Source organism: Rattus norvegicus, chromosome 6 (genome assembly GCF_036323735.1).
Source record: "Rattus norvegicus strain BN/NHsdMcwi chromosome 6, GRCr8, whole genome shotgun sequence".
NCBI classification, from domain to species: domain Eukaryota; kingdom Metazoa; phylum Chordata; class Mammalia; order Rodentia; family Muridae; genus Rattus; species Rattus norvegicus.
In genome coordinates, this window is record NC_086024.1 from 142,152,429 (window position 1) to 142,224,517 (window position 72,089).

Here is a 72,089-nt window from a genome sequence, read left to right on the forward strand (position 1 = left end):
TCCGCTTGTGACATTTTTTTTTATTAACTTGAGTATTTCTTATATACATTTCGAGTGTTATTCCCTTTCCCTGTTTCTGGGCAAACATCCCCCTCCCCCCTCCCCTTCGTTATGGGTGTTCCCCTCCCCATCCTCCCCCGCTTGCCGCCCTCCCCGCAACAGTCTAGTTCACTGGGGGTTCAGTCTTAGCAGGACCCAGGGCTTCCCCTTCCATTGGTGCTCTTACTAGGATATTCATTGCTACCTATGAGGTCAGAGTCCAGGGTCAGTCCATGTATAGTCTTTAGGTAGTGGCTTAGTCCCTGGAAGCTCTGGTTGCTTGGCATTGTTGTACATATGGGGTCTCGAGCCCCTTCAAGCTCTTCCAGTTCTTTCTCTGATTCCTTCAACGGGGGTCCTATTCTCAATTCAGTGGTTTGCTGCTGGCATACGCCTCTGTGTTTGCTGTATTCTGGCTGTGTCTCTCGGGAGAGATATACATCCGGCTCCTGTTGGCCTGCACTTCTTTGCTTCATCCATCTTGTCTAATTGGATGGCTGTATATGCATGAGCCACATGTGGGGCAGGCTCTGAATGGGTGTTCCTTCTGTGTCTGTTTTAATCTTTGCTGCTCTATTCCCTTGTGATATTTTTAATATTTCCTTTTGACATCCCCCCATCTACTGGGGCTTGTGACTTCCTCTTTAAAAACCCCTTCTCCCAGCCACTCGGGGTCAAGACGTCTGTCTCCTGCGTGGGATACATGTCCACCCAGAGATCTCCATAATAGATCTCCATAATAAACCTCACCTTTGCATATCACATCCAAAATGATCTCTTTGTATCTGAGGTCCGTGATTTCCCCAGATTTGAGTAAGGGTCTCCCTTCGAGGATCTTTCATTAGCCACTTATCAATGAGTGTGCACCATGTGTATTTTTCTGTGACTGGGTTACCTCACTCAGGATATATTTTCGAGTTCCATCCATTTGCCTATGAATTTCATAAAGTCATTGTTTTTGATAGCTGAGAAATATTCCATTGTGTAGCTTGCCTCCTTATGTTGAACTTTGCCATTTATTAGCCTTTGTAGCACTGGATTTGTAGAAAGATATTGTATAAATTTGGTTTTGTTATAAAATATCTTGGTTTCTCCATCTATGTCAATTGAGAGTTTTGCCAGATACAGTAACTTGGGCTGGCATTTGTGTTCTCTTAGGGCCTGTATGACATCTGTCCAGGATCTTCTGGCTTTCATAGTCTCTAGTGAGAAGTCCAGTGTGATTCTGATAGGTCTGCTTTATATGTTACTTGACCTTTTTCCCTTACTGCTTTTAATATTCTTTCTTTGTTTTGTGCATTTGGTGTTTAGACTATTATGTGATGGGAGGAGTTTTTTTCTGGTCTAATCTATTTGGAGTTCTGTAGGCTTCTTGTATGTTTATGGGCATCTCTTTTTTTAGGTTAGGGAAGTTTTCTTCTATGATTTTGTTGAAGATATTTACTGGTCCTTGAGTTGGGAATCTTCATGATCTTCTATACCAATTATCCTTAGGTTTGATCTTCTCATTGAGTCTTGGATTTCCAGTATGTATTGGACCAGTAACTTTTTCCATTTTCCATTATCTTTGACATTTGTGTTGATAATTTCTATGGAATCTTCTGCTCCTGAGCTTCTCTCTTCTATCTCTTGTATTCTGTTGTTGATGCTTGTACATACGGCTCCTTGTCTCTTCCTTTGGTTTTCTATATCCAGGGTTGTCTCCATTGTGCTTTCTTTATTACTTGAATTTCCATTTTTAATTCCTTCACCTGCTTGATTGTGTTTTCCTGGAATTTTTTCAGGGATTCTTGTGATTCCTCTCTATAGGCTTCTACTTGTTTATTTACGTTTTCCTCTGTTTCTCTAAGGGAGTTCTGTATGTGTTTCTTGAACTGCCCCATCATCATGATCAAATGTGATTTTAAATCTAGATCTTGCTTTTCTGGTGTGTTTGTATATTCAGTGTTTGCTTTGGTGGGAGAATTGGGCTCCTATTATGCCGTGTAGTCTTGGTTTCTCTTGCTTGGGTTCCTGTGCTTGCCTCTCACCACCTGGTTGCCTCTGGTGTTACCTTGTTCTGCTATTTCTGACAGTGGCTAGACCCTCCTATAGGCCTGTGTGTCAGGAGTACTGTAGACCTGTTTTCCTGTTTTCTTTCATCCAGTTATGTGAACAGAGTGTTCTGCTCTCAGGTATGTAGTCTTTCCTGTCTACTGGTCTTCAGCTGTTCCTGTGGGTGTCCTGAGTCCACCAGGCAGGTCGCTTGGAGCAGAAAAGTTGGTCTTACCTATGGTCCCATGGCTGAAGTAGCTCCTAGGGGGCTGCTTTTGAACTCTCTATGAGGGCGGTAACCAGGAAGGCCTGTGCCTCCTTTTCCAGGGGCCCCCCATGCACCAGCGTCCCAGATGGCGTTAGGTCTTTTCCTCTGGATTGAGAAATGTGAGCAGATTGTAATCTCTTCTGGCTTCCCGTGCATGTCTGCCCCTCTGAAAGTTTAGCTCTCCCTTTCTTGGGATTTGGGTTCAATGAGCTTTTGATCGCATCCCTTCATGTCCAGGTGGTGTCTGAACTGCAGGGGACCTGCCGCTTGAGTGTCCCTATCTTCCAGTTCCCAGAGGCACTATACAGTTTTCTCTTGAGCCAGGGATGTGGGCAGGGGTGGGAAGTATTGGTGGTCTCTTCCACTCTGCAGTCTCAGGAGTGCCCACCTGTCCGGGCATTGAGCGCTCTCTCTCCCTATACTGCTTATTTTATTACAGGAATTTTAGTCACAAGTGGATGGCTCCTCAAGGAATCAAATGCTGCACTCCATTCAGAAAGCTGAGAGGGGAGTTTCTTAAGAAACTGGTGATCATTTTGGTATCTGTGCGGAGAGAACACATCCTAATTCCATAGAATGATTATCCCAGACTTCTCCATCATTAGATTATTACCCATCCATAGGGGGAGTGTCACATGTACTTTATGGCCTGCTGTCCAGTAATCTGTTGTTCAGAGACCACACTAGACTATAGTCTTTGGCCATAGAACTGCACTCATCCTCACAAGAACTTCATAAAAGAGTTTATATATGACCACACCTTTATTGTGAAACTGGATTTAGAATGATTATGGAAATTGGTGTGGCCTGGAGCCAATTTTCCTAATTCTATTATTATGCTAAAATAGTAAAAATACAATGAATTGTCTGCTCAGACACACCAAAGTCCAACCCAGGTTGACAAAATCAATCTGCACCAAATTCTCATTCTCATCTCTTCTCATGGTTGGTTTTCTTCTATGACACCTACAAGTAGGTCTTCAAGAAATAAAAGCATTCCTAGCTTGTTTGGTGTCTTGAATTGTAAAGTCAAAGCAAGTCTCAGATCCAGGTGTGGTGGTACACACCTTTAATCTGGGACATGCCTTCTGATGGAGACTTACATAAGGACATTGGAAGAAAGAAGACTCTGTCTCTTTTTGCCTGCCTCCTTGCCTCGTGGGACAGAGCCACTGCTAGATCCTTGGACTTCCATTCACAGCTGCTTCTGATCATTGTTGGGGAGTTGGACTATAGACAATAAGTCAACAACCAATTATCTTACTATATAGAGACTACTCATAAGTTCTGTGACTCTAGAGAACCCTGACTAAGACAGTAGTGATAACAGAATATATCTGTACCTAGGTGGATATATTTACTTCAGAGGATGAATTTTGTAATTCAATTCTTACAGATTTAACTGATACTGCTAAGCTTGCCAGTATACATCTTTATCTGCTCAGTCATTTCAAGCTCTCTTCTATGGTCATTTTCACCAGTTTGTTTTGTGTGTGTCTTGTGCTTGTAAGTATAGCTATGGAGAGTTCATGTGTGCACTAGGACAAGTTAAATCCCTAGAGATAGAATTTGATCTCCTTTGACCCCATTCTCTGTATCTTACAAACTTTCTCTCCCCTACTTTATGATGGTCCTTGATTTCTGGGTGAGAGATTGTTATCATTGATTCAACTGTGACTGAGTTCTCTGTCAATCATTCTTAGCACTCTAACCGCATATGAAAATCTGCATATATATTCTCTAAACAACACTTACTTGGCATGAAATCTTTTATATGAAAATTCACAAAAAATAATAAATAAAATTGTGTTGGGTCCCAGCAATAACCCTCTCAAACATGTACTCAATGACTCTAAGACTTATTATAGTAATGCTCTTAGATTCGTGACACTTTTTTCATGCTTTATTAGAAGCATGTACAAGAATGAATTATCCTATATTTCCAATAAAACATAAAAATGAAAATATGGGACAAATAAAAAGGAATATTATTCAGTGGGAAAATATGAATTATGAAATCTATAAGTGTCTCCATGAAACTGGAAAAATGTACTGAAAACATCACCCATGTCCAAAAGTCATATTCTTGCTTCATATTCTTGCTCATATGTGTTCCAATATTTAAATAGTTTGTTTGGTGTCTTGAATTGTAGAGACTGAGAGACTAGAATTAGGCCATTAGCATATAAAGAATGTGTAAATATATTATTGTAAAATATAGGTAAGTATACAGAATAAAATATTTTAAAATTAAGCAGATAATAAGAGGCAGAGGTGGTAGATAACTCCAAGAAATGAGTGTCATCCAGACACAAATGGATCGATGCATGTATGGGTTCACAGAGACTGTGGCCAAAGGCACAGAGCCTGAACGAAGTCAACCAGATAATATTCCCAAACTGGGAGAAAGAAACAGACACAGGGTCTCCATACTAACCAAGAAGTTCTGCAATTGACACTCACATGCAAAGCAAAATTAAACTGGACTTTTCTCCAGTGCAGTCTTATAGGGGATATTAAGCACAATTCATTAAGGAAGACATGCTGATCAATAGATAGCCAACAAGCAGCAGCAGCAACAACAACAACAACAAAAACAACAACAAAAGAACTCAATGGTATTTTTGTAGATATTTTTTCTAATATTGCCTTGCTCAATTCCCTTTATCTCATTAACCTGTTGCCTATATATCATGTTTACAACATTGTAGTTTTATTGGTCTCTCTCTCTCTCTCTCTCTCTCTCTCTCTCTCTCTCTCTCTCTGTGTGTGTGTGTGTGTGTGTGTGTGTGTGTGTATGTGTGTGTGTGTGTGTGTGCCTATGTGTCTGTATGTGTGTATGTATGTGTGTCTTGGATTTTTTAGTTCGTTTGTTTCTGTATATTTTTAAACCTGTTTACATTGCTTTTTTTGGCTTTTTTTCCCAAAACAATGATGTGCAGTTGGGTGAGTTGGAAGGTAGGAAGGATCTGCAATAATTTGGAGATGGATAAATCAGTTATTAGAATATTTTGTATGACTTTTATTCAAATGTTATAAAAAGCAAATAAAAACAAAGGAACATAAATCTGTGAACTGTTTACCTAAGAATTTTTACTGTGTTTGAGCATAAAACTATCATATATCAATCACAGCAGGGTACACCAGCTAATACACTGACGAAAGAAAACCACAGAAGACATAAGTTTTTCAAACATGAAATGGTGTGAGGAAATGGAGAAATGATAAAAGTTTGTAACATCAAAAAATTTTAAGTCATATTAAAATACTTTGGTAAGACCTAGGATATTGCCATGTTAGTAAATAAATAAATAAATAAATACTGCTATAAAGGATATGGACTGCATGTTGCATTGCAAAAAAAGCACGGATACTCAGAATAAAGGAAAGTGCATTATGGAGCATAAAAACAAAAATTACAATTTTATTTCTACATATGAGGAACAGTTCATAGTTATCTAGTATGTACATGTGGGGATGTTCTTGTCTTGGAATAAATTTGTGTTTAGATTATGATGTTGGTTTATGGACCTGATGATGCACTATATTAATCAAAAATAATAAATTTAAGGAGAGTGTATGAAAATTGATGATATTTAGATGAGATTTATAGTTCAGTTTTTGCATTATATTATTGGTTACGTGTCATGGTAAAGGTTCTGTGTGAAATATGTTTGCAGAAAACTGAGTAATGAACACATAGACAAGCTTTTTGTTTTATTTGAACTTATGAGTTAGTTGCCTAAGTAAATATTACTTTCACAGAATTCATGAGCATTTAATTGGACATAGCAGTATGAAGTGCAGGAGAATTCCTTTGAGTTGATGGTCAGAGACACTTTAAACTAGAATGAGGTGATTCCATATCTATTGTTCCCCCTAATACTCCATAAGTAAAATTTATTTCTATTTTTTAAGGTTATCAAATTTACTCATAAACAAAGCATTGTATTAGCCATAGCCTTTACATTAGTATGAACTTTTATATTTGATGTAAAATTGAAGTTATAATTTTTAACATTGGTACAGAATTTATAGTGATACAAATTTAAGGTTTTAATTGGTATAAATTTTATATTGATATAGTTTTACTTTTTTTTTTTACTTTGTCAGTTCTTATTTAATACTTAAAATTCTTTTTTTTTTATTAACTTGAGTATTTCTTATATACATTTCGAGTGTTATTCCCTTTCCCGGTTTCCAGGCAAACATCCCCCTCCCCCCTCCCCTTCCTTATGGGTGTTCCCCTCCCAACCCTCCCCCCATTGCCGCCCTCCCCCCATAGACTAGTTCACTGGGGGTTCAGTCTTAGAAGGACCAAGGGCTTCCCCTTCCACTGGTGCTCTTACTAGGATATTCATTGCTACCTATGGGGTCAGAGTCCAGGGTCAGTCCATGTATAGTCTTTAGGTAGTGGCTTAGTCCCTGGAAGCTCTGATTGCTTGGCATTGTTGTACATTTGGGGTCTCGAGCCCCTTCAAGCTCTTCCAGTTCTTTCTCTGATTCCTTCAATAGGGGACCTATTCTCAGTTCAGTGGTTTGCTGCTGGCATTCACCTCTGTATTTGCTGTATTCTGGCTGTGTCTCTCAGGAGAGATCTACATCCGGCGCCTGTCGGTCTGCACTTCTTTGCTTCATCCATCTTGTCTAATTGGGTGGCTGTATATGTATGGGCCACATGTGGGGCAGGCTCTGAATGGGTGTTCCTTCAGTCTCTGTTTTAATCTTTGCCTCTCCCTTCCCTGCCAAGGGTATTCTTTTTCCTCATTTAAAGAAGGAGTGAAGCATTCACATTTTGATCATCCGTTTTGAGTTTCGTTTGTTCTAGGGATCTAGGGTAATTCAAGCATTTGGGCTAATAGCCACTTATCAATGAGTGCATACCATGTATGTCTTTCTGTGATTGGGTTACCTCACTCAGGATGATATTTTCCAGTTCCAACCATTTGCCTACGAATTTCATAAACTCGTTGTTTTTGATAGATGAGTAATATTCCATTGTGTAGATGTACCACATTTTCTGTATCCATTCCTCTGTTGAAGGGCATCTGGGTTCTTTCCAGTTTCTGGCTATTATAAATAAGGCTGCGATGAACATAGTGGAGCACGTGTCTCTTTTATATGTTGAGGCATCTTTTGGGTATATGCCCAAGAGAGGTATAGCTGGATCCTCAGGCAGTTCAATGTCCAATTTTCTGAGGAGCCTCCAGACTGATTTCCAGAATGGTTTTACCAGTCTGCAATCCCACCAACAATGGAGGAGTGTTCCTCTTTCTCCACATCCTCGCCAGCATCTGCTGTCACCTGAGTTTTTGATCTTAGCCATTCTCACTGGTGTGAGGTGAAATCTCAGGGTTGTTTTGATTTGCATTTCCCTTATGACTAAAGATGTTGAACATTTCTTTAGGTGTTTCTCGTCCATTCGGCATTCCTCAGCTGTGAATTCTTTGTTTAGCTCTGAACCCCATTTTTTAATAGGGTTATTTGTCTCCCTGCGGTCTAACTTCTTGAGTTCTCTGTATATTTTGGATATAAGTCCTCTATCTGTTGTGGGATTGGTAAAGATCTTTTCCCATTCTGTTGGTTGCCGAATTGTCCTAACCACAGTGTCCTTTGCCTTACAGAAGCTTTGCAGTTTTATGAGATCCCATTTGTTGATTCTTGATCTTAGAGCATAAGCCATTGGTGTTTTGTTCAGGAAATTTTTTCCAGTGCCCATGTGTTCCAGATGCTTCCCTAGTTTTTCTTCTATTAGTTTGAGTGTGTCTGGTTTGATGTGGAGGTCCTTGATCCACTTGGACTTAAGCTTTGTACAGGGTGATAAGCATGGATCGATCTGCATTCTTCTACATGTTGCCCTCCAGTTGAACCAGCACCATTTGCTGAAAATGCTATCTTTTTTCCATTGGATGGTTTTGGCTCCTTTGTCAAAAATCAAGTGACCATAGGTGTGTGGGTTCATTTCTGGGTCTTCAATTCTATTCCATTGGTCTATCTGTCTGTCTCTGTACCAATACCATGCAGTTTTTATCACTATTGCTCTGTAATACTGCTTGAGTTCAGGGATAGTGATTCCCCCTGAAGTCCTTTTATTGTTGAGGATAGCTTTAGCTATCCTGGGTTTTTTGTTATTCCAGATGAATTTGCAAATTGTTCTGTCTAACTCTTTGAAGAATTGGATTGGTATTTTGATGGGGATTGCATTGAATCTGTAGATTGCTTTTGGAAAAATGGCCATTTTTACTATATTAATCCTGCCAATCCATGAGCATGGGAGATCTTTCCATCTTCTGAGGTCTTCTTCAATTTCTTTCCTCAGTGTCTTGAAGTTCTTATTGTACAGATCTTTTACTTGCTTGGTTAAAGTCACACCGAGGTACTTTATATTATTTGGGTCTATTATGAAGGGTGTCGTTTCCCTAATTTCTTTCTCGGCTTGTTTCTCTTTTGTATAGAGGAAGGCAACTGATTTATTTGAGTTAATTTTATACCCAGCCACTTTGCTGAAGTTGTTTATCAGCTTTAGTAGTTCTCTGGTGGAACTTTTGGGATCACTTAAATATACTATCATGTCATCTGCAAATAGTGATATTTTGACCTCTTCTTTTCCGATCTGTATCCCTTTGATCTCCTTTTGTTGTCTGATTGCTCTGGCTAGAACTTCAAGAACTATATTGAATAAGTAGGGAGAGAGTGGGCAGCCTTGTCTAGTCCCTGATTTTAGTGGGATTGCTTCAAGTTTCTCTCCATTTAGTTTAATGTTAGCAACTGGTTTGCTGTATATGGCTTTTACTATGTTTAGGTATGGGCCTTGAATTCCTATTCTTTCCAGGACTTTTATCATGAAGGGGTGTTGAATTTTGTCAAATGCTTTCTCAGCATCTAATGAAATGATCATGTGGTTCTGTTCTTTCAGTTTGTTTATATAATGGATCACGTTGATGGTTTTCCGTATATTAAACCATCCCTGCATGCCTGGGATGAAGCCTACTTGATCATGGTGGATGATTGTTTTGATGTGCTCTTGAATTCGGTTTGCCAGAATTTTATTGAGTATTTTTGCGTCGATATTCATAAGGGAAATTGGTCTGAAGTTCTCTTTCTTTGTTGTGTCTTTGTGTGGTTTAGGTATAAGAGTAATTGTGGCTTCGTAGAAGGAATTCGGTAGGGCTCCATCTGTTTCAATTTTGTGGAACAGTTTGGATAATATTGGTATGAGGTCTTCTATGAAGGTTTGATAGAATTCTGCACTAAACCCGTCTGGACCTGGGCTCTTTTTGGTTGGGAGACCTTTAATGACTGCTTCTATTTCCTTAGGAGTTATGGGGTTGTTTAACTGGTTTATCTGTTCCTGATTTAACTTCGATACCTGGCATCTGTCTAGGAAATTGTCCATTTCCTGAAGATTTTCAAATTTTGTTGAATATAGGTTTTTATAGTAAGATCTGATGATTTTTTGAATTTCCTCTGAATCTGTAGTTATGTCTCTCTTTTCATTTCTGATTTTGTTAATTTGGACGCACTCTCTGTGTCCTCTCGTTAGTCTGGCTAAGGGTTTATCTATCTTGTTGATTTTCTCAAAGAACCAACTTTTGGTTCTGTTGATTCTTTCTATGGTCCTTTTTGTTTCTACTTGGTTGATTTCAGCTCTGAGTTTGATTATTTCCTGCCTTCTACTCCTCCTGGGTGTATTTGCTTCTTTTTGTTCTAGAGCTTTTAGGTGTGCTGTCAAGCTGCTGACATATGCTCTTTCCTGTTTCTTTCTGCAGGCACTCAGCGCTATGAGTTTTCCTCTTAGCACAGCTTTCATTGTGTCCCATAAGTTTGAGTATGTTGTATCTTCATTTTCATTAAATTCTAAAAAGTTTTTAATTTCTTTCTGTATTTCTTCCTTGACCAGGTTATCATTGAGTAGAGCATTGTTCAATTTCCACGTATATGTGGGCATTCTTCCCTTATTGTTATTGAAGACCAGTTTTAGGCCGTGGTGGTCCGATAGCACGCATGGGATTATTTCTATCTTTCTGTACCTGTTGAGGCCCGTTTTTTGACCAATTATATGGTCAATTTTGGAGAAAGTACCATGAGGAGCTGAGAAGAAGGTATATCCTTTTGCTTTAGGATAGAATGTTCTATAAATATCCGTTAAGTCCATTTGGCTCATGACTTCTCTTAGTCTGTCGACATCACTGTTTAATTTCTGTTTCCATGATCTGTCCATTGATGAGAGTGGGGTGTTGAAATCTCCCACTATTATTGTGTGAGGTGCAATGTGTGTTTTGAGCTTTAGTAAGGTTTCTTTTACGTATGTAGGTGCCCTTGTATTTGGGGCATAGATATTTAGGATTGAGAGTTCATCTTGGTGGATTTTTCCTTTGATGAATATGAAGTGTCCTTCCTTATCTTTTTTGATGACTTTTAGTTGGAAATTGATTTTATTTGATATTAGAATGGCTACTCCAGCTTGCTTCTTCTGACCATTTGCTTGGAAAGTTGTTTTCCAGCCTTTCACTCTGAGGTAGTGTCTGTCTTTGTCTCTGAGGTGTGTTTCCTGTAGGCAGCAGAATGCAGGGTCCTCGTTGCGTATCCAGTTTGTTAATCTATGTCTTTTTATTGGGGAGTTGAGGCCATTGATATTGAGAGATATTAAGGAATAGTGATTATTGTTTCCCTTTATATTCATATTTGGATGTGAGGTTATGTTTGTGTGCTTTCATTCTCTTTGTTTTGTTGCCAAGACGATTAGTTTCTTGCTTCTTCTAGGGTATAGCTTGCCTCCTTATGTTGGGCTTTACCATTTATTATCCTTTGTAGTGCTGGATTTGTAGAAAGATATTGTGTAAATTTGGTTTTGTCATGGAATATCTTGGTTTCTCCATCAATGTTAATTGAGAGTTTTGCTGGATACAGTAACCTGGGCTGGCATTTGTGTTCTCTTAGGGTCTGTATAACATCAGTCCAGGATCTTCTGGCCTTCATAGTTTCTGGCGAGAAGTCTGGTGTGATTCTGATAGGTCTCCCTTTATATGTTACTTGACCTTTTTCCCTTACTGCTTTTAATATTCTTTCTTTATTTTGTGCGTTTGGTGTTTTGACAATTATGTGACGGGAGGTGTTTCTTTTCTGGTCCAATCTATTTGGAGTTCTGTAGGCTTCTTGTATGTCTATGGGTATCTCTTTTTTTAGGTTAGGGAAGTTTTCTTCTATGATTTTGTTGAAGATATTTACTGGTCCTTTGAGCTGGGAGTCTTCACTCTCTTCTATACCTATTATCCTTAGGTTTGATCTTCTCATTGAGTCCTGGATTTCCTGTATGTTTTGGACCAGTATCTTTTTCCGCTTTACATTATCTTTGACAGTAGAGTCAATGATTTCTATGGAATCTTCTGCTCCTGAGATTCTCTCTTCCATCTCTTGTATTCTGTTGGTGAAGCTTGTATCTACAGCTCCTTGTCTCTTCTTTTGGTTTTCTATATCCAGGGTTGTTTCCATGTGTTCTTTCTTGATTGCTTCTATTTCCATTTTTAATTCCTTCAACTGTTTGTTTGTGTTTTCCTGGAATTCTTTCAGGGATTTTTGCGATTCCTCTCTGTAGGCTTTTACTTGTTTATTAATGTTTTCCTGTGCTTCCCTAAGTGTGTTCATGTCTTTCTTGAAGTCCTCCAGCATCATGATCAAATATGATTTTGAAACTGGATCTTGCTTTTCTGGTGTGTTTGGATATTCCGTGTTTGCTTTGGTGGGAGAATTGGGCTCCGATGATGCCATGTAGTCTTGGTTTCTGTTGCTTGGGTTCCTGCGCTTGCCTCTCTCCATCAGATTATCTCTAGTGTTACTTTGTTCTGCTATTTCTGACAGTGGCTAGACTGTCCTATAAGCCTGTGTGTCAGGAGTGCTGTAGACCTGTTTTCCTCTCTTTCAGTCAGTTATGGGGACAGAGTGTTCTGCTTTCGGGCGTGTAGTTTTTCCTCTCTACAGGTCTTCAGCTGTTCCTGTGGGCCTGTGTCTTGAGTTCACCAGGCAGCTTTCTTGCAGCAGAAAATTTGGTCTTACCTGTGGTCCTGAGGCTCAAGTTCGCTCATGGGGTGCTGCCCACGGGCTCTCTGCAGCGGCAGCAATCAGGAAGACCTGTGCTGCCCCTTCCGGGAGCTTCAGTGCACCAGGGTTCCAGATGGTCTTTGGCTTTTTCCTCTGGCGTCCGAGATGTGTGTGCAGGGAGCAGTCTCTTCTGGTTTCCCAGGCTTGTCTGCCTCTCTGAAGGTTTAGCTCTCCCTCCCACGGGATTTGGGTGCAGAGAACTGTTTATCCGGTCTGTTTCTTTCAGGTTCCGGCGGTGTCTCAGGCGCAGGGGTCCTGCCGCTCCTGGGCCCTCCCCCACGGGAGCCCAGAGGCCTTATACAGTTTCCTCTTGGGCCAGGGATGTGGGCAGGGGTGAGCAGTGTTGGTGGTCTCTTCCGCTCTGCAGCCTCCGGAGTGCCCACCTGACCAGGTGATTGGGTCTCTCTCTCACCCGGTCTGGGAGCAGAGAGCTGCTGCGGGCCGGGATCCGCCGGTGTGGGACTTCCGCTAAACACAGAACGTGCCCGGTCCTAGAGAAATTCTGCTTCCGTGTGTCCCAAGCTCACCAGGCAGCTTTCGTGCAGCAGAAATTTTGGTTTTACCTGTGGTCCCGAGGCTCAGGTTCGCTCGTGGGGTGCTGCCCAGGGGCTCTCTGCAGCGGCAGCAACCAGGAAGACCTGTGCCGCCCCTTCCGGGAGCTTCAGTGCACCAGGGTTCCAGATGGTCTTTGGCTTTTTCCTCTGGCGTCCGAGATGTGTGTGCAGGGAGCAGTCTCTTCTGGTTTCCCAGGCTTGTCTGCCTCTCTGAAGGTTTAGCTCTCCCTCCCACGGGATTTGGGTGCAGAGAACTGTTTATCCGGTCTGTTTCTTTCAGGTTCCGGTGGTGTCTCAGGCGCAGGGGTCCTGCCGCTCCTGGGCCCTCCCCCACGGGAGCCCAGAGGCCTTATACAGTTTCCTCTTGGGCCAGGGATGTGGGCAGGGGTGAGCAGTGTTGGTGGTCTCTTCCGCTCTGCAGCCTCCGGAGTGCCCACCTGACCAGGTGATTCATAGTTTTACTTTTAGATAGAAATTGTGCCTATACAACTCATTTAAAAATAGAAAGCTAAGGCTCAGTTCTTCTAATTGCTGCTGTTACAAATTATTTAAGGTGATAAAGTAGTACAAATTCAGGGCCAGATATTAAACTTATGGTTATATTAGATTCTGATTTAATTATAATAAAATGTTTTCAACAATTTTCAAATAGAAATAGCTAAGAGTAGTCAAGGTTAACAGTTCAGATTTACCTTATATATATAGTGTTCAAAGGCATCAGAAATCCACAAAATATGACACGTAAAGTTATTTCATTATTAATAGAAAATTTGACTAGTAGACATGTCTGCTCCTCACAGTACCTCCTTTACAATTCAAAGAAGAAACTGAGCATCATTACTTCCAGGCAGAGTTATTTTTATCATTATTTTGATAAGTTTGTTTAACTGGGTTAAAATTGCCCTAATTTTTCTATGACAAAAATACTGTCCAGGAAAGGACACACAATGTGGGATAATTGACTGTTTAGCTCTGCCAAGACATAGTAAACCGGTCCTTCATAGTTCCTGCCTCATTTGAGATCTGTCAGATGATCCTCTGTTGTCTATAATATCACGATATCCCTCTTTTTCTCTTCAACCCCACTTTCTTTTACCTAAAAAAGTATAGAGAAGAAGAAAGTAAGGTAGAAATCCCTAAGTCTAATCTTTCTAGTTTTCTCCCTGTCTAAAGCTACAACATTTGCAAATTATCCCTTAAAATGACAACAGAGGGCTAAAGGCTGATGTTCCAATGTTTTGAGGAATACTGTTCAGGTAGTCAGCTCTGCAAACTTGTTTCATTTTGGAAGCTTTGTTTGTGTTTCCTACATTGGATATCAAATTTACTTGTAAACAAAGCATTATATTAGCCATAATCTTTACATTGGTAGAAACCTTTATATCTGATGCAAAATTGAAGTTATAATATCTAACATTCATACAGAATTTATATTGATACAAATTTAAGGTTTTCATTAGTATGAATTTTTATATTGATACAAAATTTGAAGTTAATATTACTACTCTTAAATAGGCTTTGTGCCTATATAACTCATTTAAGAACCCAAGGATAAGACCCAGTCCTTCTTATTGCTGCTATTACATACTGTTTAGGATGATTCAGTAGCACAAGTTCAGGGTCAGATAGTGAATTCATGGTTATATTAGATTCTGGTTTAATTATAATAAAATGTTTCCAACTATTTTCAAATAGAAACAGCTAAGTGCAGTAATATTTAGTTCAATTTTGGATTTCTTTTTTTTCTATCCATCTTTATTTAATTGTGTATTTCTTATTTACATTTCAATTGTAATTCCCTTTCCCAGTTTCCAGGTCAACATCCCCCTCCCCCTCCCCTTCTATTTTGGAATTCCCCTCCCCATCCTCCCCCATTACCACCCTCCCCCCAACAATCCCATTCACTGGGGATTCAGTCTTGGCAGCACTAAGGACTTCCCCTTCCACTGGTGCCCCTACTAGGCTATCCATTGCTACCTATGCATTTGGAGTAAAATTTATTTCTGAAAATGGTTTTAAAACTAAGCAGATTATGAGAGCCAGAGGTGGTAGATAACTCTATCTAAGGAAAGAGTATTTCCAGACACAATTGGACTAATGCACATATAAACTCACAGGCACTGTGATTAAAGGCTCAGAGCCTGAAACAAATCAACCCATATAAAATCACAAAGTTGGGAGAATGAAAGGGACACAGGCTCTCACTCATAACCAGAAAGTCAAGTAATTCACACTCCCAGGTGTCCCGCGCTACGTCTCGCCAGCAGGAACGAAGCGGCACACACAGGATCCTACTGCAGAAAAGCTTTAATGTGTCTTGAGAGGGAGAGCATAAGCTTACAATGCGGAGACGCTGAGTGAGGAATAACCGTCCCTTATATAGGAAACTATCCTCGCCTAGGACGTGTCACTCTCTGACTGGTCGCTGCCAATTATGCCAGATGACGTACCAAAGCGTACGTGTCCCTTTGAGTAGGGAAGTTACCAGGCGCCTGCGTATTGCCCTTTTTACTAGGTGCGTTCTGCCAGATGCCGGTGCCATCTTGTAATGGAGTATGTGAGGACAGCTCCTCACATATGTGAGGACAGCTCCTCGGACAGCTCCTCACATATCCCCCTTTTCTGTTTTTTTTTTTTTTTTTTTTTTTTTTTTTTTTTGACATGGAAATTGCCATGAAAGGCTTTAGCAGCCTCTAAAGGAGAGGCCAGGGCCACAGCTATCATTTTTGTGGCTTTGTCAGCCAAATCATTCTCTGAACTCATTGGGCCAGGGAGTCCAGAATGGGCCCGTATATGAGTAATGTATACAGGGAATCTTCTATTTAATAGGATAATTTGGATTTTTCGGAAAATATCTGCCACCTTACTAGTGGTTTTAATTATACCGGCAGTTTCAAGAATACTAACTGCACTAGCTCGGCCTCCTCCTCTGAGTCTAAGGTTTTATTTTCAGAGCTTTCAGAACTGTCGAGGTTCAGCGCTTCTAGCTCTTTCACAGGGTATAGGCTGGCTCCCCCTCCTGGTTTATGTGTAGAGGAGGAAGTGCTGGAATCTGAAAATTTCAACGCTCCCTTGTCTGCGGACTTACCGGGAGGGCCCTTTTTCTTTCTTAGGACGTCTTTTTTCTTGCGCGCGCCCAACCTCTCACTACGTTCGGTTTCTGACAGACTTTCCCGGACTACCTCGAGAGTGGCCTGTCCTTCTACTACTGCTGTCTTACACGTTTCATCCTTTAAACAATTCTTAACCAGCTTCCATATAGCTTTGGTCCCTAGGCGCAGATCCTCTTCCGCCAATTTTCTGTCAAGGTCTTTTCCAAGTTTGTTCCGTGAGGCAATCGTAAACGAGCCTGAACAGGCAAACCAAGGCGCCACCCTCTCCACCTCCTTCACAAAGTTTTTAAGTGTTCTTCCTCCAAGTTTGATGTCCCTCTGCTTTAACAATGTTTCCAAGGCCATGACCACAGACTGTGAGGATCCCATGATGGGCCAGGAACACCGGCGGCTTATCTACGTCTGTCTGACAAGGCGTGAGGTGAAAGGGTAGAGACAGACATGCTGCTCTCTTATGTACGGGAGTCTTACACGCGCCTCCCCGGACGGTGCCGCTTATCTACGTTGGCCTTATCGCGTCCTTGTTCCTCAACAGTCAAAATCGAAGGTAAAAGGGAGTTGCGCGAAGCTCACTTATATACGAGAGACTGAGACGCGCCTTCAGCTGCTGTGATCGTCCTTTTAACAGTGAAAACAGTGAAAACAGAACATAAAGAGTAGGGTGTCTCCCAGGACAAATACTATAGCCTCAACAAATCCTTCCCAAGGCGGTGACAACCCCAGACCAAAGTCCAAGAGAGGGCTGCCTCTCCGAATGTATCTACCTGCAGTTCTGAATCCTCCTTGTCGCCAAGGGATCTGCGAAGGTGCTGATGATGGCGAGGTCTTTCCCGGGTTTTTGGCACCAGATGTCCCGCACTACGTCTCGCCAGCACGAACGACGCGGCACACACAGGATCCTACGGCAGAAAAGCTTGAATGCGTCTTGAGAGGGAGAGCATAAGCTTACAATGCGGAGACGCCGAGTGAGGAATAACCGTCCCTTATATAGGAAACTATCCTCGCCTAGGACGTGTCACTCTCTGACTGGTCGCTGCCAATTATGCCAGATGACGTACCAAAGCGTACGTGTCCCTTTGAGTAGGGAAGTTACCAGGCGCCTGCGTATTGCCCTTTTTACTAGGTGCATTCTGCCAGATGCCGGTGCCATCTTGTAATGGAGTATGTGAGGACAGCTCCTCGGACAGCTCCTCACATCTCCCCCTTTTCTGTTTTTTTTTTTTTTTTTTTTTTTTTTTTTTTTTTTTTTTGACATGGAAATTGCCATGAAAGGCTTTAGCAGCCTCTAAAGGAGAGGCCAGGGCCACAGCTATCATTTTTGTGGCTTTGTCAGCCAAATCATTCTCTGAACTCATTGGGCCAGGGAGTCCAGAATGGGCCCGTATATGAGTAATGTATACAGGGAATCTTCTATTTAATAGGATAATTTGGATTTTTCGGAAAATATCTGCCACCTTACTAGTGGTTTTAATTATACCGGCAGTTTCAAGAATACTAACAGCACTAGCTCGGCCTCCTCCTCTGAGTCTAAGGTTTTATTTTCAGAGCTTTCAGAACTGTCGAGGTTCAGCGCTTCTAGCTCTTTCACAGGGTATAGGCTGGCTCCCCCTCCTGGTTTATGTGTAGAGGAGGAAGTGCTGGAATCTGAAAATTTCAACGCTCCCTTGTCTGCGGACTTACCGGGAGGGCCCTTTTTCTTTCTTAGGACGTCTTTTTTCTTGCGCGCGCCCAACCTCTCACTACGTTCGGTTTCTGACAGACTTTCCCGGACTACCTCGAGAGTGGCCTGTCCTTCTACTACTGCTGTCTTACACGTTTCATCCTTTAAACAATTCTTAACCAGCTTCCATATAGCTTTGGTCCCTAGGCGCAGATCCTCTTCCGCCAATTTTCTGTCAAGGTCTTTTCCAAGTTTGTTCCGTGAGGCAATCGTAAACGAGCCTGAACAGGCAAACCAAGGCGCCACCCTCTCCACCTCCTTCACAAAGTTTTTAAGTGTTCTTCCTCCAAGTTTGATGTCCCTCTGCTTTAACAATGTTTCCAAGGCCATGACCACAGACTGTGAGGATCCCATGATGGGCCAGGAACACCGGCGGCTTATCTACGTCTGTCTGACAAGGCGTGAGGTGAAAGGGTAGAGACAGACATGCTGCTCTCTTATGTACGGGAGTCTTACACGCGCCTCCCCGGACGGTGCCGCTTATCTACGTTGGCCTTATCGCGTCCTTGTTCCTCAACAGTCAAAATCGAAGGTAAAAGGGAGTTGCGCGAAGCTCACTTATATACGAGAGACTGAGACGCGCCTTCAGCTGCTGTGATCGTCCTTTTAACAGTGAAAACAGTGAAAACAGAACATAAAGAGTAGGGTGTCTCCCAGGACAAATACTATAGCCTCAACAAATCCTTCCCAAGGCGGTGACAACCCCAGACCAAAGTCCAAGAGAGGGCTGCCTCTCCGAATGTATCTACCTGCAGTTCTGAATCCTCCTTGTCGCCAAGGGATCTGCGAAGGTGCTGATGATGGCGAGGTCTTTCCCGGGTTTTTGGCACCAGATGTCCCGCACTACGTCTCGCCAGCACGAACGACGCGGCACACACAGGATCCTACGGCAGAAAAGCTTGAATGCGTCTTGAGAGGGAGAGCATAAGCTTACAATGCGGAGACGCCGAGTGAGGAATAACCGTCCCTTATATAGGAAACTATCCTCGCCTAGGACGTGTCACTCTCTGACTGGTCGCTGCCAATTATGCCAGATGACGTACCAAAGCGTACGTGTCCCTTTGAGTAGGGAAGTTACCAGGCGCCTGCGTATTGCCCTTTTTACTAGGTGCATTCTGCCGGATGCCGGTGCCATCTTGTAATGGAGTATGTGAGGACAGCTCCTCACATATGTGAGGACAGCTCCTCGGACAGCTCCTCACATCTGTGAGGACAGCTCCTCGGACAGCTCCTCACACCCAAGGAAAGAATAATTACTTTTCTCCAATGGACATAAGTGTCCTCTTCTCACACAGCTCATCTCTCTATGGGATTCTTGGCCTCTTTGTGTCCCATGCTAGTCCTGAGCTCACATGCATTTAGTTTTGTCATGACTTACACTGAAGTTACACTGTCTGGATTAAGCAATCCAGAACACACTTATCCATGTGTTCAGAGTTCCACTGATGAGAAAAATGCCTCTAGTTTACCTGCTAATAATGACTTATACATCCAAGATTTTAACTTGGGCCATTATATCTGTAAGTTCTCTCTGAAACCCAAATTCCTCCAGCTCTTGCAGTTACCATTTCTAAAAAGGTAATTACAGGTGATAACAGCTCCTTTCCAATCTTCAACAGGCTACACCTTGACAGAGAATAAATCACTCGCTTTACATTTTATAATAGACAAAGTAAAAAGACTTGTAAAAAGACAAAGTAAAAAGACACAGAACTGAGAATGTTGACATAAAAACTGAAATTCTGCAGCAGCTCAAGACCTCTGGTTGACACTTAGAAGTTGAAATATTTTTGAACTTATTGCTATAATAGGCCTGTATTACCAAGAATGGATAATTAGAAAAAAAACCCTGCCTAGAGATAATTAAAAGTAGCAACCAGATGAAAGATCTAAATCCTAGAGGTCTACAGTGTCACTCCATAATTGCAGGGCACTCAGACACTAAGCCATCATCCGAAAAGCATACATGGGCTGGACCTAGCATCCAGCACCTGCTCAGCTCAGTCTTCTTGGGTATCCTCCAACAACAGGAGTGGTGGCTCTAGCTAAAACTGATGCCTATCTGTGGAATCCATTCCCCTAACTGGACTACCTCGTCTGACCTCATGGAAGAGGATGGCCCTAACCCTATTTGATGCAGCAGAGTTGGGGATATTCAATGGGTTCCCACCCCAAAAGAGGAAAAGTGAGGTGGAAAAAATTAGGGATTACTTAGGGGGCTATGAGAGGAGGGCAGCAGATTGGGATGTAAAATGAATGGATGGATGGATGGATGGATGGATGGATGAATGGATGGAAAAGAACTTCTTTGTATAACCTAATATATCATGGTCAATTAAAATTAACACTGATCCTTACGTGGGTTATCCCTGGAGTCTCACAGGAGATATGAAGCACAGTTACTCATGGAAAATATGCTTAGAAGCTCTGAATAAGAGGTAATGTCAGGAATAAAGAATGAGAGAAATGAGGCAGGGAGCAAAGGAGAAGAAGGTTTTTTTTTCTGGAGTGGACAAAGGAAGGAATTCCTCTGGATAAGGAGGAGACTTATGTAGCACATAATAAAATGACTGGTTATAAAGGTAAAAAAGGATACTTAACAGTTGATAGGCTACAAAAAACGAACTCAATACTAATTCTGCTGATATTTACTCTAAGATTGGCTTCTTCAGCTCTCTTTGTGTCACTTACCTGTGTTTCTAGAAGGTAAAAATAAAACTGAGCAAAATAAAATACAATTAGCTAAAACGAAAGCTATTACACTGAAGTTGGACAAGATAAATAAACAAAATATACATATTCCCAAGAGAAAGCAGAAGAAGCAGAAGCCCAATTGTTCAAAAACTCAGGAGTCCCATAAAATTACTAAACTGAAAAGTATAATAAATACACAAAGAACTCTTGCTAAAGCAAACGCATGGGGAAAAAACTTTTCCTGGAACAGACACAAGTGAAGATATGCTTTGCTGGAACAGATACAGGTGAAAGGGTGTTTTGATATTGCAAACACTTGAACAGAACTTTGAAGAAGGAGTACAAATATGATCACATACATTGGAAGACAAGCTCTCTAGGTTTTCTCCACCACATTACTCTTAACTAACAACAGGCAAGTATTAGCTTGCCTTCCATAATATTGTTGAGCTCAAATTGTGGTAATGTTGACATTGAGAGAAAGTCACCCCCAAGTACTACTTGTGAGATTCCTGCACCTGCTTGCTTCTTCAGCAGCCTCAGGCCAGCTGGTGAGTCCTCTGGTTTCTTCATGTTTGAACTACAGGTGCCTGGTGTCTGCCTACCTACAGGACTGGTTTGCAGCTGCTGAGTTGTGCTTGGTGTTTGCTATGGGACCTAAATACTGCCAAAGATCAAGTTCACCCCCAAAGAACTATTTGTGAACAAGTCAAATTCCCTCTAATCCTAGTAAATTTTCCTTAACGTTTTCTCTGTTGCGGTGATAGGCTACAGGAAAGAATGAAATTCTATTAAAAGTAAGCTGCAAAAAAATGTATGCCTAAAAGTGACCAGTAGATCCCATGGTGCTTGCAAATTCTGTATTTGTGAGTTCATATGACCTTGGCTCACTTGAGTTTAAGACCTGCAAATCCTAGTGTCTTCTAACACTTTTCTCTCTCTCTCTCTCTCTGCTTCCTCTTTCACACGGTTCCTTGATGTCTGAAGGGTAGGATTTGATGAAGTAAACCAATTCACATCTATGTATTCTTGATTTTTTTTGCCTTAATGTCTGGTTGTTGGTCTCTGTTATCTATTACATTTTCTTCAAGAACGTTTTCTGCTGATGCCTTAATCAGTCACAAAATTATGACTCCAGTAAGATATCATTAATATCATTAGGATTCAATTTTGTTACATTGCTTACTTTACCAGTAGTATTTGATTTTATCCTAGGTCTATGTTCATGGAGCCATTGCAGAAGGCAATGTTCACACAACTATTTGAACATTCCAGTTGCTTTTCCTACATCCCAGGCTTGCAAAAGAGAAGTATAAACAGCAACCCTTCCACAAAACATTTACAGATCTAAAATCTGTCCTGCATGAAAAATAAAAGGATGGTGGCACAAGGCTGGTGGAAGTAACTCATAAATACCTGATTTGATTTAAAGCTTTCTTAGTCAGTGAGACAGAACCCAGACCCAACTCTCTTTAATACATAATTATAATACAATGCAAATGGTTTTCTTTCACTTTACTTTTGACCATGTAAATTCATCTGACATATGAAAGCATTTAAATAAAATTTTGACAAGTTCAGGTGGATTAATAATCTTTTATGTATGTTGAATACAGATATCCAATTGAAGATATTAGAAAAGAGGACACAAAACTTCCTGGATTAATGCATTATGATCCATGCGCAAAATGCAATACTATAAAAATTTGGTAAAATATGCAAATTATATGCATCAATTTTCTTCTGAAATAACTTCTGAAACTCTTGAACATGTGTTTTTACATTTTTTTATTGTCTGGTAAGAACTGTGCTTCATGTAGCATTCCTATACTGAAGCAGGTCAGTACTTTTAAGTATTTTCAATGTTATATTCAATTATTCAAATATTTCTTTGTATCTCAAATTAACATGTCTGTTAGGATGTTTAAACATTACAGCCTCCACTCTAGGATCCAGGACTTAAAGTCTGGTTGCATAAGCAAATGTAAATTTGTACAGCAAATATTGCCAAAATTATTTGTATCTTCTCATTCTCCCTCTCTTCTCTCTCTCTCTCTCTCTCTTTCTCTCTCTCTCTCTCTTTCTCTCTCTCTCTCTTTCTCTCTCTCTCCCTCTCTCTCTCTCTCTGTCTATCTCTCATCATGTAAAAATAATAATATAATAAAATTAGATGATGAAAATAATAACAGTAATGGGATGAAACAGAAAGAAGAAAAAGCACAAGAAACAGTGCAAGGGAACTCTCTGGTATGATGTGCCTACCCTAGGATAGAGAGGAGAGAAGTAGAGTCTGTGCTGATAGGGTGGCCAGCAGAGGAGATAAGGAGTCAGTGAAGGGAGGGACGGATCCAGGCATGATGGTCAGGGGAAATGCCTAGCTGACATGCAAGCAATCAGGCCACTTCTGTGGCTTTGATTAGCAAGTAGACTACTTCTGCAGCTTCGACTTACTGCAGCCATGCTTCTTTATTCATACAAGTTTCACAAAACAAAAACAAAAAAAGTGATCATTCTCATGGTACAGAATATGCATTTGCTTTGCCAGTACACATTCAGGAATAAACCTTCCATAACAATTACAAAATACAAACAGATTATTCTTATTTTTATTAATCCTGTAACTCAAAAATTCACCTCCAAATTTAACACATTCAATATATGATAGCCTGCAACTAGACTGTCAATCTACGTTGTTTGAAAGCACTCCAGACAAACAAAAATATCTGAACCAGTATTTTTTATGAATGGCAAATACTAATACCTAATTCCTTTTATGATATATTTCACTATCTACACTGTAAGGTAGGAAAAGTTTTTAGTTCACCTATCTTATTTACTGAAGTCCATTCTTCCAAGAGTGGACCCTGTATAAAATCCTATTTTTAAAGTACATTTTGAGAGAATTCTCATCTGATAATAAAATGAGATATTTATCTGGAATCTATTCTACTGGCCAGTCTGAGATTGTCAATTTTCTCTGTTTACTCTGCACCAGTTTTACTGTTTGAGTTAGCTCAGGGGCAGATACCCCAAGAAGTCTAGTGGGAGAATGACCTCATCTAACTATGCATTTATCTCTGCAGTTCCAGGAGCAATCTCGGAGAAGCTAAAAACTAGTAGGTGATCCTCCTGCTACGATTCCCCCAGGCACTGGTAAAGCATGACAGATTTGTTCCTATAGGCAAGGCCAAGGAGATAATATTTGAGGAAAGATTCCTGCTATTAAAATTCTTTTCCTGTTTTATTGGATATTTATACAGTCATTTGTCATTTGTCAACACTTTTCAGGGGAAAAGTGAAAGCATACTGTCTTGTAGTGATGCTACATAGATGATTTCCTAATTCTTAATGATGATCCTTCTATACTTCCTAAGATGATATTAATTAAAAAGATCTAAAATAGGACTGCTACTAAGTCCTTTCTGTTGTCAAAATTGCAATGAGAACTCTGCTACTCTTAGAATATCATTAGTTAATTGCTGCTGAGATAGAAAGCAGACATTTAAAACAGCATACATTCAACAGATTATAAAAATAACTAAAAAAGGGAACTAGCAAATTTTATAGGTGCAAGGACAGAAGATAAAATATTGACTGGGTTTATCTATGTAACACTTCAATGTTAACTTAGTTATGATCTTTAACTATGTACCAGGCTGTGGAGCTAGAGAGAGTTACTGAATGTGTAGCCAGATAAATACTCTTAAAGGATATGCATATAAACATCTTTGTTGTAAACCTCTTATGAAGTTTATTCATTTGTCTCAGTTAACTGAACACAAATAAAACAGAAAATAAGAATCACATTCTATATCTTTCTCTCTATTACTATCTATTCCATCTCTCTTACCCCTTGCGTGCGCGCACACGCACACACACACACACACACACACACACACACACACACACACACACACACACTCTTACACATAGGCAAACTCAGAAAACTTCAAAATTTGAAAACAATTATATATGCCTGTTCTTAGATAAGGACCTCCTTTTCCTTGAAAAAGAGGGAAAACTGGGTCAGGATTCAGCTGCAGAGTCCCAAATCCTAATCCTGTCTGAGGAAATTTATCCCTTACCCCATACATGAGCCTTGTTCTGATGCTCTGAATGTAACATTATGTCCTATGCTATAAAAAGATATGCAGCTTAAGTTGGCCCCACTTGTAACACACTTAAAATATTGATTTGCAGGTCATTACAAGGATAAAAATTGTGATGGAAATTTCAAAAACAGCTAAGTTATTAGAATTAACAGTTATCAGAATATACAGCGTCTTTTCAATACTTACAGTTAACATTAGCCATTCAAATATATTATATAATAAAATGATCACACATGACCAAAGTAATTATACGTCAGAAGTATTTGTACATTAAGGATTATTGCAGCAATATCATTATAAGTAAATATGTAAATAAAATATGTAAATGTAAGTAGAAGATTATATCAAGAAAACATGGACACACACACATTTATATCAGAAAGAAGAAAAATACTTTTGGCAATTTTACTAAAATGGAAGCAAATGCAGATGACTGTATTAATTTAGGCCATAATAGACACACAGACATTGAATGAGGCTCTCAATAGTTCTTAAGTACTGCAAAGTTATATAAACTTATGTATATAAATATATGATGATGTTTAAATGAATTTGAATTGTATCTGCTACTCTTAGAATGTCATTAGTTAATTGCTGCTGAGATAGAAAGCAGACATTTAAAACAGCATACATTCAACAGATTATAAAAAAATACTAAAAAAGGGAACTAGCAAATTTTAAAGGTGCAAGGACAGAAGATAAAATATTGACTGAGTTTATCTATATAAAACTTCAATGTTAGTATAATAAAATGAAAAATAATAGGGAAAGAAAAATAAAGATAGAGGTTTTCGGGGAAATAGTCACGGTATACACAATACACTTGTATGAAAATTGTAAACATATATATATATGTATATATATGTATATATATATATACATACATACATACTGTTATATCTATTTCACATAATGACTTTTGGTCCTTGTGATTTTCACTTATAAATGAAATATACTGCAATCATATGTATTTCTATTGTATAGCTCTTGTATCTGTTGATACCTGCCAATATGTCTCTCTCCCAATATGCTGACCACTTTCATTTTATTAATTAATAATTTAACATGTCCAATTACTACTATTTATATACACATAGGTAAGGTCATTCACTAGTACATAGGAAATCTACAAAAATATTAATACAATTTGATTGAATTTTCCTCATTGGTCATCAAAAGTCAACAAACCCTCAGCTAGATGTGGGTCCTGAGACATTCCTCTCCATCCATTTTGTAATATATTTAAAATTTATATACTATATTTAGTGGAGAGAGCAGATCACACATGTACCAAGCTACAAGTTACATAATGCACTTCTTGTGTTGTATGATATGTGTACAGGAATTAAACTGTTATGACTGAGCGTTCCAGGAGATATCTTTAATCTAATCAGCTATTGCACAGGCTCTCAGATTGTAATGTTGACTGATTTGATTCTACATGTCATGTGCTGGTTAATACAGCTGCTGAGAGTTCATGTGAACACATCAAGTCCTGAGAATATTTTTTGTCAATACACCCAACATTCTAGATCTCATGTCCTTTCTAATCCCTTCTCTGTGATGTTGTTTGGGTTTTGGGTGGGACACTTATATAGAGGACTCCTTTGTGATTAAGTACACAGAGGTTCATTCTCTGCACTTGGAACATTAATGCTTGTCTACATTAATCATTACACACGGCACATGGAAGCTTCTATGATCAAGGCTGAGAGCTGCGATAATCTGGTATAAACATAAATATTATAAGGCATTTTGACAATTTGGACATTAGTAATGCAACCTGGGTCTACTATGCCTATGGCATCTGTAGCTATGGGCTTTTGACCATGTTTACCTAGGATGAAATCTTTCCTATGGAGCAATTCACACATCCAATTACAAAGAAGTTGGTCACTACATAACAGTCAAGTGCTAGTGAGTGCCTCTTACCTGAAGTCTGATAATGCAAACTGCTAGGACAGGTACTGTTTAAATCAGTGAGGGCATTTAATGAAGATTCTGAGGAATTTCATGAAGATGACTTTGTAAAATAAGAATAAAATTAAAGGTGAGAAGTCATATAGTTGAAGCATGATGATTCAAACATGAAATGATGGTGGGAAATGGAGAACAAGAAATTGGTGGAGCAGAAAGCAAATTGAAGTGTGTAAAGAGGGTTAAAATGAAATCTAAAATATTCAGTGTAAGTAAAAATTAGAAAAAAACATAGAGGATACAGAACGCATATAGCAAGAAAAATCAAATTTAGGATATTGGGAGTGGAAAATTCCATTATGGAATAAAAATCAACAAAACTTAAAATTAATTTCTAAACAAATGCTTAAGAAAAAATCAATAGTTCATAGTTGCCTATATACGTTTGGGAATGTCTTTAAGGTGAAGGATTAATTTTCAGTTTAGAATATCATGTGGGCTTATCGATCATCTGATACATTAATTTATCAAAATAATACATTTAAGGAAAGTAAGAAAAAATAATGATAAGCAAACCTGAAATTTAGTTGCTAGTATTATCTCAGTAGTCTAGTTCTGGTCATGCTTTATAGTTATATGATTTGTTCTCTTGAAGAAAGCTGAGTAGAAGTCACTGGTATGAGCTTTGTGTTTTATGTTAATATAGAAGTCTTTGAACAGAGGTACCTACATGGTAGGGCAGTGTGTTTCTCAAAGAAACTGACTTCCAGAAACAACAGGACTCACACACATGTGAAACTACAGAGGCTGTGAAAGCATACACCGAGTATGCACAGACTCAGTCCAATGGGGACCAAGTGTTGAGTGAGGGACTTGGCCACAGTTTCTCAACCTTAAGCAAGAAGTTTCTGAAATTGACACTTATGTGCAAAGAAAAATACAGATTATGCCAATGGAGCTGTATTGTGTTTATAAACCAGACTTAAGGATAGATATCAATAGAGAAGGTCCACACAAAATGAACTCAACAATGTTGAATAATTTTTATCCTTAATCTTTTCTGCATTGGTTTATTGCATGTTTCTTATAGAGTTAAATGTTTATAGAGTTAAGTGTGTGTGTGTGTGTGTGTTTCTTCTTTTTTGATTATTTTAACCCATTTTATGTGTTTTTTTTTTCATTACATAGAATAACACAGTGTGTAGTTAAGTGAAGTTTCTGGCAGGATTTGAAAAGAATAACAGTGAGCAGAACACATTGTATAAATTTTAATATTTATTTTTATTTCTTTTATTTTTTTACAGTCCATGCATTTCCACACTTCTGGTCAACCCTGCACATTTCATCATACCATTTTCCTCCCCCTGTCTTCAAAAATATTTTCTCCATTACAGTAATTGAGAAATAACTCCCACTACATAATAGTCAAACCACCAAATGCACAAAACAACAAATATGTTAAAATGAGTAAGGGAAAAAATTCAAATATGAAATCAAGGCAGACCTATCAGAATTAAACCAGACTTCTCACCAGAGATTATGAAAGTCAAAGATCCTGGGAAGATGTCATAAAGACCCTAGGAGAACACAAATGCCAGGCAAAGCTACTATATCCAGCAAAACTCTCAATTACTGCAAAGGGAGAAATCAAGATATTTACCCAATATCTTTTATCTTTCCACAAATCCTGCCATAGAAAGGATAATAAATGTAAAACTCCAGCATAAGGAGGGAAAATACACCGTAGAAAAAGCAGGAAACGGAGTTGGGGATTTAGCTCAGTGGTAGAGCACTTGCCTAGCAAGCACAAGGCCCTGGGTTGGGTCCCCAGCTCCAAAAAAAAAAAAAGAAAAAAAAGAAAAGAAAAGAAAAAGCAGGAAACTAATCTCTTTGCAACAAACCCAAGAGAAGAGAGACACACAAACATAATTCCACCTCTGACAAAAAAAATAACAGGAAACAACAATCACTGTTCATAAATATCCCTTAATATCAATGGACTCAATTCCCCAATAGAAAGATATAGACTAACAGAAGAAATACAGAAAGAGGACCCAGAATTTTGCTGGATACAGGAAACATATCTCAGTGACAAAAAAAGACACAACCTCAGAATCAAAGGATGGAAAAAATTTCCAAGAAAATTGTCCCAAGAAACAAGCTGAAGCATCTATTCAAAGCCAACAAAAATTATCAAAAAGATAATGACACTTCATATCCAGAAAAAAAATCGATATGAACACTCAACCCTGAATATCTATGCTCCAAATGCAAGGGAATCTATGTTCAAAAGAAACCTTACTGTATCTCAAAGCACACATTGCACCTCACACAATAATAGTGGGAGATTTCAACACCCCACTCTCATCAATGAACAGATCATGGAAACAGAAACTAAAGAGAGAAACAGAGAAACTAACAGAAGTTATGAAACAAATGGATTTAACACATATTTATAGAACATTTCACCCTACAATAAAAGAATACTTTCTTCTCATCACTTCTTCAAATTTACCATATACTCAGTCACAAAACATATCTCAACAGATACAAGAAGATTGAAATCCTCCCATGTATACTCTCAGACCACAACAGATTAAGACCTGTTTTTAATAACTACAAAAACAAAAGGAAGCCCACATATACATGGAAGTTGAACAATGTTATACTCACTGATAACTTGGACAAGGAAGAAATAAAGAAAGAAATTAAAGACGTTTTAAATTTTATGAAAATGAAGGCAAAACATACCCACTCAAACTAATGGCACACCATGATAGCAGTGCTAAGAGGAAAACTCATAGCTCTGAATGCCTCCAAATAGAAACTATAGAGACCATACATTAGCAGCTTGATAGCACTCATAAATATCTATAAAAAAGTAGGTAATACACCATATGTTTCCATTTTGTTTTTTTATTGAATAGGAAACTGGTCATTGGAGCTGGTCACTGGTGAAGAGGATGACAACATATGGTGTACTATGTATTTATCCTAAATCAGTATCATAATTTTCATAGAACTGCTTTTACAAAAACGACAAAGGTAATGTAAGATTTTTAGGAAGAAGCAATAAATGGACATTCAAGATTACTATTTCTGTGCAAGTCTAAATGTTATTTTTCTGTCTTCACAGTCCCAGCAGAGCTTCTGCTCCTTCGGAGTTTTTGACATACTCTGCTCCTTCGGAGTTTTTGACATACTCAGCATGTGATTTAAATGCTGTGTCTCGCACAGAAGTAGTCCCCAGAGTCCTCAGGTCTCAGGCTGCTGAGTTGCAAATAGGCTGTGCTGGAGGATTTGTCTGCAGTCAATGTGGCCTTGCCCTTGAATTTCTATTGTAATTAGTACCACCACTTCCAGGATAAATATATCCAATTCACTCAAGGCCCTGTCCAGGCATCTGCTTTATCCAGCTTATATAGTAGCTGGTGAAGGTGTAGCCAGAAGCCTTGCAGGAGAGCTTCACTGAAGCCCCAGGTTTCACCAGCTCAGATCCAGACTGCTGCAGCTGGATCTGGGAGTGGACTCCTGTAGAGGAAAGAACAGAGTGAATGTCAGTGCCATCTCAGACTCTGTCTCCTTTTCAGATTTCTAAGTGATGAGCCCCTTACCTGCAGTTACTGACAAGAGGAAGAGAAAGTCCAGCTCCATTCCATAGTTAGAGTCAGTGTGATCATGTACTGTGGAAAGGACAATGATCATATGTTCTTTTCAGTGTGTGGAATCCCAGTATTTACTGCCATAGACATAGATAATTTGCATATTCATGAACAGGGGACTTATTACATAAGAACATATTCGAGCTGCAGAACAACTATGAAGAGGAAGGTCTGAAATGGTACATGGGTTAGGTAGCATGATGCTCAGGTCCAAATCCTGTTTCTCTTTGAGGAAGTGCATACCACTTACTTTCAATGAACTCTGGACAGATGCTGTGCATGTAACGACAGGGACAAACCTCTCAATCAAATTCTGGCCTCTATTTGTTGCTCCACTAACACTGTGTTAACACATTGATTTACAGATAATGCTCTGTGATGATGATGATCATGAGATGATGATGATGGTGGTAGTGGTGGTGGTGGTGGTGGTCGTGTGGTGCTGGAGTTGGTGGTGGTGGTTGTGGGGATGATGATGTTGGTGTTGATTGTGGTGATGATGAATATGATGATTATAATAATTGAAAATTCCAATAAGAGCCAATTTTATAGTTTTAGAGTCTATTTTCTCATACATGCAACTAATATTTGCTTCTCCAAAAAGTAATATGCTTCAAATTTTAATAAAATGCCTAAAACTAAATGTGCTTCAAAAGTAATTTCCTAAAAATGATTATAGCAGGAGGATCCTCATCAACTAAATTATAGCAAAAAGCTGTAAGCGTGTCATGAAATGATTTGATCAGTAAGGCTGGAATAATATATATATATATATACACATATATATATACATATATATATTATAAGTTGTATACACACACACACAAAACAGAATTTTTGTTGAGAAATTAATAAGAAATTAAGATTTCTTTTGGAAGAATGAATATAATTAGAGATAACTGTATGAATGAGGAAAATCTCAAAATCACAGACATTAAATGAGACTCTCATTAGAAGCTCGTATACATTTCATAGTTATATATAACTATTTATACAAATACATGATATTGTATCCATGAAATTCTCTAGTAGAACAAAGGCAAAATAGAGGGACAAGAGGTGACATGAGAAATATGTAGTGTACAAAATACAAATATAAAAAATTTGTACATAAGTAAAGTTGTTAATTCTGTATTTCATAAGGATTTTTATTCTTTGAAATTTTCAACCATATATGAAATATTCTATAATCTACCTCTATTCTCAAGACTCACACCTCAATCTACCACTACTAGGTCCCTATGTTCATCTTGGACTCTTCCAATAAGTCCCTTTCCCAACATCCTACTTCCTCTGTTTCATTACCTAGTAACACAGTGAGTTTAATTAGTGTTATCTATGTGCACATTGATAGGATTATCACTAGTAAGGAGTGAACCTCCAGAAATCTTCCCTCAATAAGGGAATGTGTTTTGCCCATCAATCATCAAATTTCAAAAAACCTTCAGCCTGTTATGGGCCCTCAAACATTCCTTGCCATCCATGCTGTACTTTTAATTGTTATATTTCTTTTAGTGGTGAGTTCAGGGTATTCATGCATCAAGGTGGATATACTAAACTCAGAGGGTGACTTATCTTATTCAATTCTAAGGCATTTCCCTAATGTTGCCTTAGAGTCCCTTATATGGTAATATCCACTGGTGTAATTAGTGTGTCTAGTGTTGGTATGTATAGCTACTGAGAGTTCGTGTGTGCACTAAGAACAGTGGAACCCCTGGAGATAGATTTTGGTCTACTTTGACCACATTCTCTGTATTTTACATCCTTTCTTTTCCCTGTTTTATGATGGGCATTAATTTCCAGATGAGGGATTGGTATAATTACTTATCTGTGACTGAGTTCTCTGTCAATCTCTGCCCTCTGAACACTCAATAATGTCTGCATCAGTCTTTACACACAGAACATATGAGCCACTTTGATCAAGGCTCACAAAATATAGTGGGTATAAACAAATATTCATAAGGCAGCTTGATAACATATCCATTAGCAATACATCAAAGATCTACTACCTATATCAACTTCAAACATAGACTTTTGACCACACCTACCTGAGATAAAGTCTTCCCTATGAAAATTCACCAGTAAATAAATAAAATTTTGTTGTGTCCCAGCAATAACTCTGCAAACACATACTCAAATGACTCTACATCTTATTGTACAGACATTTACACATAAATCTTTATTCATAGCATGTTATTCATTCTCTAAAAGCAGTATATAGAGGAAGGAATGATCCCAGATTTCCAACAAAGCATAAACAAAATACGAAAAATTGGTACATATAGATAAATCAATAAGACTCAGTGGTAAAACAAATTATTTAATCTATAATGTCTGCATGCAACTGGAAAAATTAAACATTATATATCACCCATGTCCATAAAGCAAGTGATTCATGTTCTCAGTCATATGTGTTTCAGTGATTGAATATTTTGTTTGGTATATTGAATTGTAGAAGCAGAGAAACTAGAACTGGGACAGTAAAGTTTGAGGTATTTTCAAACATGATACAGTAAAATAGAGGTAAAAATAGAAAAAAATTATGATTGAGAGAATTATAAGAGCCATAGAGGTTGGATGACTCCAAAGAAGGTGTGTCTTCCAGACACAATTGCACTGATGCACATATGACTTCACAGAAATTTTGGCTACAGGCACAGTGTCTGAATCAAGTCAACCCAGATAAAATCCCAAGTAGGGAGATGGAAATAGACATGGGCTCTCTCTGCTAAACCAGGAAGCTCTGCAATTGATACTCACATGCAAAGGAATAAGTAGTTTCCTCCAATGAAGTTCATAAGTGATATTAAGCATATTTAATTAAGGAAGACATGCTTAGCAGTTGGTAGCCAACAAGAAAATTATTTCAATGGAATTTATGCAGGCATTTACTTTGACATTCTGAAATTTATGTCGCTATTATAATTTATACAATTAGATACATTTATACATTGGCAATTTAAAGGCTATACTAATGTTTTAAGGAGGACATTTTCATTTTCCTAAAAATTTAGACTTTTTAACAATCAGACTGCCATGCTACAGAGGATAATGTCACATCTTTCTACGAGTCAGTCACTACCATTTGTTGCATTTACACAGAATCCATTCATCTGCACCAACAAAAGGGAATATAGCATCACTTATGGCTCATAAGACATGAATAGAGCATAAATATCCATTACCATATGTAATAGTGATGAAGAAGTACTTTAAAATAACTAGTGAAACTTCATTGTCATGACTGAAGATATGGCTCAGCAGTAAACAACACTGGCTGCTCTTCAGAGGACCCAGTTTCAATTCCCAGCATTCTTATGGCAGCTCAAAACTGTCTCCAACTCCAGATTCACATGATTTGTTACCCTCTTTTAATTTTCAAGTGCATCAGGCACTCAAGTGGTGCATATATGCACAAATATACATCCACATAAATAAAAGTTTAAAGTTTAAAATGATAGAATTTTCTTGAAACTATCAATCCCAGACTTCCCAGGAACTAAACCAGTACACAAAGACTACACATGGACAGACCCACGACTCCAGTAGCATATGTAGCAAAGGATGGCATGTTGGGTACAAACGAAATGAGAAGCTGTTGCCCCTGCTAAGGCTAGAGCCCCGTTGTAGGGGAATGTCAGGACAGGGAAGTGGAAGGGGAGGAGATAGAACATACTTATAGAAGAAGGAGAAAGGGATGGGATAGGGGGCTTATGGACAGGAAACCGGGAAAGGGAATAGCATTTGAAAAAAAATATATGTGTGTGTGTGTGTGTGTGTGTATTTGTGTGTGTGTGTGTGTGTGTGTGTGTGTGTGTATATATATATATATATTTATAATTTTAAATGGTAAAATTTTCTTGAAACTATCAATTTTGAAATATATCTGTAGCTACATTTTGAATAATAATGTGAAATTACAATGTTTGTAATACCATCAGAAATAAAATCCCAAATCACAAATAAAAGTATCTCACAAAAAGGCTCATTCTCTCAAGTGGAAGGCTGAAGTCAAGACTACATTTCTTTTGGGCCTGAAAACTGGCACCATGGTTTAAAAGCACTTTACAGTTATGTGTCAATTTTTCCTCTGCTTTTGGTAATAAATGCACAGAGAAAAACATACTACATAATTGACAACATTCCTGAGAATATAATCTTGGAAAAACTGTCAAGGTTTAAAGACAAATCGACTTCTGACCTTGGTGATTTTAAAATTGATTATCTTGACATTGATGTTGGCTTCTGAGTGCTTATCAGAACATTGCATATTCTAAGCCAGACATAAAAGATCAGCAATGAGGAGACCTTGAAGCACTGGTGCTGGTATCTTGATATAATTGTGACTACAGCATGATTGACAGCATGATGTGAGAGTTAAGCAATCATGAGCATCACTTAAGAGAGAGATAAGGCAGCATAAGCTGCAGAGATGGTTGGTGACATGGGAAATCATCTCCTCAAACCCTGAAGCTGTAGTATGCACCAGTCACCCACATCTCTATCAGAGTTGGTGGTGCACTTTGTGGAGAAATGGCACCATCTAAGAGACATGACCTCAGGAACATACTGCTATAGTAATAGGTATTGGGCCGGAAGGTCAGAAGGGACATTTTGGAAAGAATTCCATGTCTGGGTGGAGCACTGGGTGATTGTGAATATGATGGACAGGTCTCTGGGAGAGTCATGAAGAATAACTTATGTGGGAATCCAAGGATATGGTGAGTCATCTATATCACCGGCATGGCATGGCCATGTGACTCAGGCTCAGAATTGAGAAAAATCTTCTGGTGCAATGTGAATGTTGACAGCATGTGCAATTATCCATGTTTATGTACTGAGCCAGCATGTATGAAAACTAACAATTACAGCTTCCTTTTCCTGGACTGAGGCAAGCTAATTCCTCCCCCTCTGCAGTACATCATACAAGCTCTGAGGTTCTGGGTTATGTTGTGCAGTTGACATTGCTCCACCTAGTGAACAGTGACTGCCCCAGCCCACCATTTCTGTGCTTCATTTCCTTATCACCCATATAGGAAAGAGTGAATTTTCTTATTGAAGCATAATCTATAATTAGAATCAGCCCTAAAGGACAATGATAAACGAATTCATGTATGGGATATCTTGGGTGTATGGATGTGTGTGTATGTGTGTGTGTGTGCATGTGTGCATGTGTGTGTGTGTGTGTGCATGCATGTGTGTCTATGCATATGTGTATGTGAGTATGTGTATGTATTTATGTGTGTGTGTGTCTCTATGCATGTGTGAATGTGTATGTGTGTATATGATCATGTGTATGTATGTGTGAATGTGTGGATGTGTGTATATGTGTGTGCATATATGTATGTGTGTATACAGATGTGTTTATGTGTGTGTGTGTGTGTGTATGTGTGTGTGCATGTGGGTGTATGGATAATAATAAAATACACTAAGGTTTCAGGAGGGAAGGGCACTCTCAGTTGTTTGGAGGAAGAGAATAGTGGTATATGTTAAGCTTTCCAAAATCAATTAAATTAATACATGTCAGCCATGGAAAATGTCTATTGTCATAGCCCCTGATGATATGTCCTGGGAAAATGAGGAAAATGATTTGTGAATAAGAAAAAGCAAAAACCAGAGAAAGAGTTATGTATGTGTTGGTGTGAGACCTTTCACTGTGGGATTACCAGTTAGTACCATGGAGATCCTGACAGAATAAATCTTTGCATTTTATGAGGTACTAGTAAAAGCAAGAATATTTCCACAGCAACAAAACTCTTGACACCAGGCCATTTCCACACTGCTCACTTCCATAAATAACATTCAAAATATGTCATAAAACAGGTTAGTCCCCTAGGAGTTAGAACCATGAAAAAATGATAGCATAAGCATGTTTACACATCCATCAACATTTTACAGTATTGGGAATCCTACAAATGTTATAGTCATGTTATACACCATAAGTTTCAGAGCAGTCCATGACCTATGACTGTGGCTGTCATAGTCAGTGTGAAATGATGGATGGCGGATGTCTAATTCCTGTCCCTGAAACTGAAGGATACACCAGCAAACTTCTGTATATCCTGCAAGGGATAGCCAAACTCTGCAATAGTTAAAATGTGCTCTAATGATTCTGAATCTGTCTATGTTTCTCTGTCTCTGTCTCTGTCTCTGTCTCTGTCTCTGTCTCTGTCTCTGTCTCTCTCTCTCTCTCTCTCTCTCTCTCATGCATGTATATGTGTGCTGAGTGTGCTCCCCCATATGCACAAAAAGTAAAGTCCATACGTTATTTTATGAAGGGTGTGTCTCTGAGATGCTTCCACAAGGAGCCATTACTGGAACCTTCACCAGAAGTGTAGACATTTTTATAATATCACCTTCTTCAATTCTCTTTGTCTGACTAATGTTTTGCCTATGTATCATAGCTACAGAGTTGTGATTTCACTGGTGTGTGAGTGTGTGTGTGTGTGTGTGTGTGTGTGTGTGTGTGTGTTTGTGACTTGTTTCTTTTTTTTTTCTGATTTTTCAAAAAAATTGTGTAGTTGAGTGAGTGAGTAGGTAGGAAGGCTCTGGAATAAGATGATGCAGAAAAGATGTTTTAAAACATATTGTATGATTTTTTTCAAAAATTATAAAAAGCAAATAAAAACAAGTAATCATATATCTATGGCCTGTTTAATAAACAATCTTTATGGGGTTTGAGCACGGAGACATCAAATGCCAATCATAGCAGGGCAGAGCAGTTAATACAATTAAGAAAGGAAACCATAGAGTGCATGGAGTCCCATCAACATACAACTCATCTTTCTATGGGGCTTCTTGGTCTCACAGTGTCCCCTGCTGGTCCTGAGTTCCCTTGCAGTTAGGTTTGTCAGGGATCACACTAATTGCACAGTTTGGTTTAGAACAATAACTTATCCCTTTAACTTCAGTGTTCACAGAGCCCAGCTTAAGGAAAAAATGGCTCTAGTTTACCTAAGGATAATGATTTATGCATCAGCAATTTTGAGTGTGCCAATATTACTATAATATTTCCTCAAAGTCAGATGCCTCCTTAGTGGCACTTCGTAACAGCTCTACTGCTCCCCATTTCTATAAAGGTAAGAACAGGAGATAAGATCCTTTTCCTGTTTTCATCAGGATACACCTGGGGCAGAGCACCTGTGTTCAGAGCGTAAATCACACACCCTACATTGTGTCATAGACAGAGCAAAAAGACTTATACAATAATTGTACTTAGGAATGAGACTTGACACCAATAACAAAAATGTTGAAGCAACTCAATACCTGTCTGACCCTTAGATATTAGTGCTGAAATAAGCCTGCATTAAACAAAAGGATAGTTAGAAATATTTGTGCTTGGGAAAAATATAAAGGACCTATCAGATCAAAGGTCTAAGTCTTAGAGATCTACAATGAGAACCACTCCATAAGTGAAGGGTCTTTCTGGGACTGAGACACCAACTGAAGAGGATACATGGGTTAAACCAAGGTGCCCAGCACTTGGGTAGCTCAATCTCCATTTGGGTCCCCCAATGACAGGAGTGGGGTCTGTCCCTAAAGGTGCTACCTCTCCTGGACTCCATTCCCTTAACTGGACTCTCTTGTATGACCTAACTGGGAGATAATGCCCTTAACCCAGAAGAGATTTGATGGACCAGGGTTGGGGCATATCTAATGGTGCACCTACCCTCTCAGAGAAGAAAAAAGGGACAGGAAGGGGGCACATGTTTATGGGGTCCAGAAGATAGGGCAGCAAGTGGAATGCAAAATCAATCAACACCCTCTTTGGGTACCTTATTTCTCTTATTCCCTGTCCTTTGTCCCTCAGAGGAAAACAAGACCTCTTTGTTGAGCTATTTGGCTTGGGTGTCCTGGGACCCTACAGGCATGGCTTTACCGTCACAGTGTTGTCCTGCAGCTGTCAGAGAAATTTTCTGAGATTACTGAATATCTGTGTGGTAAACATATTAATCAATTTATAATTGGAATTTGTGTTTGAACTTCTAGTTCTTGGTAAACTTGACCTATTTTGTATTAGATTCTTAGCCAACAAATCAGGATCTGTGACAATTTTCATCCAATACTGTGAGCCTAAAACCCAGTCAGTTATGGGTTGCTTCAAACCTCAAATTGACAACACTGAATCAACTCATTGCATATGTAGAATTGGTTTCCATTTAGATCATTTTCATCTATGGACTAATGTTTATGATACCAGATGATACTCAACATACTTTCAATGGAAAAATGTAAATAGGAAACAAGCTTTAAAAAAGAGAAAAGTTTGATCTAAATAATGTCCTGCCTCTTTCCTTCAAGTTACACTATGTAAAAAACAGTAGAAATCTGTGGGACCAATCAATGAAGATCTGACTTCTTTCAGGGATCATTCTACTAAGTGAAACTGATTTCTAAAAATGTTTTTGTTGACCAAGAGCCAGTGATCATATAGTCCAGAGACGTAGGAGCAAACAAATTACATTGTTCTGGTAAATGATTGTAGTAATAAAAGTACTCCTACATGAAAAAGTTCTCCCAGTAGGAATTACTCTATGCACTCAATGATTAATCATGAAAAATTTGTTATTGAAATAAACACAAGCAGACACACACACACACACACACACACACACACACACACACACACACCAGTTAAAACCCAAATATTTCATTACATATTTCACTACACCTTGGCATTATGTATTTTATATATGCCTTATTCATAAGTTGCTTAAGTACATGCTGTGAAAACCCTTTAAACTTTTTAATCAGAAACAGGAATCTTAAAGTAAGGACACACAACCTACATTGTGTGATATTTACTAAACAAAGGTATCATAATTTTCATTTATTATTCTTAGAGTACTTCTATTTCATTGTAAATAAATTTTTCACACAATATATCCTGATTACTTATCTGTCTTCTTCAACTACTTATAGATTGTCTGCTACCTCAACTCCATTTCTTCATCTAATTAGGAAAAACAAACAGAACCTAAATAAACAAAAGAAAAATCAAATAAGATAAAAGAAAAGTAAACAAACTGAAATAATACAAAACAAAAAATATGAATAAAGGGTATCTACAGAACTCCAAATAGATTGGACCGGAAAAGAAACACCTCCCCTCACATAATAGTCAAAACACCAAACGCACAAAATAAAGAAAGAATATTAAAAGCAGTAAGGGAAAAAGGTCAAGTAACATATAAAGGCAGACCTATCAGAATCACACCAGACTTCTCGCCAGAAACTATGAAGGCCAGAAGATCCTGGACTGATGTCATACAGACCCTAAGAGAACACAAATGCCAGCCCAGGTTACTGTATCCTGCAAAACTCTCAATTAACATAGATGGAGAAACCAAGATATTCCATGACAAAACCAAATTTACACAATATCTTTCTACAAATCCAGCACTACAAAGGATAATAAATGGTAAAGCCCAACATAAGGAGGCAAGCTATACCCTAGAAGAAGCAAGAAACTAATTGTGTTGGCAACAAAACAAAGAGAAGAAAAGCACAAAAACATAACCTCATATCCAAATATGAATATAACAGGAAGCAATAATCACTATCCCTTAATATCTCTCAACATCAATGGCCTCAACTCCCCAATAAAAAGACAGAGATTAACAAACTGGATATGCAACGAGGACCCTGCATTCTGCTGCCTACAGGAAACACACCTCAGAGACAAAGACAAACACTACCTCAGAGTGAAAGGCTGGAAAACAACTTTCCAAGCAAATGGTCGTAAGAAGCAAGCTGGAGTAGCCATTCTAATATCAAATAAAATCAATTTTCAACTAAAAGTTATCAAAGAAGATAAGGAAGGACACTTCATATTCATCAAAGGGAAAATCCACCAAGATGAACTCTCAATCCTAAATATCTAGCCCCAAATACAAGGGTACCTACATACGTAAAAGAAACCTTACTAAAGCTCAAAACACGCAATGCACCTCACACAATAATAGCAGGAGATTTCAACACCCCACTCTCATCAATGGACAGATCATGGAAACAGAAATTAAACAGAGACGTAGACAGACTAAGAGAAGTCATGAGCCAAATGGACTTAACGGATAATTATAGAACATTCTATCCTAAAGCAAAAGGATATACCTTCTTCTCAGCTCCTCATGGTACTTTCTCCAAGATTGACCATATAATTGGTCAAAAAAAGGGCCTCAACAGGTACAGAAAGATAGAAATAATCCCATGCGTGCTATAGGACCACGACGGCCTAAAACTGGTCTTCAATAAGAATAAGGGAAGAATGCCCACATATACGTGGAAATTGAACAATGCTCTACTCAATGAAAACCTGGTCAAGGAAGAAATAAAGAAAAAAATTAAAGACTTTTTAGAATTTAATGAAAATGAAGGTACAACATACACAAACTTATGGGACACAATGAAAGCTGTGCTAACAGGAAAACACATAGCGCTGAGTGCCTGCAGAAAGAAACTGGAAAGAGCATATGTCAGCAGCTTGACAGCACACCTAAAAGATCTAGAACAAAAAGAAGCAAATACACCCAGGAGGAGTAGAAGGCAGGAAGTGATCAAACTCAGAGCTGAAATCAACCAAGTAGAAACAAAAAGGACCATATAAAGAATCAACAGAACCAAAAGTTGGTTCTTTGAGAAAATCAACAAGATAGATAAACCCTTAGCCAGACTAACGAGAGGACACAGAGAGTGTGTCCAAATTAACAAAATCAGAAATGAAAAGGGAGACATAACTACAGATTCAGAGGAAATTCAAAAAATCATCAGAACTTACTATAAAAGCCTATATTCAACAGAACTTGAAAATCTTCAGGAAATGGACAATTTCCTAGACAGATACCAGGTACTGAAGTTAAATCAGGAACAGATAAGTCAGTTAAAGAACCCCATAACTCCTAAGGAAATAGAAGCAGTCATTAAAGATCTCCCAACCAAAAAGAGCCCAGGTCCAGACGGGTTTAGTGCAGAATTCTATCAGACCTTCATAGAAGACCTCATACCAATATTATCCAAACTATTCCACAAAATTGAAACAGATGGAGCACTACCGAATTTGTTCTATGAAGCCACAATTACTCTTATACCTAAACCACACAAAGACACAACAAAGAAAGAGATCTTCAGACCAATTTCCCTTATGAATATCGACGCAAAAATACTCAATATAATTCTGGCAAACCGAATCCAAGAGCACATCAAAACAATCATCCACCATGATCAAGTAGGCTTCATCCCAGCCATGCAGGGATGGTTTAATATACGGAAAAACATCAACGTGATCCATTATATAAACAAACTGAAAGAACAAAACCACATGATCATTTCATTAGATATTGGGAAAGCATTTGACAAAATTCAACACCCCTTCATGATAAAAGTCCTGGAACGAATAGGAATTCAAGGCCCATACCTAAACATAGTAACAGCCATATACAGCAAACCAGTTGCTAACATTAAACTAAATGGAGAGAAACTTGAAGCAATCCCACTAAAATCAGGGACTAGTAAGGCTGCCCACTCTCTCCCTACTTATTCAATATAGTTCTTGAAGTTCTAGCCAGAGCAATCAGACAATAAAAAGAGGTCAAGGGGATACAGATCGGAAAAGAAGACGTCAAAATAACACTATTTGCAGATGATATGATAGTATATTTAAGTGATCCCAAAAGTTCCACCAGAGAACTACTAAAGCTGATAAACAACTTCAGCAAAGTGGGTGTGTATAAAATTAACTCAAATAAATCAGTAGCCTTCCTCTACACAAAAGAGAAACAAGCCAAGAAAGAAATTAGGGAAATGACACCCTTCATAATAGACCCAAATAATATAAAGTACCTCGATGTGACTTTAACCAAGCAAGTAAAAGACTTGTACAATAAGAACTTCAAGACTCTGAAGAAGGAAATTGAAGAAGACCTCAGAAGATGGAAAGATCTCCCATGCTCATTGATTGGCAGGATTAATATAGTAAAAATTGCCATTTTACCAAAAGCAATCTACAGATTCAATGCAATCCCCATCAAAATACCAATGCAATTCTTCAAAGAGTTAGACAGAACTATTTGGAAATTCATCTGGAATAACAAAAAACCCAGGATAGCTAAAACTATCCTCAACAATAAAAGGACTTCAGGGGGAATCACTATCCCTGAACTCAAACAGTATTACAAAGCAATAGTTATAAAAAGTGCCTGGTATTGGTACAGAGACAGACAGATAGACAAATGGAACAGAATTGAAGACCCAGAAATGAACCCACATACCTATGGTCACTTGATTTGAGAAAGGAGCCAAAACCATCAAATGGAAAAAAGATAGCATTTTCAGCAAATGATGCTGGTCCAACTGGAGGTCAACATGTAGAAGAATGCAGATTGATCCATGCTTATCGCCCAGTACAAAGCTTAAGTCCAAGTGGATCAAGGACCTCCACATCAAACCAGATACACTCAAACTAATAGAAGAAAAACTGGGGAAGCATCTGGAACACATGGGCACTGGAAAAAATCTGAACAAAACACCAATGGCTTATGCTCTAAGATCCAGAATCGACAAATGCAATCTCATAAAACTGCAAAGCTTCTGTAAGGCAAAGGACACTGTGGTTAGGACAAAACGGCAATCAACAGATTGGGAAAAGATCTTTACCAATCCTACAACAGATAGAGGCCTTATATCCAAAATATACAAATAAATCAAGAAGTTATACCACAGGGAGACAAATAACCCTTTTAAAAAATGGGGTTCTGAGCTAAACAAAGAATTCACAGCTGTGGAATGCCAATGGCTGAGAAACACCTAAAGAAATGTTCAACATCTTTAGTCATAAGGGAAATGCAAATCAAGACAACCCTGAGATTTCACCTCACACCAGTGAGAATGGATAAGATCAAAAACTCAGGTGACAGAAGATGCTGGCAAGGATGTGGAGAAAGAGGAACACTCCTCCATTGTTGGTGGGATTGCAGACTGGTAAAACCTTTCTGGAAATCAGTCTGGAGGTTCCTCAGAAAATTGGACATTGAACTGCCTGAGGATCCAGCTATACCTCTCTTGGGCATATACCCACAAGATGCCCCAACATATAAAAAAGACACGTGCTCCACTATGTTCATTGCAGCCTTATTTATAATAGCCAGAAGCTGGAAATAACCCAGATGTCCTTCAACAGAGGAATGCATGCAGAAAATGTGGTACATCTACATAATGGAATATTACTCAGCTATCAAAAACAATGACTTTATGAAATTCGTAGGCAAATGGTTGGAACTGGGCAATATCATCCTGAGTGAGGTAACCAATCACAGAAAAACACACATGGTATGCACTCATTGATAAGTGTCTATTAGCCCAAATGCTTGAATTACCCTAGATGCCTAGAACAAATGGAACTCAAGACGGATGATCAAAAAGTGAATGCTTCACTCCTTCTTTAAAAGGGGAACAAGAATACCCTTGGCAGGGAAGAGAGAGGCAAAGATTAAAACAGACACAGAAGGAACACCCATTCAGAGCCTGCCCCACATGTGGCCCATACATATACTACCATCCAATTAGACAAGATGGATGAAGCAAAGAAGTGCAGGCTGACAGGAGCCGGATGTAGATCGCTCCTGAGGGACACAGCCAGAGTACAGCAAATACAGAGGCGAATGCCAGCAGCAAACCACTGAACTGAGAATAGGACCCCCGTTGAAGGAATCAGAGAAAGAATTGGAAGAGCTTGAAGGGACTCGAGACCACATATGTACAACAATGCCAAGCAACCAGAGCTTCCAGGGACTAAGCCACTACCTAAAGACTATACATGGACTGACCCTGGACTCTGACCTCATAGGTAGCAATGAATATCGTAGTAAGAGCACCAGTGGAAGGGGAAGCCCTGGGTCCTGCTAAGACTGATCCCCCAGTGAACTAGATTGTTGGGGGGAGGGCAGCAATGGGGGGAGGATGGGGAGGGGAACAGCCATAAACAAGGGGAGGGGGAGGGATTAGGGGGATGTTTGCCCGGAAACCGGGAAAGGGAATAACACTCGAACTGTATATAAGAAATGCTCAAGTTAATAATAATAATAAAAAAAGGTATCAAAAACCAAGCACAAAGAATGCACATAGATGCAGAGTAAAAAACATTCATAAATATTCTACAGGAGAAAGTTTGATACCAATTATCCAACAAACAGTCATAGTATATGTTCTTTCAGAATAGGTTCATATTCTCTAAAGGCTAATGATTACAGAACTGATTATTGTGAGTGGAACCACTTTTATAGGACCAGTTACTAACATAGTTACCTCAGAATTAACCTCATTTGGGATGTTCATACATTGAGTTGATAAATGAGTTCTGTGAAAAGTGATTTAATAATATTTCCGATCATCATTTAGAAATTATTCTTATGTGACTTTGTGTCAGGAGCCACTTTGCCTTCTTTCATGCAGAGTCATGGCAGAAGGGCTGAGAGTTCTGGTCCTCTTGCAGGAAGGAACTTGGAGGCTTCCCAATGGGTATAGGTATGCAATGTACCTCAGACACTGTATCTGCTGGCTTGTAACTTTGTTTCCCTGGATTCTGTAAAGCATATAAAGATTATGAGAATTAAACTTGGTGTTGGCAAAGTATTCACTATTCACCTTCTGTTATATAATCCTTGTCTCAGAGACTTCTTTTCCACCATTCCTATAATCATACCCACTCCCTCCTTCTCTCCTGAGAATTTTCAACTTTTCATCTGCAGGAACAATCCATATATATATATATATATATATATATATATATATATATATAAATTCCTCATTCATTCTAAGACTCTAGAACTTATGCTGGAGCACACAAGCAGAATTAGCAAAATATGTAGAAGTCATTTGAGACTTAAGACTGAAAAAAGGCTTTTAGATTGCCCAAAGTACTTTGGTGTTTTACTGGTCAAATTAATACATAGTTTCATCCACACCAACAAATCTCTGTGCTGGAAATTCATACTGTACTTTATTCCTATCTATTTCAATGAAAATTCTAGGCTTTATCAAAATGCACAAGTATTTTTTCATGCATAATCACTGATTCACTTTTTTGTTGTTTCATTAAAGAAGAAACATGTCAATAGAGGTGGTCACTGAGGGCAACAGTGACAAGATATCTGGTAATCTAGGAGCATCATAAATCAACATAACATAATTTATAGATGTCCTTTTGCAGAAATTTAAAAAAAGCTGAATTGGTCTCTAAGGAACAGGTACAAAAATGGACATGAGTGTTTTCAGTCCCAGGGCAGCTTGCTGCTCTTCCTCCAGGGTTTCTGACATTCTCAGGATGTGGTTGCAACACTGTGTCTTGCACAGTAATAGATTGCAGAGTCCTCAGGTGTCAATCTACTAAGCCCCATACAGGCTGTGCTGGAGGATTTGTCTACAGTCAATGTGGCCTTTCCCTTGAACTTTTCATTGTAGTTAGTCACACCATGATAAGGGTTAATATTTCTAATCCACTCCAGGCTCTTTTCATGACTGTGCTTCACCCAGCTCACCCATCAGCTAGTGAATGTGTAACCAGAAGCCTTGCAGGACATTTTTATGGTGGCCTCAGGCCTCACCAGCTCAGCCCAAGACTGGTACAGCTGGACCTGTGAGTGGACAACTATAGAGGTAAAGACAGAATGGATGCCACTGTCACTTGCGTGAATGACCAAACCTCAAATTTGCTACTGTGAGATACTTATTTTTCTTGATGTTGCTACAAAAAAAGGATAATACAGTTACATCCCATAGTGAGTTCCTGTGTATTCAGTGACTGTAAACAGGAGGGTGATTTCATGGTTTTGTGCGGTGTAGACATCCCTAGATTTACCACTAAAGGCTCATATGATTTGCATATTCATGAACAGGATGCATCTGAGATAAGGACCTACTCCTACTGGAGAAGGGTTATCCGGGTCAGAAATCAGGTTGTTGAAGCCCAGGTCCTAATCCTGTCTGAGGAAATTCATCCCTTACCCCATCAATGAGCCTTGTTCTGAGGCTGAGGATGTAACAAAAGGACTGTGCTTTAACAATATTTGCTTCCAGAGACAGTGTCCCCTCTTCTGACAAAAAAGCAACTTTCAAAAACAGCTAAGATATTAGAATTTACAGCTTCCTTTTTTTTTCAGAAAACCTGCTAGACAAATTCTAAAAGAGCTGTAACACTTTACAGCTTCCTTTCAAAACATACAATTTACAATTTTTCCCAACATGTTATATACTAAAAAAAAAGTCACCCTAATGACCAAAGGTAAATATACTTCAGAATCATTTGTATATGAATGATTATTGTAGCACTATCACAATAACTAAATTGTGGAAATAAACTTTGTATTTTCAATAGAAATTTGCACCAAGAAAACATGACTGACAGACAGACAGATGGATACATGAGAGATATTGATTGATATAGATATATCAAAAATGTACATCTTGGAAGAGTTTAACAAAGATTCTTCACAGTGCTTGAACATGGAACTGTTACATGTCAATCACAAGAGGTACATGTGGGTAAAGAAAGGAACTCCCAGAGTATAAAATATCCCCTCCACACCCACATCTCTCCGCAGTAAATACTAGGTTCCACTCTGCCCCCTGCTGGTCATGAACTTATCTGCAGGTATATTTCCTATTGTTTACTCTGAAGTTGCCCAGTCTAACTTGAGTAGTAACATATCCCTGAACCTAGTGTGCTTGCAGGGTTCAGCTGCAGGGAGAAATGGCTCTGGTTTGTTTGTAGACAATAACTGATGTCTCAGTGTGTGAATTTGAGTTGGTTCTACATTAATGACACTCTTAAAGTCATTGTCTTTTCTACTGGCAGCAGGATCCAGAACTAGGAGTTACCAGTTGTAAAAAGTTGTTATCAGGAGAGATCATGGCCTTTGTTGGTTTCATCAGGCTTTATTGCATAAGAGCATCTGAGGACAGAAGAACAACAGTGAAGCTCAAGCCCAGATGCACTGCCCCATGTTTCCATATATAAATTAATGGAACAGTCAAATAAAACAAAAAGAAGAACAACTGAGGTATTCACAGAAAAACTAACAGTCCAAAAAAATTCACATTGATAAGGAAGTAGAAATAAAGCTCATGTATTCTGCACCTCAATCTGTTTCCAAACCTGCATGGGTCTCCATTAAATTTGATAAAGGCAGATAGGATATCCAATGTCATGAATCCTAATGGTTGAGGCATATGCACACTTAGAAAGCTTTATCTCTACCTGATTAGCTTTCCAGTCCATGGTCCTCTTATTATTGGTAGAGCAAGTATTATGAAAGCTTTTGAGGAGATAATGTTGCAAAAATGAAAGATAGATTTGGAATATTTCCCCAGGGATTAGAGAAAACAATAGCACTATGTAAGAATATATGTACATATGTATTTAACTATCTGAGGTAAAGCTACTCATATTAAAATGAAAATACTATATGAATGCAGAATATTATTATCTTGTGCTCTAACTTCAGGTTCACAAATTGGATGCACCTAATATTGCACGATAGAACAAGCAGGAGCTCGTGAATGCCTGCTCTACCTTTCATAGCTGGTAGAGTACATGCAATATCCTATGAATTGTCAGTGTACATGGCATCAATGGCCTCAGGGCATCAATGACTTTTTATAATAGAAGAAGAGTTATACATGCAATCCATAATGATAGATGGTTGTATCTTAGCATTTCAGAACCCCTATTGCACTGAAGAACATCTATAATGCTATGTGCTATGCTTCACACTCCAGTATATTGGATGTTGATGGCTCTCATAGGTTACAATGTGCAGCCCTACTTAAATAGTATGGATTTGCATAGATGTCCTCCTCTTATAATGTAATCCATTCACAAATTTATAGCATTCCTACTGGCCTCCATCTGCCTTCCCCCACCCCTGGAGGTAAGGGTGTGCAACAGCATTCCTTACTGAAACAATGCCCCAAGAGAGTTAATCTTCCCATAATATTGTCTATCCTAAATTCATGGTGAATCTACCACTTTTGCTCCAATAACCGGTCAAAAACAGACCCAACAGGAGCCAACAGGGCACAGGAAATACAAAGCAGCCAGAGACAGGATTCATTTTGTTTCCATCAGCACCCCTGAAGTAAGCATGTGACACAGCTCTCAACAACCAAATACTGCCTGGAGAGAGCTGTTTTCTGAGGAGTGCTAACACACATAGGCTCACAGGCTCACAGGCTCATAGGAGGCAAGAGCTCTAGTTACAGACAGTAAGACCAAATAACACCAGGAAAAAAAAAAACAGATGGAGACAGGCAAGCATAAGGAACTTAGCAACATAAACCAAGGCTACTTGGCATACTCAGAAACAAGTTCTCCCACCATAGCAAGTCCTGCATACCAAAACACATGAAAAAGCAAGAGTCTGATATATAGTTATATCTCATGTTGATGATAGAGGACTTTAAGAAGGACATAAATAACTCGCTGAAAAAAAATACAGACGAACACAGGTAAAACGGTAGAAGCCCTTAAAGAGGAAACACAAAAATCACTTTAAAAATTCAGGAAAGTACAAAGAGGTGAAGGAATTGAAAAAAGGACAGTCAGGATCAAAAATAAAAATAAAAACAGTAGAGAAATCACAAAGGGAAAATAACTTGGAGATCGAAAACCTATGAAAAAACCAGGAGTCATGAGGATCGATGCAAGCATAACCCACAGAATAAAAGGTATAGAATAAAGAATATTAGGAACAGAAGATACCATAGAAAACATTAACAAAACAGTCAAAGAAAATGGAAAGTGAAAAACTCCTAACCCAAAATATTCAGGAAATCCAGGACACAATAAGACCAAATTTAAGGATAATAGAGATATAAGCCAACAAGGATACCCAACTTAAAGAGCCAGTAAATATCTTCAACAAAATTATAGAAGAAATCATCCCTAACTTAAAGAAATAGATGCCCATAAACATAAAAGAAGCCTACAGAACTCCAAATCAATTGGACCAAAAATAAGAAAGTACTCCCATCACACAATAATCAAAACACCAAATGCACAAAACTAAGAAAGAGTATTAAAAGAAGCAAGGGGAAATGGTCAAGTAACATAAAAGCAGACCTTTCAGAATTACACTAGATTTCTCAACAGACACTAAAAGCCTGAAGATCCTGGACAGATGTCATACAGAATTAAAACAAATAAAAAAATACCAGCCCAGTATACTATACCCAGAAAAACTCTGAATTAACAAAGATGGAGAAACCAAGATATTCCATGACAAAACCAAATTAAACAAAATATCTTTCCAAAAATCCAGCCCTATAAAGGATAATAGATGAATAACTACAATATAAGTAGGGAAAATGCACCTTAGAAAAAGTAAGAAAGTAATCATCTTTCAACAAGTTCAAAATAAGGTAGCCAGACAAACATAATTCCATCTCCATAATAACAGGAAACAGCGATCACTTTTCCTTAATATCTCTTAACATCAATTAACTGAATTCCCCAATAAAAAGAATTAGACTAACAGACTGAACACACAAATAGGTCCTAACATTTTACTGCACACAGGAAAAACACTTCAGTGACAAAGGCAGATATTACATTAGAGAAAATAACTGGAGAAAATTTTTCCAAGCAAATTGTCCTGAGAAATAAACTGTAGTAACCATTGTAATATCTAACAAAATCAACATTCCACCAAAATTAATTAAAAAAAAGGTAAGTAAGGACATCTCATACTCATCAAAGATAAAAAAAATCTACCAAGATGAACTCTCAATTCTTATCATCCATGCTCCAAATGCAAGGGCATCCACATTAATAAGGAAACTTAGAAAGAGCAGGAAATAAACAAACTCAGCCAAGTGAAATAAAACGAACTAAAAACTAGGAACAGGTTCTTTGAGAAAATAAATAACATAAATAAAACCTTATCCAGACCAACCAGAGAACACAGAGCCAGTACCCAAATTAACAAAATCACAAATGAAAACACAGACATAACTTTAGAAAATAAGGATATTCAAAAAATCATCAGATTCCCAATACAAAAACCTATACTCAACATAAGTAGAAAATCTGAAACTAATGCAAAATTTTCTAGACAGATACCTGGTACCCATGTTAAATCATGATCAGATAAAACATATCAACTGTCTGATATCCCCTAAAAAATAGAAGAAATCACTAAAAGTCTCCCAACAAAAAAAATTGCAAGACCAGATAAGATTAGTTCATTATTCTATCAGAGCTTGGAAGAAGACCAAATATCAATAGTGGTCAAACTATTATACAAATAGGAACAGAAGGAACACTATTTAATTCATTCTAGGAAGCCACAGGTGTGCTTATACCTAAACCTCACAAACCCCCAACAAAGAAACAGAACATCAGACTAATTTCCCTTATGAAAACCAGGAGCCAACATCAAACTAAATGAAGAGTAACTTGAAGCAATCTCACTTAGAGACTAGACAAGGCTGTACAATCTCCCCCTGCCTATTCCATAAAATACTCAAAGTACTAGCAAGAGCAATTAGACAACAAAAGATCAAAGTGATACCGATTGGAAAGGAAGAAGTCAAAATATCACTATTTGCAGATGAGATCATAGTGTGCATAAATGACCACAAAACACAAACAAGAGAAAATTAAACCTGGAAAAACATCTTCAGCAACATGACTGAACATTAAATTAACTCAAATCAGTATCTTTCCTATACTAAAGTGATAAACAGGCTGAGAAAGAAATTAGGAAAATGACATCCTTCAAAATAGTCACAAATAATGTAAAACACCTTGGTGTGATTCTATGCAAGCAAATTAACAATCAATATGGCAAGGAATTCAAGTCTATGAAGAAAGATATTGAAGAAGATCTCAGAAAATGGAAAGGTCTCCCATGCTCATGGATTGGCATGCTTAATATAGTAAAAATGTCCATCTTGCCCAAGCAATCTACAGATTCAATGCAATCCCCAACAAAGTTCCAACTCAATTCTTCATAGAGTTAAAAATGGTAATTTGCAAACTCATTTGGAATAACAGAAAAACCCAGAGTAGCAAAAACTATTCTCAACAATAAAAGAACTTCTGGGGGAATCAACATCCTGACCACAAATAGTAATAATGTGTGTAAGGAATCATTGCCTTAAAATGATTCTGTATAGGTTCTGAGAAAATGTCTGAGCACTGAAACATGTAATGCTCTCTACAGATTCTTACATGACCTTCAGTAAAATAAGACAATGAAAGATCAGTAGAGCAATAGGCAACTGAGCAGAAGTTACTGGAAACTCAAAACTAGGTTTATATAAGCATGCCAGAAAAAACAAACATGTTTTATCTTTCTTTGGTGTTTGAACTTATTGAAAAGTAACGAATTTATAAAATTTAGGACCCCTTTTCCGAGTTTACTTCATTTAATTTCCTATAAAATTGAAAAAGGTGTTTTAAACAGTATGCTCAGATAATACATTTCTTCTTCCCAGCACTTCGAAGATGTTCATTCTCTTGCTACCGACACTACTTCACAGCCTTTCTTCCTCTTGGTATTTAAAAAGCACAAACAAAATATAAAAAACAAGAATCGTTTTCTATCTATTTCTCCTACATTTATCTTCCTCTCCATCTCCATTTCTCTCTCTCTCCCTCCCTCTCTCTCCCTCCCTCTCTCTCTCTCTCTCTCTCTCTCTCTCTCTCTCTCTCTCTCTCTCCCTCCCTCTCTCTCTCTCTCTCTCCCTCTCTCTCTCTCTCTCTCTCTCTCTCTCTCTCTCTCTCTCTCTCTCTCTCTCTCTGTGTGTGTGTGTGTGTGTGTGTGTGTGTACTGAAGGTTAACATTTAATTATTTTGAATTATCTGTATTGGGATTTGTGGCCTAAGACTTAGTGGAACCATAACTCTGAGCCACACAATGTAGGCACCAAACATCCTTCACCTTTATAAAACAAAGCACAGACAAACTCATTTCTGGACATCTTTAAAAGTACCTAGGTTGAATGTCAGGAATAGAATGCACTTAAGAGCAAACAGGAAATAACAGAGGCCAGTAGGAAACCCAAAACCTGTTATAAAAGGAAGGAACAAAGCTGAGAACCAACCTAAAATACTGCAGAGCTGAAAACTGAGGCTGTGTCAATGTGCATTGCAAGCACAGTACTATGTGACAGTATCAGCAGTGTCCCAACTATTGATCTGGAGGAATGCTTTATCCTAGGAAACTGTGAGCCGACTCTTCCAAGATAGGTTCTAGCACTTATCATTATCCCACCAAATTCTTGCCAGCCACTTCAGAATCTTCCCTAAGGTCTGACAGATCCAGTACCTTTTCCAGAAGTGCTCAGTGAAAACTCAAAGAAAGAGTATATCAGACTGAGGGTATGGAAAGGCTGCAGTATATCAGGGCCAGACTCTTTCAGAGTAAACTGGGACAGGACATCTGTGGAAAAATGAATGGGGAGAAGTTAAGGTTGTCATAGGGTGAAAATAGCGAAGTTCATCCCTTAAGAAGCCTTGGCACTCACATAGGGGACAATCAGCAGTAGAAATGAGGAAGTAAGCCTGTCCATGTTTGCACACCAGTGAGAACTAAGGCTCAACTTTGGGTTTTCAACCCAAAGTTGGATGGAGCTAGGAGAAATTTGCACTCCCTTATTGGGTACTCTCTCTGATGGTGTACTTAAGATTTAGGACTCAAGAGGAATGAATTTGTAATAGAAAGCACAGGTGCCCTCAAAGGAACTTACAAATTATCCCCCAAAAGAGTAGCTAACTGAAGATCAGAGTCATCACAATAAAAGACTTCTTATGAGTGCTGTATAGAAGCATCAAGTCTGAGAGAGATCCTTAGTGTGTCATAAAGGGTCATGACTCTGTTCACTTGTCCAGGGATCATTGCTTTGTGTTTTTAAATGTAGGCCAAAGGAAGAATTCGAAGCTTTGACATTCCACTTGCCTTAGTCTTGCTTTGTGGCTGCTGCCATAGAATGCCTCCTGACTCTTGTCATAACATATTTTCTTACATAGGCACACGAACACTCACACACAAACACACACACACACACACACACACAATGTACAGATAGTATACTCTTTTTGTAGAGTGTAAGACTAAGAGTTACTTATAGGCTAACAGCGTTGAGTGCTATCATTTCACAGAAGACAGTGAGGTTTCATTGACTTTACTTATTTGTCATTTCCCTGGCTCACATTTTCCTGATTCATGTTACTCAACAGCGAGTGCCTTCATCCTTATACTACACTTATTTGTGACAAATTTAAAAGAAAAAATATTGTTTGCTTGTTCAGTCCTATAAGATGTTCAGGATCCTGGAGGACAGTACAGTGGACGGAAGGTGATTGAATTCACACACTGGGATTGGGGGATGTTTTACAGTGCTTCAGGTAAGTTAAAAAACAATGTATTTCACCTTATTGTTGTCCCTACTAATCTTTAGAGCAAAAAAATGAATATAAAATTTGATTTGAAATACCTAAATTTGGATAATTTCATAGTGAATTTTTGGTATCAACATAATTAAATTCATGGAAGTAGATATGAGTGAACTACTGATTTCCACAAAGAAAGCTGCATGGAAAACACACACATTTTTATGAATAAAATATTTTTTTAGTTAAAAGCTTTTGAAAGATGAAGATATCAATATTTGTATAAACCATGAAATTTATCTTACCACAAAGTTGTAACAACATAGTAAAAATAAACCAAAACCAGAATGTTGAGTGCCAGCTTAGACACCAAAACCCTAGGTTAGTATGAGCAATAAGATGTGAACTAACGTTTGTGTCCTTTTTCTCCCAGGTTATTAGCATTGCTGAGACTTTTCTTCTATATTTGAATCATGTGTTTTGATAATAAGAAAGGAAATAAGAGAATATCTGTTATTGTCCCTTTGCAATTCCATTATACCACAGTTGCACAAAAGTCCTTATCAAAGACAGTCAGTAGGAAGGGTTCACAAGAAGCAATACATCAGGGAATGATATTGGAGCCTGGGTAAGTTGTCAGGTTTTAGAGAAGAGAGAAAAGAACTGCTCTTCTGGAATAAGGGAAATATAGACAAAAACTCTTCTGAGAGAGATCATCATATCTTACCAGTACTACAGATGTTATATTTTAGACACTTTGTCCATGGAGGAAATAAAAGTGTGATGTTGACTTAAGTCTATGATATGAGTTGCACTATATGTGGATATTTGCCCTGAATTTATAGATTGGCTCAGAATACTTTCAAGTCTGGGATTAAACATCTAATAATAAGTATGATCAGTGTTGTACAAAAATTAAAGTTTTGGATGTATACTATAAGCTTATTCTAACAATGTTATATAGATAAAAAGGACCCTCCCGATTCTTAAAAAGTATAAATTACTGTAGAAACTTTAGAGCATGTCACTTGCACAAAATTTCCCTGAATGACTTTATATTGTTCAAAATTCCAGATATTAGATATACTCAAGCCAAGATTTTATTTAATGTATTTCAAATCTGTGCTGTAGGCATGACTAGTTCTCCCTGTTTATCAGAGTGACATGTGAATGGCAAAACTCTGCAATGGAAACAATAGTTAGATAAAATAAAATGATCAATTCACCCTTCAGAAATTCTTGAGCATTTGGATTGAGAATGGTGGTACTATTATGTGAGGAAAATATGTTATAAGTTGATGGGTTGAGGAATGGGATTGAAGATATGTACAGAGTATAGCAATAACCAGACATTTGTTTACATGAAGTAGGAAGTCTGCTACTAGAGGCAAGATCTAGTCCTCTGAGATGAAATGTAATCCAGTCATTAGTATGTGAATTTGGAAAGGAATAAAAGAAAATGAATCCTTAATGAGCAATCATCATTAAACTCAGGAACCCTGATAGTAATTCTAAATACAGCATTAGATCTGATTCTTAATCAGATTAAAAAAAAATGTTCTGCAAGTAAAGCTAAAACCCAGGATGAATGTGTTCATTAACTTGGACAGCACACCAAATTAAAAAATCTCAGACCTGCTGGTCTGTATACCTAAGAAAATCCTCTGAGATGTGCACTGTGCAGGGAAGTGGGGGATCTAGAACTGCAGGAACATTCAAGCAAAGGGGAAAGGGGAGTTGGATCAAGGCTCACTTCCATGGCTGCTGCTATGGGGATACAGTGCTACATGGCAGACAGACTGAGACAACCAGGTTGAGTGCAATTGCCACTATTGCTCTGGCTAGAGTCAACAGGGAGGGGCTTCTCCTCAAGAAAAGGAGGTGCAGCAGCTATAAACTTATGTCAGAGCGACTAGGCCTGAAGTGATCATCCTGAACCCTCGATTTTCCACCTGTGAAAGATTCTAGACAGTGCTCTTTTCCCCAGAAAGTGTTACAGCTCTTAAATGACAGAATCTCTCAGACAATCTGTGATACAGTAATTATCACACACTTCTATTCCTTCTGAATAAAACCATGTATATATTTTGTAGTGGGTTGGGGGTCTGACAGCAGTTGCTTACTATTTGTTTGGTCTGAGATACTAAAGATTCCTCATCTGCATGTGGTGGTGCTCGGAGCACTCTGCGTATGTGACTGATTGTCATGATTCTCTCAATGGGGGTGCTGTGGTCATGTGACAGGAGCCTGGTTGAATGGATTTGAAGTACCTACCATCCTCTGGCATTTATGAGGTTCAGGGGCTTCCAACACACTCAACCTTATCAAGTTTCCAAGCACAGTCCACTGTTCTTCAGCTCCTCCTTCTGTTTTAGATTAAGAAGTGCCACCATAATAGCCATCTCGATGTTGAGAATAATTTGGTATTTAATCAAGAGCTGAATAGCAGTGATCATTGCAATGATACTCTTCTGGTGATTTAAAAAAATGCATGAGGCAGTGTGCCAAAAGAAGAAAGGCTCCAATGACTACTGCAGGTCAATGGACTAGAAGAAGCCAAGCTAACAAGGGGTTAGAGTACCAAAGTCTTGGAAGCGCAGACTACCCCAAGAGGTTCCCCTGGATGTCTTTGTGCATTTGTACATCTTGTACTACCAACCCAGATTCACTGAAATACAAGCAGCATTCCTTTCCCAAAAAAGGAAATTGCTTCCCTGTACAGTGTACAGGAAGTCTAAGGATTCCTTTTTGAATAACAACTTCTGCAAAGGAGGTTATATGGCTTTGAACTTATTTAAGACTGTCTGCAGTAGAGGTCATTGTCTGAACAAGCTGGTCCCCAAAGTCACTGGCCAGATGTTGTTTTTGGACAGGGGCTGCTCTAAAAGTTCCTTCCACACCCTGTTGGAAAGTGAGGCCCAGTGAAATGAGCAGATGGATGAAGATATCTCTCGTCTTTTGGCTACTTCCCATCTCCAAGGTGATTGCTTCAGGTTCCTAGAGATAAACTGTGGAAAAATTTTCACGTGAATGAGGACTCTTTCAAGGGAACATTAATATAGGACCCTATAGTGCCTTTGCACAAGGTAGAGCAGGGGGCTTAACATATACCAATTTGGCCAAATTCATGTCATGGGCATATGTAAGATGGAGTTTCAAGGAGGGTTGTACAAGGCAAGAAGGAATGGGAGAAAAATGGAGAGAAATGGAGCTAATCACAGGTGAGGTCCTGAAAACTGTGAACAGATAAAGCTGGTCTTCAAATCCAGACTCTTTTAATAACTTTTTATAAATGCATATGTGTGGTGCAATGGTATGGTGTTGGTATGAGGACATCATTCCTTCTACGACTTCAGCATTCTTGACTTCAACAAAGACAGTCTCTTATTGATTTTATTTCTTATTATCTCTTATCCAGAGCTACAAAATCACACAAAGGTTTGATACTACACTTTTACTTAAAACTTTACTATAAACAAAAACTGTGATAAAAACCAAAATGTAATGGAATCCATGTGATGCGAAGTGCCTGGCTTCTCCCTAATTTCATTCCCTGAGCTGAGAGCCTCAAATGATACTGGGGGACACATTTAAACCTGGTGATCTACACCCCCCAGAATAGCTTGTTGGGCTCAAAACTCTGAATAAAACATGGAGGATAGTACTCCAAAGTAAAAACCATATTCTCCAGCTGAGGAAATCCTCCTGTTGATGGATGAATGACAGACAGATTTACATATACTGTTAATGGTAGTGATGATAACTTCCTGATTAATATTAAATGCTTAAATCCTTATAAATATTAAAAGCATTAATAAGAATGCTTTGAGGCATTCTTTAAGATGGTCACGCAATTGATCTCTGCGGTTTCAATAACGCTCATAGGTAACGAATGAAATACACATGTGCAATAATGATTAACGAAGGATAGTTACATACAATGGTAATTTAATATAAATGTGTGCTCCAAAGTAGCTAGAAAATATGCTCTCCTGCCAGGAATTGAGTAGTGTTCCCATGGACCCACATCCTCATCAGTATTAGCTGTCGTTTGCGGTTTTGATCTTAATCATTCTGACATCTGTAAGATGGAATCCCACACTCATTTTGATTTGCATTTCACTGTTGCATAAGGACGTTGAGCATTGATTTAACTACTTCTCTGCCATTAGTGATTTCTTTGTTTAGATCTATAACCCACTTTTATTTTTTCATCTTTATTAACTTGAGTATTTCATATTTACATTTCGATTGTTATTCCCCTTCCCGGTTTCCAGGCCAACAGCTCCCTCCCCTTTTTTATAGCTGTTCCCCTCCACTTCCTCCCCCCATTATCACCCTCCCCCAACAATCACGTTCACTGGGGGTTCACTCTTGGCAGGACCAATGACTTCCCCTTACACTGGTGTCTTACTAGGCTATTCATTGCTACGTATGTAGTTGGAGTCCAGGGTCAGTTCATGTATAATCTTTGTGTAGTGGCTTAGTCCCTGGAAGCTCTAGTTCCTTGGCATTGTTGTACATATGGGGTCTGGAGCCCCTTCAAGCTCTCTCAGTCCTTTCTAAGATTCCTAAAATGGGGATCCTGTTCTGAGTTCAGTGGATTAATGATGGCATTCCCCTATGTATTTGCTGTATATTGGCTATGTTGCTCAAGACAGATCTACATCCGGTTCCTGTCAGCCTGCACTTCTTTTGCTTCATCCATCTTGTCTAATTGGGTGGCTGTGTATGTATGGGCCACATGTGGGGCAGTCTCTGAATGGGTGCTCCTTCTGCCTCCGTTCTAAACTTTGCCTCCCTATTTTCTCCAAAGAATATTCTTATTCCCCTATTAAAGGAGTGAAGTATTCAAATTTTGATCATACTTCTTGAGTTTCATGTGTTCAGTCCATCTAGGGGTAATTCAAGCATTTGGACTAATATCCACTTATCAATGAACACATACCATATGTGTTTTTTGGTGATTGTGTTACCTCACTCAGGATGATATTTTCCAGTTCCATCCATTTGCCTATGAATTTCATAAAGTCATTGTTTTTGATATCAGAGAAATATTCCAATGTGTAGATGTACCACATTTTCTGTATCCATTCCTCTGTTGAAGGGCATCTGGGTTCTTTCCAGCTTCTGGCTATTATAAATAAGGCTGCTATGAACTTAGTGGAGCATGTGTCTTTGTTATATGTTGGGGCATCTTTTGGCAATATGCCCAAGAGGAGTATAGCTGGGTCCTCAGGTAGTTCAATGTCCAGTTTTCTGAGGAACCTCCATACTGATTTTCTGAATGTTTGTAGCAGTCTGCACTCCCAACAACAATGCAGGAGTGTTCTTCTTTCTGAAAAACCTAGCCAGCATTTGCTGTCACCTGAGTTTTTGATCTTAGCCATTCTCACTGGTGTGAGGTGAAATCTCAGGGTTGTTTTGATTTGCATTTCCCTTATGACTAAAGATGTTGAACATTTCTTTAGATGGTTCTCAGCCATTAGCCATTCCTCAGCTGTGAATTCTTTAGCTCTGAACCCCATTTTTAGTGGGGATATTTGCCTCTCTGCGCTCTAACTTCTTGATTTATTTGTATATTTTAGATATAAGACCTCTCTATCAGTTGTAGGTTTGGTAAGGATCTTTTCCCAATCTGTTGGTTGCCGTTTTGTCGTAACAACAGTGTCTGTTGCTTTACAGAAGCTTTGCAGTTTTATGAGATCAAATTTGTCCATTTTTGATCTTAGAGCATAAACCACTTGTGTTTTGTTCAGGAAATTTTCTCCAGTGATCGAGATGCTTCCCCACTCTTTCTTCTATTAGTTTGAGTGTATCTGGTTTGATATGGAACTCCTTGGTCCACTTGGACTTAAGCTTTGTACAGGGTGATTAGCACAGATGGATCTGCATTCTTCTACATGCCAACCTTCAGGTGAACCAGCACCATTTGCTGAAAATGCTATCTTCTTTCCATTGGATGGTTTTGGCTCTTTGTCAAAAATCAAGTGACCATAGGTTTGTGGGTTCATTTCCGGGTCTTCAGTTCTATTCCACTGGTCTATCTGTCTGTCTCTGTACCAATACCAAGCAGTTATTATCACTATTGCTCTATAATACTGCTTGAGTTCAGGGATAGTGATTCCCCCAGAATTCCTTTTATTGTTGAGGATAGTTTTAGCTATCCTGGGCTTTTTGTTATTCCAGATGAATTTTGAAAGTGTTCTGTTTAACTCTCTGAAGAATTAGGTTGGTATTTTGATGGGGATTGCTTGAATCTGTAGATTGCTTTTGGTAAAATGGCCATTTTTACTGTATTAATCCTGCCAATCCATGAGCATGGAAGATCTTTCCATCTTCTGAGGTCTTCTTCAATTTCTTTCTTCAGTGGCTTGAAGTACTTATCATACAGATCTTTCACTTGCTTGATTAAAGTCACATCGAGGTATTTTATATTATTTGGGACTATAATGAAGGGTGTTGTTTGGCTAATTTCTTTCTTGTCTTGTTCCTCCTTTGTGTAGAGGAAGGCTACTGATTTACTGAGTTAATTTTATACCCAGCCAGTTTACTGAAGGTGTTTATCAGGTTTAATATTTCTCTGGTGGAACTTTGGGGATCACTTAAACATACTAATATATCACCTGCAAATATTGATATTTTGACTTCTTTTCCAATCTGTATCCATTTGATCTCCTTTTGTGTTCTGATTGCTCTGGCTAGAACTTCAAGAACTATATTGAATAAGTAGGAAGAGAGTGGGCAGCCTTTTCTAGTCCCTGATTTTAGTGGGACTGCTTCAAGTTTCTCTCCATTTAATTTAATGTTAGCTACTCATTTGGTGTATATGGCTTTTACTATGTTTAGGTATGGCCCTTGAATTCCTATTCTTTTCAGGACTTTAATCATGAAGGTGTGTTGAATTTTGTCAAATGCTTTCTCAGCATCTAATTAAATGATCATGTGGTTTTTATCTTTCAATTTGTTTATATAATGGATTACATTGATGGTTTTCCGTGTATTAAACCATCCCTGCATGCCTGGGATGAATCCTACTTGATCATGGTGGATGATTGTTTTGATGTGCACTTGGATTCGGTTTGCCAGAATTTCATTGAGTATTTTTGAGTTGATATTCATAAGGGAAATTGGTGTGAAGTTCTCTTTCTTTGCTGGGTCTTTGGTGATTTAGGTATAAGAGTAATTGTGGCTTGAAAGAAGGAATTCGGTAGTGCTCCATTTGTTTCAATTTTGTGGATTAGTTTGGTTAGTATTTGTATGAGGTCTTCTATGAAGGTCTGATAGAATTCTGCACTGAACCCATCTGGACATGGGCTCTTTGTGGTTGGGAGACCCTTAATGACTGCTTCTATTTCTTTAGGAGTTATGGGGTTGTTTAAATGGTATATCTGTTCCTGATTTAACTTCAGTACCTGGGATCTGTCTAGGAAATTTTCCATTTCCTGCAGATTTTCAAGTTTTGTTGAACATAGGCTTTTGTAGTAGGAGCTGATGATTTTTTGAATTTCCACCGTTTCTGTAGTTATGTCTCCCTTTTCATTACTTATTTTTTAATTTGGACACACTCTCGTTGTCCTCTCCTATGTCTGGCTAAGGGTTTATTTATCTTGTGGATTTTCTCAAAGAACCAACTTTTGGTTCCGTTCATTCTTCTTATGGTCCTTTTTGTTTCTACTTGGTTGATTTCAGCCCTGAGTTTGATTATTTCCTGCCTTCTACTCCTCCTGGGTGTATTTACTTTTTTTGTTCTAGAAGTTTTAGGTGTGCTGTCAAGCTGCTGATATATGCTCTCTCCTGTTTCTTTCAGCAGGCACTCAGAGCTATGAGTTTTCCTCTTAGCACAGCTTTCACTATGTCCCATAAGTTTGGGTATGTTGTACCTTCATTTTCATATAATTCTAAGAAATCTTTAATTTCCTTCTTCATTTCTTCCTTGACCAGTTTAGCATTGAGTAGAGCATTGTTCAACTTCCATGTATATGTGGGCATTCTTCCCTTTTTGTTGTTGAACACCAGCTTTAGCCCATGGTGCTCTGATAGGAAACCTGGAATTATTTCTACCTTTCTGTTCTATTGAGGCCTGTTTTATGACAAATTACATGATCAGTTTTGGAGAAAGTATCATGAGGTGGTGAGAAGAAGGTATATCCTTTTTTTTTTTTTTGGATAAAATGTTCTATGAATATCTGTTAAGACCATTTGGTTCATGACTTCTCTTCACCTGTTTAAGTCTCTGTTTAATTTCTGTTTCCATGATCTGTCGATTGATGAGATTGGGGTGTTGAAATCTCCTACTATTATTGTGTGAGGTGCAATGTGTGTTTTGTGCTTTAGTATGGTTTCTTTTATGTATGTAGATGCCCATATATTTGGAGTATAGATATTTAGGATTGAGAGTTCATCTTGGATTTTTCCCTTGATGAGTATGAAGTGTCCTTCCTTATCTTTTTTGATGACTTTTTGTTGAAAATCGATTTTATTCGATATTAGAATGTCTACTCCAACTTGCTTCTTCAGAACATTTGCTTGGAAAGTTGTCTGTCTTTGTCTCTGATGTGTGTTTCCTGTAGGCAGCAGAAAGCAGGGTCCTCATTGCATATTCATTTTGTTAATCTATATCTTTTTATTGGGGATTTGAGTCCATTGATCTTGGTAGATATTAAGGAATAGTGATTGTTGCTTCCTGTTATATTCGTATTCCGATGTGAGATTATGTGTGTGCTTTTCTTCTCTTTGTTTTGTTGCCAAGATGATTAGTTTCTTGTTTTTGCTAGTGTGTAGCTTGCCTCCTCATGTTGGGCTTTACCATTTATTATCCTTTGTCTGGCTTTATTTGTATAAAAATATTGTGTAAAATTCCTTTTGTCATGGAATACCTTGGTTTCTCCATCTATGTTAATTGAGAGTTTTGCTGGATACTGTAACCTGGGCTTGCATTTGTGTTCTCTTAGGGTCTGTATGGCATCTGTCCAGGATCTTCTGGCTTTCATAGTGTCTGGTGAGAAGTCTAGTATGATTCTGATAGGTCTGTCTTCATATGTTACTTGACATTTTCCCTTACTGCTTTTAATATTCTTTCGTTGTTTTGTGCATTTCCTGTTTTAACTATTATGTAATGAGAAGAGTTTCTTTTCTGGTCCAATCTATTTGGAGTTCTGTAGGCTTCTTATATGTCTATGGGCATCTCTTTCTTTAGGTTTAGGGAGTTTTCTTCTATTATTTTGTTGAAGATATTTACTTGTCCTTTGAGCTGGAAGTCTTCATACTCTTCTATACCTATTATACTTAGGTTTGATCTTCTCATTGTGTCCTGGATTTCCTGTATGTTTTGGACCAGTGACTTTTTCCATTTTAAATTATCTTTGACCATTGTGTCGATGATTTCTATGGAATTTTCTGCTCCTGAGATTCTCTCTTCTATCTCTTGTATTCTGTTGGTGATGCTTGTATTTAGGGCTCCTTGTCTCTTCCTTTGGTTTGCTATATGCAGGGTTGTCTCCCTTTGTGCTTTTTTTTTTGCTACTGTTTCAATTTTTAATTTCTTCACCTGAAGCAATCAATGGACATTCAGAATTACTATTTCTGAACAAGGCTAATTTTATTCTTTATGGCATCTCAGTCTCAGCACAGCTTCCTGTTCCTTCAGGGATTTTGACACACTTAGAATGTGGTTACAGCACTGTGTGTCTTGCACAGAAATAGTACGCAGAGTCCTCAGGTGTCAGGCTGCCCAGTAGCATGTAGGCTGTGCTGGAGGATGTGTCTGCAGTAAATGTGGCTTTGCCCTTGAACTTCTCACTGTAGTAAGTACCACCATTTCCAGGATAAATATATCCGATCCACTCAAGGCCCTGTCCAGGCCTCTGCTTTACCCAGTAAATATAGTAGCTGGTGAAGGTATAGCCAGAAGCCTTGCAGGACAGCTTCACTGAAGTCCCAGGTTTAGCCAGCTCAGCTCCAGATTGCTGCAACTGGACCTGGGAGTGGACAACTGTGGAGGAAAAGTCAGAGTGGTTGTCAGTACCATCTCAGGCCCTGTCTCCTTTTCAGAATTCTAAATGATGTGCTCCATACCTGCAGTTACTGACAAGAGAAAGAGAAAGATCCAGCTCCATTCCATGGTTAGAGTCATTGTGTTCAGGGCCTATGGAGAGAACAATGGTCATATGTTGTTTTCAGAGTGTGGACATCCCTGTATTTACTGCCATAGATTCAGATAATTTGCATATTCATGAATAGGGTATTTATTACATAAAGAACTTGTCTAGCTGGAGTACAGTTGTGAAGAGGAAGAACTGAAAAGACATATGGGGCAAACAGCAGGATGCTCAGCTCCAAATCCTATTCCTTTCTAAGGAAGTGCATCCCAGTTACTTTCTGTGAACCCTAGACAGATGCTATGCAAACTTCAGGGACAAATGTCTCAATCAATTTTTGGCCCATAGCTCTTCCTCCACTCTATGATATGTTAACACATTGATTTATGAATAATGCTCTGTGATAATGATGATGATGATGAGATAATGATGATGATGAGATGATGGTGGTGGTAGTGGTGGTGGTGGTGGTGGTGGTGGTGGTGGTAGTGGTGGGGATGATAATGGTGATGAAGATGGAGATGATGAAAATGATGAGTAAAAATAATGAAAAAAAACTTATAAAAAGGGGTTGGGGATTTGGCTCAGTGGTAGAGCGCTTACCTAGGAAGCACAAGGTCCTGGGTTCGGTCCCCAGCCCCGAAAAAAAAAAAAAAGAAAGAAAAAAAACTTATAAAAATAATGGAAAATTCCAATAACAGACAATTGTTATAGTTTTAGAGTCTATTTTCTCATACATGCAACTAATATTTGTCAATTCAACAGGTTATATACTTCAAAATTTAATAAAATGAGTAAAAGTAAATGTGCTTCAAAAGAATTATTATTACTTATTATTAGTATTTATTATTGCAGGAGGCTCCTCAATAACTAAATTATAGCAAAAAGCTATAGCCATGTCAAGAAATGATTTTATAGGTAAGGCAGAGTTATATATATTATTAATTGTATACACAAACACACAATACACACACACACACACACACACACACACACACACACAGCAGAATGTTTGACCAGAAATAAATAAGAAATTGACATTGCTTATGGAAAAATGAATGTAATTAGAGATGACTGTATTAATAAGCACAATATCAAAATCACAGACATTAAATGAGACTCTCTTTAGTAGCTCTTGAAAATTTCATATTTATATACAACTATTCATGCAAATTCATGATATTGTATCCATGAAATTTTCTAGTAGAATAAAGGCAAAAAGAGGGTCAAGAGGTGACATGAGAAATATATAGTGTACAAAATGCACATATAAAAATCTGTACATAAGTAAAGTTGTTATTTCTATATTTCAAAACGATTTTTATTCTTTGACATTTTCAATCAAATATGAAATATGCTAAAATCTACCTCCACTCTCAGGACTCACATCACCATCTATCACTACTTGGTCTCTATATTTCCCTTTCCGCCCCTATGATAAGTCCCTTTCCCAACATCCTACTTCCTCTGTTTCATTACCTAATAACACAGTGAATTTAATTATTCCTAACTATATCCACATTGATAGAATTATCACTAGTAAAAAGTAAACCTCCAAAATTCTTAGCCAAAAAAGTGAATATATTTTGCCCATCTGTCATCAAATTTCAAAAGTCCTTCAGTCTGGTATGGGCTCTCAAGTGTTCCTCCCCATCCATGTTGTATTTTTTAATTATATATTTCTTCTAGTGGTGAGTTTAGGTATATATGCAACAAGGTGGGTATATTAAACTCAGAGGGTGACTTATGACATTCATTTATAAGGCGTTTACCTGATATTGCTAAGCATGCCAGTAGACATCTTTACCCGCTCAGTCATTTAGAGATCTCTCGTGTGGTAATGTCCACTGGTTAATTAGTGTGTCTTTTGTAGATAAGCATAGATACTGAGAGTTCATGTGTGCACTAAGAACAGTGGAATCCCTGGAGATAGAATTTGATCTCCTTTGACCCCATTCTCAGCATTGTACCTCCTTTTCTTTTCCCTGTTTTATGATGGCCCTTGATTTCTGGGTGAGGAATTGGAATAATTACTTGTCTGTAGCTGAGTTCTCTGTTAATCTCAGCATTCTGAACACTCAATAAAGTCTGCATCACTCTTTACACTCAGCATATATGAGCTTCATTGATCAAGGCTCACACAATATAGTGGGTATATAAACACACACACACACACACACACACATATATATATATATATATATATATATATATATATATATATATATATGTGACAGCTTGACAACAAAACCATTAGTAACACGACCAAGATCTACTACATGTATCAATTTTAAACGTGGCCTTTTGACCATACTTACCTGGGATAACGTCTTATCTATGAAAATTCATCAATAAATAAATAAATAACATTTTGTTGTGTCCCAGTAATAACAATACAAACATATACTCAAATGACTCTACACCTTATAGTACATTCACTTACACATAACTCTTTATTCATAGCACGTTAGTCATGCTCTATAAACAGTATGCAGAGGAAGAAATAATCTTAGATTTCAAAAAAAGCATAAATAAAATAAGAAGAATTGGTACATGTAGATAAATAAATATGTCTCAGAGGTAAAACATATTATGTAATCTTTAGCTGTCTGTATGGAACTGGAAAAATATACTGAATAGACCACCTGTGTCCATAAAGCAAGTGATTCATGTTTTCACTCATATATGTTCCAAGATTTGAATATTTTATTTGGCATACTGAATTGTAGAAGCAGAGGAACTAGAATTGGGACAATAAAGTATAAGGTATTTACAAGCATGATACAGTAAAATAGAGATAAAAATAGAGGAAAACGTTTTTAAGATTGAGAAGATTATAAGAGTCAGAGAGGTTGGATGACTCCAAGGAAGGAGCATCTTCCAGACACAATTGGACTGATGCACATATGAAGTCACAGAAACTTTGGCAACAGGCACAGTATCCTAAACAATTTAACCCAGATAAAATCCCCAAGTTGGGAGGTGAAAATGGACATGGGCTCTCACTGCTAACCAGGAATTTCTGCAATTGACACTCACATGCAAAGGAAAAATTAGTTTACTCCAGTGAAGTTCAAAAGGGATGCTATGCACAAGTGATTGTGCAAGACATGCTTAGAAGTTGGTAGCCAACAGGAAAATGAAATCAATAGTATTTTTGCAGACATTTATTTTAGTTTCTTAAATTTATGTAACTACTATTATAATTTGTGCAATTACGTACATTTATACATAGACAATTTAAAGCTGTACTATGGTTTTCAGGAGGATATGGTTATACTGGCTCACTTTCCTGAAAATTTAGACTTTTAAAAATCAGATGGCCGTACTACAGAAGACAATACCACGTCTTTCTGCCAGTCAGCCACTATGATTTGTCACAATTATACAGAATCACCACATCTGCACCAACATAATAAAACAGATCATCACTTGTGGCTCGCAAAATATGAATAGAGCATAAATATCCCTTACCATATGTAATAGTACTGAAGAAATACTTTAAATTAACTAGTGAAATTTTATTGCCATGACTGAAGATATGGCTCAGCAATGAAGAACCCTGGCTGCTCTTCCAGAGGACCCAGATTCAATTCCCAGAACACTTGGGGCAGCTCATAAATGTCTGTAATTCCAATTTCAAATTGTCTAATAACCTCTTTTAACCTCCAAGTGGACAGGCACTCAAGTGGTACATGCATGCACCAATGAACACCCATATAAATAAAATTTTAAAATTTGCAATGCTTAAATTTTCTTGAAACCATCAATCTCATACCTCCCAGGGACTAAACCACTACCCAAAGACTACAATGGACAGAGCCATGGCTCCAGCTGCATGTGTAGCAAAGGATGGCTTTGTTCGGTAAGAAAGGGAGAAAAAGCCCTTGGTTGGCCAAGGCTGGATTCCCTTGTGTAGGGGATTATCAAGGCAGGAAGGCAGGAAGCAGGGTGGTTGGGGAGGGGGAACACCATTATAGAAGATGAAGAGGGGAATGGGCTAGGGAGTTCATGGCCACGAACTAGGAATGGGAATAACATGAAATATAAATAAAAAACATTATATAATATGTAATGTTATATATTATATTATACTTATATAATTTTATAATATATAATTTTAAATGGTAACATTTTCTTGAAACTATCCATTTTGAAAGATATCTGAGGCTACATTTTTTATAATAATGTGAAATAACAATGTTTTTTAATGCCATTAGAAATAAAATCACAAAACACAACATACGAAAGTATCTCACAAAATGTTTCTGTCTCTCAAGTGGAAGGCTGAAGTCAAGACTACATTTCCTCTGTGACTGAAGACTGGAACTATGGTTTAAAAGCACTTCAAAATTGTGTATCAATTCTTCCTCTGCTTTTGGTAATAAATGCTTGCACAGAGAAAATCATACTAAAGAAATGACAACATTCTTGAGAATATAAGCTTACAAAGGCTGTCAAGATTTATGAAGAATAATGGGTTTCTTGCCTTGGTTACTATAAGAATGTCTCTATCTTGATGTTGATGTTGGCTTCTGGATGCTTATCAGAAACTTTCATACTCTAAGCCAGCCACAAAAGGATATTAGCGCTGAGGAGACCAGCTGGTATCTCGATACATTCAAGACTACAGTGTGGTTGAGTGCATGAGCTGACAGTTTAGCAATCTTGAGCATCACTTGAGTAACAGATCAGGCACCATAAGCTACAGAGATGGTTCTTGACATGGGAAATCATGTCCTCAAATCTTGAAGCTGTACCATGCACTAGTCACCCACAACTCTATCAGAATGGGTGGTGCACCTTGTGGAGTAAAGGTACTAAGAGACATGAACTCAGGAACATGCCACTATAGTAATAGATACTGGGCAGGAATGTCAGAAGTGACATTTTGGAAAGAATTACACAAAGGACAGACTCTCTGTGTGGAGCACTGGGTGGTTTTTAATATGATGGACAGGTCTCTGTCAGAGTTAGGAATAATAACTTATGTGGGAAACCAACAAAATGCTGAGTACTCTGTATCACTGATATGGCTCAGGCTCAAAATTGACAAAAAAACTTCTGGTGCAAATGTGAATGTTGACAGCCTGTACAATTATCTATGTTTATGAACTGAGCCAGCACGTATGAAAACTAGCAATTACAGCTTCTTCCTCTTCCTGGAGTGAGGAGAGATAATTCCTCCCCACCCTGTGCAGTACATCATAAAAGCTCTGAGGTTCTTAGCTGTGTTTTGCAGTTGATATTGCTCTACAGAGGGAGCACTGCCTGCCCCAGCCCAGCTTTTCTGTTCTTCATTCCTTTATCACACTAGTAAAAGTCCAAGGACCAACCTACCTAGGACAGAATGAACATGATTATTGAAGAATTATCTAAAATTAGAATCAGCCCTAAATAATTTTGACAATATTAAATGGACTCATGTATGTGACATTTGGTGTGTGTGTGTGTGTGTGTGTGTGTGTGTGTGTATGTGTTTGTGTGTATGTGTTTGTGTGTATGTGTATGTATGTGTATATATGTGGATGTATGTGTATATGTCTGTATGTGTGTATATGGATTATATGGATATGTATATATGGATGTGGGTATATGAATGTATATGGAGATGCATATATATGTATGTATATGTATATATATATATATGGATAATAATACAATACACTATGGATTTCTCAGGAGATTGGAAGATGAGAAGAGTCGCACATGTTAAGGTTTCAAAAATCAATTAAATTAAGATTTATTGACCATGGAAAAAGTCTACTATCATAGCTCCTGACAATATATCCTGGAAAAATGAGGAAAATGAGTTGTAGTTAAGAACAACCAAAAACCAGAGAAAGAGTTTTATATGTGTTGTTGTGAGAAGAGCCTTTCAGTGTGGGGTTTGCAGGTAATACCTTGGACATCCGTACAGAATAATATTTTGCTTTTCATGAAGAACTAGCAAAAGTCAGAATATTTTCATAGGATCAAAACTTTTGAAACGAGGCCATTTCCACACTGCTCACTTCCATAAATAACAGTGAATATATGTCATAAAACAGTTTCTTCCCCTGGGAATTAGAACCATGACAAAATGATAGCATAATCATGTTAACATGTTCATCCACGTTTTGCAGAATTTGGAATCCTACAAATATTATAGTCATGTTTTACATGATAAGTTTCATATGAGTACATGTGCTACAACTATGGCTGTCATAGCAGTATGGAATGGTGGATGGGGGATGTATAATTCCTGTCCCTGTAACTGAAGGGTACACCAAGAGACTACTGTACATCCTGGAAGGGATAAACAAATTCTGCAATAGTAAAAATGTGTTCTAATGAGTCTCTCTCTCTCTCTCTCTCTCTCTCTCTCTCTCTCTCTCTCTCTCTCTCTGTCATGCATGTGCATGTATGCTGAGTGTACTCCCATACATACACATAAAATAAAGTTGGTAGGTTCTTTTATGAAGGCTTTGCCTCTAAAATACTACCACAAGGAGCCTTGACTGAACGCATCACCAGAAGTGTACACATTTTTCTACCACCTTCTTCAATTCTGTTTCTCTGACTTATATTTTGCCTAGGTATCATAACTACAAAGCTGTGATTTTACTGGTGTGTGTGTGTGTGTGTGTGTGTGTGTGTGTGTGTGTGTGTGACTTGTTTATAGATTGCTTTGTTTAATTTTCATTTGCTTTTAATACCCTTTTATATTTCTTCTTTTTTTGGTTTTTCAAAAGAAAAAAAAAACTATATACACTTAAGGAAAAAAACCACAGAGGACACAGAGTCCCCTCCACACACAACTCATCTCTCTATGGGGATTCTTGGTCTCATGGTGCCCCCTGGTGTTGCTGAGCTCCCATGTAGTTAGGATTGTCATGAATGATACTAAAGTTGCACAGTAGGGATTATGAAATAACTTTTCCCTTTAACTTCAGTGTTCACAGAGCTCAGCTTAAGGAATAAATAACTCTAGTTTAACTAACAATAATGATTTATGCATCAGTAATTATGAGGTGTGCCAATACTACATTTTATTTTTTTATCTTTATTAACTTGGATATTTCTTATTTACATTTAGATTGTTATTCCTTTTCCCAGTTTCCAGGCAGACATCCCCTAATCCCTCCCCCACTCCCTCTCTTTGGATGTGCCCCTCCCCATCCTACCCCCATTACCGGCCTCCACCCAATAATCACATTCACTGAGGGTTCAGTCTTGGCAGGACTGAGGACTTCCTCTTTATGGGGTCTCAAGCCCCTTCAAGCTCTTTCAGTCCTTTCTAAGATTCCTTCAACCGGGGTCCCGTTCTCAGTTCAGTGGTTTAATTATGGCATTCGCCAATGTATTTGCTGTAGTCAGGCTGTGTCTCTCAGGAGAGATCTACATCACTTCATGTCGGCCTGCACTCCTTTGCTTCATCCATCTTATATAGTTTGGTGGCTGTATATGTATGGGCCACATGTGGGGCAGGCTCTGAATGGCTATTTCTTCTGCCTCTGTTCTAATCTTTGCCTCCCTTTTCCCTCCGTAGGGTATTCTTGTTCCCCTTTTAAAGAAAGAGTGAAGCATTCGCATTTTGGTCATCTTTCTAGAGTTTCATGTGTTTTGTGCATTTAGGGTAATCCAAGCATTTGGGCTAATATGCACTTATCAATGAGGGCATACTATGTGTGTATTTCTGTGATTGGGTTACTTCACCCAGGATGATATTTTCCAGTTCCAACCATTTGGCTATGAATTTCATAAAGTCATTGTTTTTTATAACTGAGTAATATTCCATTGTGTAGATGTACCACATTTGCTATATCCATTCCTCTGTTGAAAGGCATATGGCTTCTTTCCAGCTTCTGGCTATTATACATAAGGCTGCTATGAACATAGTGGAGCATGTGTCTTTGTTATTTGTTGGGGCATCTTTTGGGTATATGCCCAAAAGAGGTATACCTGTGTCCTCAGGTAGTTCAATGTCCAATTTTCTGAGGAACCTCCAGACTGATTTCCAGAATGGTTGTACCAGTCTGCAATTACACCAGCAATGGAAAAGTGTTCCTCTTTCTCCACATCCTTGCCAGCATGTGCAGTCACCTGAGTTTTTGATCTTAGCCATTCTCACTGGTGTGAGGTGAATTCTCAGAAAATTTCCTGAACAAAACACCCATGGCTTATGCTCTGAGATCAGGAAACGACAAATTGGATCTCATAAAACTGTAAAGCTTCTGTAAGGCAAAGGGCACTGTTGTTAGGACAAAACATCAAACAACAGATTGGGAAAAGATCTTTACCAATCCTACAACTGATAGAGGGCTTATATCCAAAATATGCAAGAAACTTAAGAAGTTAGGCTGCAGGGAGACAAATAACCCTATTAAAAATGGGGTTCAGAGCTAAACAA

The 72,089-nt window shown here is 38.3% G+C and overlaps 1 non-coding gene, 1 pseudogene and 1 gene segment (V, D, J or C); all 3 read right to left on the minus strand.

Annotated features, from left to right (window-relative positions):
- Nucleotides 1–29,764: 29,764 nt before the first annotated feature.
- Nucleotides 29,765–30,208, minus strand: Ighv-ps5 (immunoglobulin heavy chain variable region, pseudogene 5; annotated as a pseudogene).
- Nucleotides 30,209–46,340: 16,132 nt separating this feature from the next.
- On the minus strand, nucleotides 46,341–46,401 carry LOC120093318 (U7 small nuclear RNA). The gene has a single exon (XR_005486422.1). It is a non-coding gene; the product is annotated as a U7 small nuclear RNA (small nuclear RNA).
- Nucleotides 46,402–63,271: 16,870 nt separating this feature from the next.
- On the minus strand, nucleotides 63,272–63,802 carry LOC134479488 (Ig heavy chain V region VH558 A1/A4-like). The segment is given in 2 exon segments: nucleotides 63,272–63,591; nucleotides 63,675–63,802. Coding segments are annotated over 2 exon segments (378 nt in total).
- Nucleotides 63,803–72,089: the final 8,287 nt, after the last annotated feature.